At 37.8% G+C, this 60,948-nt stretch overlaps 2 protein-coding genes and 2 long non-coding RNA genes across 4 annotated transcripts in view; 1 reads left to right on the top strand and 3 right to left on the bottom strand.

The window, feature by feature from the left end:
* Positions 1–18,607, bottom strand: part of LOC309476006 (uncharacterized protein) — a 235,965-nt gene extending 217,358 nt beyond the window's left edge. The window contains exons 1-3 of the mRNA XM_082139080.1: positions 18,469–18,607; positions 17,817–18,140; positions 14,994–15,305 (exon numbers count right to left, since the gene is read on the bottom strand). Of these exons, the coding sequence (XP_081995206.1) occupies positions 14,994–15,305; positions 17,817–18,140; positions 18,469–18,517 (685 nt within the window). The 5' untranslated portion in view covers positions 18,518–18,607. The remainder of the gene's footprint in view (positions 1–14,993; positions 15,306–17,816; positions 18,141–18,468) is intronic.
* Positions 18,608–24,037: 5,430 nt separating this feature from the next.
* Positions 24,038–31,456, top strand: LOC309476396. Its single transcript, XR_014198102.1, has 3 exons — positions 24,038–24,496; positions 26,671–30,629; positions 30,678–31,456. It is a non-coding gene; the product is annotated as an uncharacterized lncRNA (long non-coding RNA).
* A 3,270-nt stretch (positions 31,457–34,726) lies between these two features.
* On the bottom strand, positions 34,727–38,025 carry LOC309476564 (interferon-induced very large GTPase 1-like). The gene has a single exon (XM_082139646.1). The coding sequence runs from the start codon at positions 37,397–37,399 to the stop codon at positions 34,760–34,762; it is 2,640 nt and encodes an 879-aa protein (XP_081995772.1). The 5' UTR covers positions 37,400–38,025; the 3' UTR covers positions 34,727–34,759.
* Positions 38,026–49,961: 11,936 nt separating this feature from the next.
* Positions 49,962–56,095, bottom strand: LOC309475137. The gene is made up of 3 exons (XR_014197527.1): positions 54,464–56,095; positions 51,227–51,378; positions 49,962–51,116 (listed from the first exon to the last, which is right to left on the bottom strand). It is a non-coding gene; the product is annotated as an uncharacterized lncRNA (long non-coding RNA).
* Between the last annotated feature and the right edge of the window lie 4,853 nt (positions 56,096–60,948).

Consider the following 60,948-nt stretch of genomic DNA (forward strand, 5'->3'; position numbering starts at 1 on the left):
CATGTGACACTGAAGACTGGAGTACTGATGCTGAAAATTCAGCTTTGATCACAGGAATAAATTACACTTTACTGTATATTCACATAGAAAACAGGTGTTTTAAATTGGAATAATATTTCACAATATTACTGTTTTTGTTTGCATTTTTAATCAAATAAATGTAGCCTTGGTGAGCAGAAGATTCTTCTTTTAAAAACATTACAAATCTTACTGACCCCAAACTTTTGAACGGTAGTGTATGTTTTCTGCCCTTCATCAGCTCCTGTGATCATGGGCGTTGGAACCATTGTATATGGGGTGGACAGGACCCACCCACTTTTTAAGATCAATGATATTGGACCCACTCACTTTTACCGTCTCTAATTCAGCGCATTTGTCTGTTCGCTTTTCAGAGCGCCGTCAGTCAAATACATTTCGCTTGAGGAATTAAAATAAATATTTTTTTTAATTAAAATGAATAAATTAAACTCCATTTCCGCTGAATCGCTACATTATATTTCTCAACGAGAAGTGGAGTTTAGTTTACTTGTTAAATTAAAAGGCACCAGAATGAAATGGTATTTACTCCAGTAACATTTTTCTGGGGGAGGACCCACCCACTTTTTTTTTTTTTTTTTTTACGCCAATGCCTGTGATGATGATGATAGTGAGGAGGATCAGGAGAGAGATGAGAAAACACTTTTAGAACACTTTAGAAGTTTTAGTACTTTTAAAACACTTAGGCTATGTCATGAGTGTAGGAACCCATAACCCAGTTACAGATTATTTCCACATCTGCATAGTTGACGATTACCGCAATTCACTAGAAATGTAATGAGAGGCGTTTGTAAACCATGTTTTCCGCCAAAATAAAAGCTTGATGCAGTTTCCGTCAAAATAAAAGATCATGTGCTTATCGGTTTCAAGTATAGAAATTGGTACAAAACTAATTATGAAAGTTTCCTTTATTGTTTTAGTGGATTTGTTTTACAAAATATGACTATTACTGTCATTGGATTAATATTATAACTATTATTATGTAGTAGGTGTAATGTAAATAGACACTGTAACTAAAAGAGGTTTGAATATTTCTTTGTTTAATTTGCACACTGAATATGGGTTGGAGCTTTTAATTTTGAACTCTCAAAGTGCACCAGATTGATGAATTTAACATTAAAATGCACAAAATTTTCTTACGGGGAGGCATGCCCCCAATCCGAGGTCCACCCACCACAGTTTTACCAAAAATCCTGTGAGAAACACTGGTATTGCTATGCCAATGCAGATTATAGCTTGTTTTAGGCTTCATCACTGTATTAATAAATGTAAAATTTTTACTTATTTCATCTGTTAACTCTCACTCGTTCATATACTCACTCATTACATGGCATTAGTGGTTTTACGGAATTGGAGTTGGTATGCATATATTTAAGGGCGTGCAAAGAAGGGTGCTGTTTATGATCATATAGTGGGCCAGTCTGGGCCGAAATGCCAGGGCCGATTTTTATTTATTTTTTTGCCCCAGTCCAGCCCTGTGTACAACATATCCACGTTCTTGGAATTAGCTGCTTGTCTAATCAAATTATTGTACTCTCGATCAGATCTAATACAAATAACTAAATTTTCTGTTGTTGGTACACTTTGTAGTGCCAACCCCCCCAAAAAAACAAAATAGTGCCCCTTTTTTTGGTTTAGGCCACTGCCCCTTAAAATGTCTGTGCACGGCCCTGGTCACAGTGACGCTCCTCATGATGCTGAAACTCTTGCTCTTGATGATCTTTAGTGTATAAAGTCCAGAGTCTGTGGAACTCATGTCTCTGATGATCAGAGACCATGAATACCGATATCTCAGCTTCAATCTGTCTCTGAATCTCTCATTACTATCCTTACTCTCAACATATGTATGGATCTTACTGGGATCTACAGTGATCAGCGCGATGAGAGTGTCATTGAAATACCAAGTTATCATATAATTTTTTTTGCATTAGTATACCAGCGTCTAAAGTGACAGATCCTCCCTCCGCGATCTTCGTTTGTTTTGCAACAGAAATGCCTGAAACACAAACCAACGGATGCTGGAAGGAGCCATTTTTGACCCACACGGTACTCATTTTACTCATTCTGATGTATAACATACAATTTAATGCATTACTAAAATGAGAATATAAACGGCCATATAATAATATTATTTTTTAAATAATATAAAATAGCTTCTTGTGATCACAAAATTATATAAACTGAAAATGTACTACAGGAGTGTATGAACATTACCATTCAAATAAAAAACTATGTGATTTAAACATATATAACCTGCCTTTCACTCAACTTACCCCGGACAGTAACCTTGAAGATCTTTTCCCTGTCGCTGCTGCTGTTAAACTGTATATGATAAACTCCAGAGTCTGTGTTTGTGATGTTCATGATGGTCAGAGATCCAGTCTGATGATCCAGCTTCAGTCTGTCTCTGAATCTCTCAGTGCCTTCATTACACTGAACATCTGTACAGATATAACTGAGATCTCCACTGATTTCAGCGATGAGAGTGTTTTTATGAAACCATCTAATATTTTCTTGTTGGTCTGTTGTAACACCAGTGCGTAGAGTGACTAAATCTCCCTTTGTCACAATCACTTCATGTTTACTAACACTAGGAACACCTGAAGACACAAAGTTAATTATAAGCTGAACACAATTTTTAGAAAAGGAAAATGCTGTGAAAATATTAGAATAAGGGAAGGGAAGCACTATGAGTTTCAACTCTGCTCTTGCATTCGTTTATGCAATATTAATTCATGTTAATTCATGTTTTGTATTAATTTATTTTTAATTATGCAGTATAAATACATTTTTATTTCGAATGCATTTACAGAATCCGATTGATCAGCAATTTAAAGTTTTCTGATTTGAAAAGACTGATTTTACAGAACAATTCAAACTATTTTGACTATTCCTCTTATTAATAGTGACTCAGAATAAAGTACCAGGACACAATTTTACATGTAAATGTGTTACAGCAACCTCATAAAATAAAAATTTTATCCTAAACCCATAGATATTTAAAACAGCAATAGCTAAAAATTATTAAACCTGAATAAATTTACACAGGGTCATGTTCACACTACACACTTTTTGTTTCATTATCATTCGAAAAAAAAAAGACGGTGAAACAAATAAATGCACTTACCACTTATCTCTAACACACACTAAGAGCAAAATAAAGACCCTCATTTTACAGTAGTCACACAGCCCTGATTCTGTGGAAATAAAAGCTTTTGTCTGTGTAAATGCACAAGTAAAAGTGTGTTCTTCTGTATAAATGCAAACTGAAAGTTGTTTATGACTAGTTGTGTCTGAGCTTGTTTCGCTGACACTCCCAGATAAAATGTCCAGACAGCAGGTTATGCAACATGGGTATGTTTACTAGAAACAGCCATTTTCTTTCTAAACCTAAAGTTATGATAAAGGGATAGTTAAACCAAAAATGAAACCGATATCATTTACTCAACCTCATGTTGTTCCAAAACCACAACACTTTTGTTCATCTTTAGAACACAGATGAAGATATTTTAAATGAAATCTGAGAGATTTCTGTCCCTCCTTTGACGGCCCAAAGAACGACCAATTTGTCGCTTCAAAAAGTGATCGCTTTATATGATTGAACAGATTGAATTTGGTCTTTTATTCCCATATGATAAATGTACAATGGGTGGAAAACGCTCTATGTAGCAAAAATACTTCACGGCATTTAAATGATCTCAATGCATCTAAGGATCAATTAATCATGGTTGAGGAGAGTATAAGCAAAGACTTTTAAGGATACCGTTCACCCCTATAAATATCACAGATGTTTGTTCACAGATGATAATAGAACAAATCCATGAAGACTATACAAAAACACTATGAACAGTAAAAAAAAAATGGTCATTGTTTATCAAGTCATCACACATTTGTGTATTGTAACATTTCAACTTACAAACATCACTAGGAGTATAAACGCCAAAATAACAAATGGTGGTAAATAAATAAAAATAAAAATAAAAACCTGGTGACTACATTAGCTACACAACAATACTCTTCCAATAACTTTACCAGTACCAGTAATAACAACTACAGTGTTTGAACTAAGTGCAGACTCAATTCAATACTTGTGTGTTATTTGATAGGCAGCTGCCTTCAAACACTCTTTTGCATATTTATGCACATGTCCATTGAAGAGCGTTTGCATCTTGGCAAGATATTTGTGTGAATACAATCTGTTCTATTATGTCTATTCTTGTATGGACTACTGAAATCTGGTATTATGACAAAACTATTACCATGTTAGCAATGTGCTCAAATTGCAGTGAAGTTCAGTGGTGTACTGTCTTGAGCGTTTAAAAATATGCAAATTGAGCTGGAGTTCATGCTGAATTTAGTGCGTAAATCATATTGTTTACACATTGGACACTTTGCAGTTGATGCTTTCTTTTACGGCCTGTGACTCCTAAAGGACGCAACAAAGGAAGGGACACACACTGTCGTCGAATTTAACCCAAGATTTATTAACAAAATAGAAAATAAAACAAACGAGTGCTAATGTGACGTCAGCAAAATCAGTAATGTAGAGTAAGTGTAGTGTAGGCATGGTCTGTAATGTACTGTGGCTCCAGTGTAAGTGTAGAAAAGAAAAAAATACAACAAACTAAACAAAAAAAGTCAACAAAATAAGGAGTGCCAAAGAGGGGTAACATATGTCCAATAATGTCCAAATGTCCTTAAATTTATTATACGATATAGTTAAACACCTTTTCCCGAATATCTGCTCAATTGCAAATGTGATATGATTTTATACAACAGTATACAGCAGATGTTTATTTTAAACAAGTATAAATTGTGTTACATTTTAAACACAATAGTGTCAGTTTTGTCTGTTTTTTTCTCTACTTTGCCAACAAAAATAGTTTTAAACAAAAGCCACACACAGAGATGTTTTGTTACTGAATGAATCCGCAAATCAAGTGAGCATTTTAGTTTAATATTTAATTATGAGTTTCATGTTGTTCCTGTTGTTTCTCTGATATACTTGTTCCTTTCACATATTAAAGCCTTTGCCCACCCTGTCATATTTATCTTTCTATGAAAATAAGCAAATTATTTTAACTAGTTAGTAAACCATTTTGTGTGATTTCTTTGTAAAGACATGAGGGCCAGTACGTATTGTTTGAAAGTTTGACCAGATATCTTTGTTTTTAAATGCTATTTAGAATGAAGTTGCAATGGAGGTAAATGAGCAAAAATGGAGGCTAAAAAGACTTTTAGGATTAACTAAAATGGATTGTTGAGAAAGGGACTAAATATCTTTTTGAAAATCTATATTTTATAACCACTATGCAATGACAATCTATTTGCTCTAATTTGTCCATGACAAGGTGGACATATTGTGGTTTGCCCATACATTGCCTGCTTGCAGTTAATTTATAAAAAGTGGAGCTTGACCAACATGCAGTTCTAACAGCCTAAGGTCTCCTTAACAAAACAAATAAGAAATTAAATGGATAATATGAGCTTTTTATTTTGGAAATTGTGAAGTTTCACAGGCACTTTATGGTGATTATGAGCCTAATGAAGATTAACTTTTAATAAGCTAAGGAAAATCTCGACTTTAAATAAATAACCATATAAATGTTTAGGGTGTTTGCATTGTAAGAATGTACACAGAGACTTCATATATAAACAGGCTGAGATGTTAGGTAATGTTTACCCATTAAAATCATACGAACCTAATTCAATAAAATGTGAGGGAATACCAGTATGGCGGTGTGGTGGCTTCCCTTTCTATGACGTCATGAGCAATCCAGTCATTTATATAGATCGGTAGGTGGATCAGCAATGGCTACAGGAAGTAAACTGTTTGTTCTTCCACTTTCTGCAGTGAATTGACTGAGATTAAAGACTTCTTCACCGGCATAACTCTTGCGCATATAGCATACACACTTGCTTGTGTGATATCCATTGGCTCAGCTTCATGGTTTAAAACAGAAATATTTCCAATATTGTGACGTAACAAAATAAATACACTAAAATAATGTAAACTTGCAGATAACTTCTCCAAAAAAAAAAAAAAAGAAGCTGGATTTTAATGTTTTTATTTGATCATGTTTATCATCAAACCATCATGTTTATGTCTCTATGCTGAAGCTGATGAAAGGCTATCATGTAAAGGAGTGTGTCTCTCCTCTGAATTATTTCTTCTGTTTGCAGTATAACCTAAAAGAAAGCACACAAGACAGTAAAATAGAGTGTTTTTGCATACAGTGATAAGTTAAGACTCTCCACCAATAAAATGTGTTGCACAAATAACAATGAAGAATCTACTCAAAGAAATTACAGGATATATGAGGAGGTAATACAATGTAAATATGATAAAACCATCTGTAGTCTTGCACCCAGCGCAACTGACTTTGTACACCGACGCATGTATCATTCCTATTTTGCACCCGCGCACAGCGGACTTTTCCCTCCAGAGATGCACATCGGTAAGTTAGGAAATACACTTGCGCTCCCCAGGGCGGTTCAGCGCAAAGAGGAGGCGTGTTCCGGCGCAAACGTTCCTTCATGCTATTTTGCAGGTTTAGAAAACAATAGGCTCTATGCACGAATGCTGCTGACGTATTTCCGGTAGGATCTCAGCCGGCGTCTTTACTTCCGCATAGCGCGTTCTATAGGACAATTCACTTTAATAAAATTCATTTTCTCAGAAACGGAGACAACGATTTTAGAAACTGATTCGCTAGTCGGATTTCGCGCGATATGAGAGAATACTCACCCTCAAAGTTGTTGATGTAGCTCGAAATTTATAATTTAAAGAACTTCTCTTTCTTACTCATATGTGTGACAGTTAACTGCCTCACAATATTGTTAACATCATTCACGTTAACCGCTGGAAGTTCTTGTAAACAGCGAGTGTAATTTGCCATTATCTCCACCTAATGCAAAAACGGCTTCCGACGCAGCACCGGATGTAACTGGGCGGGCTGAGACAAAACGCGGAAGCGATCGTGCATAGAGCCTATTGCGCCACTAACCAGGAAAAAATAGTTTAAAGTCAGTGGCGCGTTGCGCATGTTATTCATATGCTATTTTAAGGGCGCATGCTTGGCCATAATCAATGTAACGTGTGCACAATGCGCATACACTTTGATTCACTCATCTACACAGAAGCAGCAGTTCTCATTTTTGCAAATCATACATTATTACGATAGATAGATAGATAGATAGATAGATAGATAGATAGATAGATAGATAGATAGATAGATAGATAGATAGATAGATAGATAGATAGATAGACATCTATCTCACACATTTACCCAAATTATCATGCGCCTGTTTACCCGAAGTTAATTTGGGTGGGTTTCTCCATCCCCAACGTCCCTGACGAGAACGTCGGTCTCCTCGGCTGTGAACCGCTCCCGGCGCGCGCCTGGCAAATCCGCCGTTATAATAGGAATCCGCTTTAGAACAAGAGCGCCTGCTCTTAAAGGGAATGTGAGATGACGCTCTGATTGGTTTATTTCACGTTACGCCCAAACCACACCTATGAATAATGAAGCTACTTCATACTGTAATGGAATTTTTTGATTTTCATTGATTTACAGTATTGATTTTCATTTATTTCAGTAAGACATTGAAATGATCCTTGCTGGACTGTACGTGGTCTGCCAACACATGACTAATGTGTGTTTTTAAACACTGGGAAACAGGTGAGACATCAGGAGGAGGCAGATTGAAAAGGGGCTCTGACCCCTAGGGTCAAGAGTCATTTATCCCGCCGAGAAAATAGCAACAGCGCCAAGACCCGCCCACAAAGATACTTGCGCTTTGCGCTTGACACTTGGGTTTCAGATCGTTAAAATAGGGCCCAAGAAGTGACACAGTCAAAGACGTCTGTCTGGATGTAGACATTAGGTCAACAATAAAAAATTCAGGTGCAACACCATCATCTATTTACAATCATACACAGTAAGACATTTTCTGATTTACAGAAATTAGGATGTTCTCTTCTGACACACACATCTACAGTCAGATGATTAATCTGCTACTTGTATAATATACTATATATATATATATATATATATATATATATATATATATATATATATATATATATAAACTCATAGTCCATTTAAATGATTGACACTACGTCTTTGGATTATCCTTTAATAAATGCTGTATTTGGATCCTCAATCTTAGTGTTTCTGAGCAGTACGTGACAGACACAGTGTTGATCTAACAATCTGTTGCACTGAAAGATTCGAGTTACTCACCAGAGACAGTAACACTGAATAACTTCAGATAAGTTTTTTCCATTTCTGATAGGATTACAGTTCTGGAGTTTTATCTCCAGATGTTTTATCTCCAGAGCATCTCTCTGTATTTCAGGATCAGTCTTAAGACTTTCAGATTCTCCATCAACTGCCACATCTGTACCAAGAAAAAAGAGAAATTAAAAGAAGAATATCAAATCAACACTGATCATTTGCTCCATATGACACCTGATCTCTGATTTATCTTTAAACCCTTATTACACTGAATCACATTCACACTCACACCACAAGAGAACATGAACAAACACATTATCTGATGCTTCATGTATTATCTTATAATCAGTTACAATCCTTCAAGCAACAAGACTAGCACTTCAACAGTGTTACTCTAGACTACAGTCTCCATGAATTGATGGATGTCTCCATTAAATCAAAAAGTCAACAATTCCTGTTTTATGCAAAGTATGTAGGCCTATTATAAATTATTTATCCGTGCACATCATTATGTGTTTAAAATTTGTTAATGTGCCTCATAATCTGTAATCAAAATAACATCTTTTTGATTACGTTTACTAGCGCCAGGGCAGGGCAACCAGTTAATCACATGAGATCCACCAATAGCAAACAACAAACAGTCCAATCGATCCCCTATAGACAAATTCAAGACCTGCCCAACATTTGTTCTTGTTCTAGATGCTGTTTCCCACAAATACAATCGTGAAGAAAAAAACTATCGCAACTTCTATTCTGTGCCGACTTTAATTCTGTTATTTTAAGTCATTCTAATAATTTTAAGTAATTACAGTCGATAACTGAGGTGCAAGATGGCATCAGCTTTGTTTGAATGAAATGAGAGAATGAGAGAGTGTGTGTGTGATTTGAGACACATGAAAGATGCGCCGGCCTCAAATACCCAGATGAGAGTCATTATACAGCGTTGCTATTAGGCATATTCGACTTGAAGTGTCTCTGCACAGACCGATCAGTGTATGACATCAAAGCACCGTGAGAGCGATTAGAGAGCAGACGGTGCCATATGCTTTCGAATCACTATCACCATACTCCATCCATCTTCTTCCGCTTATCCAGGGCCGGATCGTGGGGGCAGCAGTCTAAGCAGAGATGCCCAGACTTCCCTCTCCCTAGACACTTCCTCCAGCTCTTCCGGGGGGACACCGAGGCGTTCCAAGGCCAGCGAGGAGACATAGTCCCTCCCTTCCCGGGAAGGCGTCCAGGAGGCATCCGGAACAGATGCCCGAGCCACCTCAGCTGACCCCTCTCGATGTGGAGGAGCAGCGGCTCTACTCTGAGCTCCTCCCGAGTGACAGAGCGTCTCACCCTATCTCTAAGGGATCGCCCAGTTTCCTGCGGAGAAAGCTCATTTCGGCCGCCTGTACCCGGGATCTTGTCCTTTCGGTCATGACCCAAAGCTCATGACCATAGGTGAGAGTAGGAACGTAGATTGACAGGTAAATTGAGAGCTTCGCCTTGCGGCTCAGCTCCTTCTTCACCACGACAGACCGGTACATCGACCACATTACTGCAGAAGCTGCACCGATCCGTCTGTCAATCTCCCGTTCCATCCTTCCCTCACTCGTGGACAAGACCCCAAGATACTTAAACTCCTCCACTTGAGGCAGGAACTCTCCACCAACCTGAAGTGAGCAAGCCACCCTTTTCCGACTGAGAACCATGGCCTCGGATTTGGAGATGCTGATTCTCATCCCAGCCGCTTCACACTCGGCTGCAAACCTTCCCAGTGCATGCTGAAGGTCCTGGTCTGATGAGGCCAGCACGACAACATCATCCGCAAAGAGCAGACAAAATCGTGTGGTCCCCAAACCTGACCCCCTCTGGCCCCTGGCTACGCCTAGAAATTCTGTCCTTAAAAATTATGAACAGAACCGGCGACAAAGGGCAGCCCTGCTGGAGTCCAACATGCACTGGGAACAAGTCTGACTTACTGCCGGCAATGTTGCCGTACTTTGATGTCATATGCCGATCATTCTGCACAGCGATGGTCTGATGATGACCTGATGAAGGTCATTAACAGATAAAAGTTGGTGTATGTTGCTATCTGCGTCAGAATCAAGCATTTAAGAGAGCCATGTAATAAAGAAATGTATTTATAAACCATGATTCTAAAGCAAAACAACATAAGTGCCATCTTGTGTATAACATTTATTTTTTCCATCACTATATACCTGTATATTTCCATCCACATAATTTCATGCACATTTTGGGATATCGCATAAAAAAACTGGATGGAAACAACATGCGCATAAATAAAAAATAAAATAAAATAAAATCTTTACATGATTGCATGGCATAATTGGACTAACCAATGGGCCGATCTCTTTGCACAGCACCAGAAATCTTTGTTTGGTCATTCTGAAATGAGTCAAAGTCAAAGGGATCGGCTTCTAAATGCAAGATAACATGACAATGTTTGTTGTGTTTCGTCTGTCATTTAGTGGCTTACAGCAACTTCCATTTTCTTAGTGATATATTTGCTGCTAGTCCATCAGGGCTCGCAAAATCGCTAGCCCGACGTCCCGGGGCTATTGTGTTTTCCAGTCGGGCTACCAAAATGCATAACCGGCCTGCCCGACGGGCTATCTGAAATAGTGTTCACTTCAGTCTTGTTATAATCAGATTCAGCGCATTCTTCATCTTCAATCCGCAGCGGCGCCGAGCAGAGCGCACATCAGAAACAGAGGACAGGGTGTGTGTGTGTGTGTGTGTGTGTGTGTGTGTGTGTGTGTGTTCATCTGAGCCTCATTGGTCTGTCACTGCTCATCAATGTCAGAATATTTGAGATGACCAATCAAATCAATGTAGGCGGGCTTTATGTTCACAGAAGCTGCATTTGAGCAGAGCGACTGACGCTTCAGTTTACGGTCAAGTGCGAGATAATATGTATGTAGCTAAACTAAACATTTCATATTTGACAGTTTTTTTAGGTCATAAATGTGAAACGAATGACAAAAATAATCAGGCAAACTAATACACTTTTGACGAATTTCGCCATTTTGAACTGAAAATAGGCCTATGTAACGTGACTCATGTAATGTAATAATTAGTTTACTGTCATTGTGAGGGGACAAGAAACATTAACAAAGCCGTTTTCATCATGTTAGGCACAAGATTAATAATAAATGTGTGCATGTTGAGAATTAATATAATACAATTTGTAGCCTTCAGTAAATTAAAAAAGTTCAGCTTTAGGAGGGGAAGAGACAGGGCAAGATGAGGAGACTGAGAGAAAAAGAAAGAGTGATGGAGAAGAAGTGAGAGCAGGTATTGGCAAATAATCTACTGCCCACTGACGTTGTTTTAAAGCTATTTCTTATCCTTTGTTTGACCTTCAAACATTTTGAAATGCACATATCAGAGAAATAAAAAAAATAAAATTAACCCCCCAACAACCTTAAATGTATGACCTCTTTGATTATAATGCCCTGTCTACGGCCTATGGAAGGCATTTTCTGCCAAATTTAAATAAATAAATTAAATGATTAAAATGAAAATTAAAACCAGATTAACGATTTCATTACAGAAAACAGGACGCAAAATATGTGACAAATTTGAGAATGAAATGAAATTATTTCATTTTCATAGTGACAGTGCATCATCCCTGTCAAATTGAAAAATAAAATGCAATTGGTGATTTCACATTTCATTTTCACTACAGTCTCGAGGCAAGACTGCCAATATTAAAATGAAAAGCCAAACGTGAAAAAATAAACTACAAATACAGTTTTTACAATGCTCTTTATTAACGCTCACGCAATAAAAGTGACACAATTAAAATTCAAATGTAATTTTTTTTTTCATTTTAATTTAATTTTCAAAGACAACCTGCATGCAAATTCTATGTTAATGAGTGGGTGTGGCTTATTCAAGTAACGGCGCTAGAGACACGCCTTCTGTAAAGCGAAGTCGTCGACTTCCTGTGTGCATGAGTTGAATGTGTGAAACAAAATTATTTAAATGTGATTATATTGTAATCGAGACGACGAGATATGGCGAAATCTGTTAGTGAGCTTTTGCGGGAAGCTGCCGCAGCATTAGAACATGGAAACAACCAGCCTTCCCATGTTAGTTATGGTGTTAGACTCAGACTAGACCATAATCGATGAGGTTCAATTATGTATTAGGCTGTTTTGGAAATTCAACTATTTGGGTGTACAAAAGTCTTTGTAACACAATTTCTACAACAATTATAGCCAGACATTAATACCCGCTAGCTTTAACTGAGGACCTCGGCCAATGTTTCATATTCGCGTCGTGCCTAACAACGCCCTTCAGCCGTCAGCCGTTTATTCATGATTTTCTGGAGTAAAACTAACGCTTCATCTTTTGTGTGATGTACAATAAACTTCATTGAACTCATCAGTATATTTTGGTCATCATTCGGACGGGGTAATAGTGGATAAAAGCAGCACTAATACCTGTTCAATCTCCATACAGTATTCTCTGGCTCTGTGGGCATTATTGTCCGACTCCGAGTCGAAACGAACACCGCAACTGAGAGTTTCTGTTCTGATATTATCAGATGAGATTGTCCTGACTGAAGCGTGAGCTCGTGAAGCTCCGCCCCCTGGGCCGGCAGCAGCAGTTAATTTGCATTTAAAGGGATACACACTAAAACGGCATGTTTTTCTGAGCGCCAAAAAATGACAATTTAAACATGCTGTAAAAAATTATCTGTTGGGTATTTTGAGCTAAAACTTCACATACACACTCTGGGGACATCAGAGACTTATTTTACATCTTGTGAAAAGGGGCATAATAGGTGCCATTTAATGAAACTAGTTAATAGTCAGCATTAGACCCAAAACTAATTACCTTTTCTTTTTTTTTCTTTTTTTTTATCATACCCTCATTGGGGGCTGAGCCATAGACACAGACTAATTCATGTTCCATACTGGTCACACAAATTTCAGTTCAGTTAGAACCAGATGCATATTTGTATTGATGATTCTAATTTGATTATTTTATATTCAATTGTTGATATTTGTGTTTTGAAAAAGTTTTTGATTCATGTTTTGACTCCTAACCAATTTTCTACATTAAAAATTGTCTTTTTATATGGGCTAGTAAAATTAATTTCGGGCTACCAAAATCTGAAGCGTGCCTGCCCGAAGGGCTATCAGCGATTTTGAAATTTTGCGAGCCCTAAGTTATGGTTTTGTTCTCTTCGACTCGTAGAATGGAAACGGTGCTTAATTTGGATATGTTTTATGCGATATTCCAAATCCGCGCACAAGTTAGGCCAAATTCCCTACTTTGGATGGAATGTGTTTACCAGACGGCCTCTAACACAAAATGCTGCAAAGCATGCAACTTTGAAAAATTATTATGAAAAGGAAATTGCTACTTACTCTTCAGTCTTTTTCGTTCACACTTCCTGTAGAGAATCACTGCAGCCACAACCACGGCCAGTAGCAACAACACGCATGCAAAAACATAGATTTTCATTTTAACATCTGAAGGTTGATTCAGTCCTGGCGTTTCTGCATGTGAATCTGCAATGATTAGAAGGATACAGTCATAACTCTGACCCGTAAACAACTATTTTAAACATCAAGGCATGGCAAGTTATTTATGTAGCACATATTATACACAATTGTAATACTTGAAAAAGATAAGCAATAAAAAATAACTACAGATTTAAAATGTATTCAAATAAAAAATATTAAACAAAAATAAAGTGATAGAGTGCAATCAATAATATGCTGCACAGCACTCAGTCTGAAAATACATACATGAAAAGGAAACGCTCATTCATCATGTGATTGTTCATAGATTCAGGGTTTTCAAACTTCTGACCAAATCATGGTATTTACATGACTTCCGTTTGTGATGAAAGGATTTTCAAAAATCATTTTATAGAAATCACAAACAAATTAGTATCATTTTAATCAGTTAAATAAAAAATGGCCATAACTAGATAAAATTATATTTACTACAGAACTTAATATTTTATTCATTTCCACAGTGACTTGAAAACAATATTTAAAAATGAGTTATACATTTCATGACAAATTCATGCCATCATGGAGATTTACAGTACTGATCCTGATTTCCAAATCAAAGGTTTGGAAACATTATTAATTTGAATGTTTTTGAAAGAAATATCTTATGCTCATGAAGGCTGCATTTATTTAATCAGATATACCAGAAAAACAGTAATATTATTACAATTTAAAATAATGGTTTTCTATTTTGATATACTTGTTTAAAATATAATTTATTTCTGTGATGCAAAGCTGAATTTTCAGCATCATTACTCCAGTCTTCAGTGTCACATGATTCTTTATAAATCATTTGAATTTCATTAAATTGATGAAAGGTGATAGTAAAGATTTATATTGTTAGAAAGATTTATCTTTTGAATAAATGCTGTTCTTTTTTAACTTTTTATTCATCAATAAATCCAGAAAAATGTATCACAGGTTCCCAAAAGAATATTAAGCAGCACAACTGTTTCAACATCGATAAGTATATATACAAATATATATCTTTCCAAATATGTTTCCAAACTTTTGAACGGTACTGTATTTTAGGTTCATGAAAAATAAATATAGATCTACCTTTTTTTTCCCAAACACAAAAATATGTTGCTACAAATCATAGTACGTGAAAATGACTGAAGCACTGGCCTGATGGGTCTAGCTGTGAGCCATTAATGAATAAATTACTAACCAATAAGAGTAAATCTCTTTGTGATTATGCATCTGTTGCAGATGATCTGTAGCTGATAAACTCCAGAGTCTGTGTTTCTGGTGTTTGTGATGGTCAGAGATCCAGTCTGATGATCCAGCTTCAGTCTGTCTCTGAATCTCTCTTTACACTGAACATCTGTACAGATCTTACTCTGATCTCCAGTCATTTCAGCGATGAGAATGTAATTATAATACCATGTCATCACATCATCTTTTCTTATTTCACTAGGATTGAAAGTGACAGATTCTCCCTCCTTCACCCACTTTGTCTTTATTTTATCCATCACTGTATCTGGAACACATGAAACACAAATAAACATTGGACAGAAGGATCTTCTTGGGGAAAACTAGAAAATTTATTTGCATATTATTATTCTGGATTTTGTGAAATTGCTAAATAAAAAGTGAACTGTGGTTAAAGAAACATGTACATTTATATTTACTCATATAGAAGTATAACTCTGCTCTGTTAGACATTAATTACTGAACCACAAATGTAATGTAATATACAGTGGTTGACAAAATAATGTGAAAACACATTATTAGGAGTTAACCCTTGTGTGTCCTTATGGACAGTTTTTTTTTTATAGATTTAAAAAAAAATCATTTTAACCCAATTTCAGAACCCAAATTTGATGGGGAGAGATACATTCCCTGAACTTCCAAAAACTCTAGAAGGCGAGACTGGGGCATCAAGGTGGAAGGTCTTTTCACTCTCCTTAATGCCCGACGGGTTAAGCCACAAATGCCTTCACTACCATTGTCGCCATAGATCGTTTGATGCCTCTGGGAATAGACCCTCACCCTGCTCCAGGTCTTTGAGTAGGTCAGCTTGGTAAGCCTGCAGCACCTCCATGGAGTGAAGGGCACCACCAGCCTGACCTGTCACCAATTTGCCAACCAGCCTAGATATTATCTGACATGACTTGGATGGCAGAAGGGGAGCCTTCAGTGACAAAAAATGTCCCCAAGGACAGATTGTTTGCTTAATTCTCTTCAACCCGAGGCATTTGTCCATAACCACGCACACACAATAATCGTGTGACATGAATTTAAAGGAACTATTTAAGCAAAGTAAGGGTGCTTCCACAAACCCAACCCAGTGTGCAGGTCCAGAAGAAAGGAACGGCTTACCGGAGCTAGGGACTTATGAACTGTGTTTTGGATTGGCTGCCTCCCCCTTATTAACCATCACCACCCTGACACTTAAATTGCCGCTCTTCGTCAGGTGGAGGTGGTGTAAGAGGCGATGAAGCACATGAGGCGCGATGAGGCACATCTGAATCGAATAGAGCCATGTCACCGCCACAGTTAAATGTCAAGTGCGCCTCTCCTCGGGAAACCGGTTTCTTTTCCCCCGTGGATGTATGCTGGTGCCCTTGCAGGTCCAGGAGGGGAGCGGAGAGGGATTCCAGCTCTCCAAGTCTTGAGTCGCCGGACCCGTATGTCCGTGCAGGGATGCACGTGCCAAAGAATGGCCTTTCTTTCCCATCTTTCCCTTGGGAAGATGAGCCGCTGGAGCCACCGGGACCCCACCAACTTTATCTGGACCAACCCATCTGAGCACTACCTTCCCTGCATGTGCCCCAGCACAACGAGAACACCAGATCGCCTATTTATTTTGGACATTTTTTTCCCCATGGATAATTTATTCCCATTTTATGTTTATTTTTATGTTAATAAACGCCTCTCCGAGGCCTGACACAACATCCACGATGTCTGTCGTTGCTTTTCCTGCCACATATGGCAGATATTTTCCTTCTAAGTGGCCACAGATGATCTCGTGCTTCGGGCCAGACCAATTCAAACTTAGTCGCCCCATGGAACGAGTCATAAGCTCCCATAGCTCATCCCAAGGGCTTTGATAGGAGGGAAGTGTATCAGACTTAGATGCAATGTCTATTACTGACTCCACATCTTGTTCCTCTGAACCAGAAGGGAGCAAACTGCTCTTATCCAACCTGGGCAAGATACAGACCAAGAGTTGCGGAGCTTGCCGGTGAAGCAAGGGAGACCCCTTCAAGCTCCTCAGCTAGCCCCATCTGTGATCGCCATGATTGCAGCTGCCGCCGCGCTGCCCCGCAGGGCCAGAACCGCAAGTCTAAGAAGCTTGACTTGCATCACTTGTGAAGAGAGCCAAGCAGGAGTGGAGCTTTCTCACAAAGGATGTATAAAAGTGAGCGCCTCCAGCACACAAGCTCCGCTCCTAAACAGATGATACACGACTCGTGTCCATCGTCCGGTGTACTATAAAGCTGGCAACGAGGGACACATCTTTTAAATTGTTAGCTCGCCGTTTCTTTATTTTCATCTATCCGTTTCTTTCACAAAACACAATAAGACAAACTTTTTTCTGCCTGTGTTGAACTAACTCCTGTCAAACACAATACTTTTCCACACAATCACACTGTTTTTTACACAGCACACAAGCAGCTTCCTGAAGACAGTGAAGCTGATGACATGTTTGCAGGCACCCTGTTTATAAGTTCGGACACTCCATGGGACTCACATCACACTGTGATAGCCAATGATATAGGTGTGAAGTTACACATGCTTCAGACACCGGTTCTATGAGGATACGTCCCCATTTCCTCAGCAAATGACAGAGCCGAGATCCCTCGAAAGGGAATAATGAGAATGAAATAGATGCATTTAAACAGATGATAACTCATTCAATTCATTTCTAATTCAAACTGAACTTATTAATGATGAAGGTAATTGTAAAGAAAAAATAATTTCAGCTAATAAACACAATGACCTGAACATGTATAACCTGGTTTTAAACATTCAGTAAACAACTCACCATGGACAGAAACATTAAAGGTCCTATCATTTTTATTGTTGTTGATAATCTTTAGTTTATAAACTCCAGAGTCTGTGTTTGTGATGTTCATGATGGTCAGAGATCCAGTCTGATGATCCAGCTTCAGTCTGTCTCTGAATCTCTCAGTGCCTTCATTACACTGAACATCTGTACAGTTACAACTGAGATCTCCGTTGATTTGAGCGATGCGAACATCATTAAAATACCATTTAATCTTTTCTTGTTGGCTTGTGTCAACATCAGTGTATAAAGTGACTGAATCTCCCTCCATCACTGACACTTCATCTGATCCAACACCAACACCTGGAGAAGAATTGAACAGTTTTATAAATGGCATTACATTTGTATGCATCCACAGATGCTTTTATCCACAGTGACTTAATTCACATTCAAGGTATATAGTTGATGTAGGCTATATATATATATATATATATAGAGAGAGAGAGCTTTTTTCTTGTAAGGGGAAAAGAGAAATGCAGAATGTAAACAATAAATTAATTTATGTCGATTTAAATGAGTAATGAAACTCAAGTTAATTAAAATAAATGTATAATATTTTTTTATTTTTTTTATTTTATATATTAAATCGTAGAGAAAAGAGAGAAAAGCCTATAAAAAATAAATGTCTTACCACGGCCAAGCAAAATACTCGCTGAGATTAAAATAAAAATAAATTTCATTTCCCGCACGTTTACTCATGAAAAGATTCAATTAAATACAAGTGTCTACTGTTCCTCTTGCTTTCCGGGCGTCTGAAAATGAAACGAAAGTCACGATGAAGTGGCACTAAGTTAGTTGTTTTTTTGTGGGCAGTCCTTTAAGATCGAATCACGGCATAGTAAATAATGTAATCATTTGATATATTGTAATCTTAAATATGTAACAGATTAAAACACATGCACGCAACATGCAAGTGTGCGCATGTGAAAGAGTAGGCTATACTCTCTGTTGTGATAGGATTCACACAGTTAACCGATTACACGTGCTTGTTTCAAATCAGTTTGAATTATTATTTATTTTAATTTTTGGATATTTGATTATTAGACCATTATATCTCGAGCTACGAGGATAGTGTGCATAATAATGCATATAGGCGTATGTTCAGCGAGCTAATGGGACATGGGAGCTGTGTTGTTTCAAAGCGGTTTAGTGTCATTTCTTATTAGTGCACCCTCGCTTCCTTTCCTCGCGTGTCAGCTCCACTCCCGTAGGATGCGAAGGAAGGATCGATGCATGGAAAGAAAATGAAGACGGGGGAATAGAAGGACATCTTACTTATATCGGAATACTTGATCACTCGAGCCGAGCGTCGACTTCATAGCGTCATCAGCAGCGCTCATGACAGCCTATGTTGTGTTAAAGTTTGGTTAATTAAGAAATTCATAATTGATAATAATAAAGCAATGCCCTGTTTAAATATTTGAGATGTGCGGTTTTTTTTTTTTTTTTTTTTTAACTGCAGAGGTAAAACATAGCCTAAGTTACAATTATTGTGACAGATGTCATGTGAAGGGGAAGGATAATTTACGTGTCTTAAACATAACAGGCTTCCGCAATGGAAACTCCTGTGCTTCCTCGCTCATATCTCCTCTGACTGGAAGATTCCTCACTGGTGGTCTTTTAAGAGAATTGACATGTCCTTCAAGATGTCTAACTTTGATAGGTTTCCGGGTCACAAGATGAGGATCTTGATGTCGGTCTAGAGAGTCACATTGAGGAAGAGAGTTGTGCGGAAAGCCCCGGTATGCAAGTGACCAGGCGTGTTTTATGCAAAAGTAGGCTGGCTCATATTTAGAATAATTTAAATTCCGACGAGTAACGAGGGTAAGAACATATGTTAAAGACTGTAAAAATTTGGTGGTAAAAACCTGTTTTTGGTTAACAGTAGGCCTAAGTTCCCGAAAAATAGGCCTATGGAGAAAAACTGCAAGACTGAATGCTTAATAATGTTTAAATTAATCCAGGTAATTAATAGTATTGTGTACCTGGATTAATTTAAACATTATTAAGCATTCACTGGCACAGCCATTATAGTGATAATACAGACTGCTGCATTATTTTTAAGCTAAACTCCATCATATTACCTCTGTCAAACAAAGTTTTTATTTGACTTTAAAGCTGTTCTTCTGTGTATGGGATCTTCATAAAAACAGGACAGGAAAAAGCACTTCACCAACAAACTAAACACGTACCCCCTCTCACGCATATGACGTGTCCATCCAACAGTTCAAACCACATTCACTTCTGGAGAAAACAGACCACAGTTTCAGATTGACTCAGAAGATGAACTATATAGTGTAGCCTACTATCAATTTTTTTTTTTTTTTTTTTGTCATACCCAACAATTTAATGAATATTTAACCAACTATTTTAAAACCAATTAGCTTTATTTTAACATGACATTTTGGATGATTTGCACAATATTACACTCTCCCCTGTTTCTCCTAAGTCTTAATAAGAGACAGAAGAGCATATTTAAATATACATATATCTAAGCACAACATGCCATCAGAGAGAGAGAGAGTGTGTGTGTGTGTGTGTGTGTGTGTGTGTGTGTGTGTGGGTGGGTGGGTGGGTAGGTGTGTGCGTGTGTATGCGTGCATGTGTGTGAACTAGGAGGGTCGTCAAACTCTTTTTAGGGAGGATTCACACACCAGAATCATTCAAATCAGTTTAAATTATTTTTTGTAGAGCATTATTAGGTCAGACCTTTCACTGAGGTATTGAAGAAAATGTTTCACATGCTGGTCTTGTTCTGTTTCTGTGATGGTAAGTTATAAACGTTTACATTGCGTATTATTGCGTAGGTTAGATTCAGGTCTCTGTTTATGGTCTTTATTTTTATGTATATGGTCCTTATCAGGGAGTTTGGAAATGGAAATATATATATTGGTTTGTTACAATGTACATTTCTGTAGTTAATATAAACTAAACTAATGGAGGCTAAGAAAGGAAATCTACCATTGAGCTGCTTTTAAATCACATGCCATTTGAATCTCAGCCATGATTCACCCAGCAACAATCTTAAAAAATATGATTCAAATTAATGTGTAAAAAATGTTTTTTTATTATTCAGATGCAGTGAGCCTAGCGATCTAAATAGCTGTTTTCTTGTAAGGGGAAAAGAGAAATACAGAATGACCTGTATTTCTCTTTTAAGTGGATTTTTTTCTATTATTTACAAAACGTATTGAAAATATCTAGCACAATTAAACTTTGAATGTGACACGTAACTTCGCACCTTTTATTTGCTCTTTGCATTTGGTTCACATTTAAACATTACAAACTAAAAATGATTTCAGGCTTTGCAAACCAACAGATGCATTAATCTGTAACAAAAACCCTTTTCATGTTCTCCAGGTTTGTTTGGTGATTCAGTGTCAGTGATGGAGGGAGATTCTGTCACTCTAAACACTGATCTTACTGAAACACATAAAGACGATGATATACTGTGGAAATATGGAGCTGAAAACTCTGAGATAGCTGAAAGCAACAGAGACAAACAAATCTTCTCCACATCTGATGACGTTCCTGATGGGAGATTCAGAGACAGACTGAAACTGGATCATGAAACTGGATCTCTGACCATCACAAACACCACAACTGAACATGCTGGAGTTTATCAACTAGAGATAACTGGAGTGAAACTGACATCAAGAACATTCAGTGTTTCTGTCTATGGTGAGTAGAGATCTACTGCGTTGTGAATTATGAGAGGCACTTCATGTTTGGGGAAATTCAACTCAAAAAGACTCTTTTTCAAATAATTTCAAATCATAAGGTTGTGCTACCAATAATCCTTATCCGCCAGTTTGACTCAATGAGCTGTACAATTTCCTTCATGTTCTTTTTTCAGACTTCAGGAGAATAATGTAATGTTTGGTATTTTAATGTGTGACAATATAACAAGAATACCCATGGCAAGAGCTCTTTTCATTCGCTGCATTCTTTTCATCCTGAAAATGTTCCTTATTTATTTGTATTCCACTGTAAGAATCTAAAAAAAAAAGGCAACATGCATTTGTGGTCTTTTCTCCCGTTTTAATTTACGATTTAAGCTTTTCCATTAATAATTCACTGGAATGCATAATGAATCCCTCGTTTTTCTCCGCAAATCCTCACTTTTCTAGGTTTGTTTTCACACGGATGCTTTAAAATGCAGTTAATTGTCTCCCCTTTTCACTTCTAATCCCTATTAACAGTGTTCACTGTAATGTTTCTAAGGCAGGTAAATACAATATTTATTGTCTGTCATATTGATGGAAATCACATTGAAATATTAGGACTCAATGTTCCAGTACAATTGAAGTTAATAATTCATGCAAAGGCATTGAAAAAAAGGTGGATATTCTTATTTTATTATTAACATAATGAAGGTTTAATCTGTTTAATCCATGGGTGTCCAATGTTCACTGTCCTGTAAAGCGTAGCTCCAAAACCCTTGCTTGGAAGTTTCTAATAAGTCTGAAGGCCTTTGCTGGCTGGTTCAGGAGTGTTTAGTAGAGACACACTCACTTTCACACTTTCACAGAATTCTGAGGTGTCTTGATTAGATTTATCCTCATTTCCATTTACTTTCCAGCTCGTCTGCCTGTTCCTGTCATCAGCAGAGACTGTTCTTCATCATCATTATCATCATCATCATCATGTTCATTGGTGTGTTCATCAGTGTTGAATGTGAGTGATGTGACTCTCTCCTGGTACAAAGGAATCAGTGTATTGTCCAGCATCAGTGTGTGTGATCTCAGCATCAGTCTCTCTCTACCTCTGGAGGTGGAATATCAGGATAAAAACACCTACAGCTGTGTGCTGAACAATCCCATCAGCAACCAGACCACACATCTGGACATCAACACACTCTGTCACACATGTGCAGGTACCACAGCACTGATGATATATGTGTGTATTTACTGACCTGATCTCTGTCTTCTGTTGTAGATCAGACACATTCACTCACATTAATCTCTCTCTTTAGACATCACAACACAGTCTCCTTCTCCTCCTCCAGTCTCAGTGTCTCTGATAGTGTTGATCTCTGCTGGAACTCTGATGATTTTTTCTGTAGTCGTGATCTTCTGGATCTGCAGGAAATGCAGAAAAACAGATCCAAAAGGCAAGTGTTTCCAACTGCTTAACAAGTATTAAATCTACCCTAAGGACTGTTTCACAGACAGTGTTTAGATTAAGCCAGGATTAGCCCTTGGTTCAAAAAGGACATTTAAAGGTGAACTATGCAGAGTTTTTTTTTTTTTTTTTTACCTTAACTGAACAGCTTTTGAGTCATTGGAATGGTTATATGACCTTTTTCGGGTTGAATGGTGGTCTTCTCGCACCCCCCGAGCGCCTTCGAGCGGAAAACCTTTGCCTTAGCATCAGGAAGTATCACGTGATATCAGGTCTCGCGATGTAACGAATTGCTTTACGGCACTGCACACATACACTATCTAAACATTTATATGCTAGCCTTCTGTATATCATACACACCTCAGTGGACATGGCTCTGTGCGTTCGCCGGCTTCTTTGAAAACAAATGCACATGACCAGCGGGAGAAGATGGAAGGGGGGAGAGTCGCCAACGAGTTTTGACGACAGTGTTGTCAAATATATATTCCGAAAATGTAGGGGGAACTCTATAGAGAAACCTGCGAGCAAAAAGCAAGAAAACAGTGAAAAAATGGCCAAAACTGCATAGCGCTGCTTTAAGCTTTCATAACCATGCCTTACAAAATAAACAAAAAACATTACTGGTGTGCATCTTGAGACAAAACAATGGCACACACATATTTTAAGATATGACAGTGCAAGTTGCTTTCAGTTAAAACATCTCAAACATGCATTTTAGTCTGAAAATAGGCTTAAGCATTGTCTGTGAAACCGTCAATTGATAGCTAGCTCTAATTATCATAAGGTGAACACCCTCTAGTTCCTTTTCATTGAAAGAAACCAAAATAACATGTGAAGTTATTGAGTTATGTATATAATGACACTGTACAGCACACTTTACTCGTCTCACTCACACAAAAAGTGCATCACAACACACTGGAAGTACAAACAGAAATGCCATCTCAATTACTCCAAATAACACTGGTCTACACTTTATTAGAAGTCGTCTGCTTCAGAGAAAAAATATGACAGTTAGGACAAGTGATTGGCTACTGTTTCCAAGATATTTAATTTTTTACGTTTTACATCGATGTATATTGCGTAGATCTACTGTCGCCTGTCCTGTTTATAGGCTATAACACTTTAAAAATCAGCTATAATATAAATAAAATTTAGTTTGAAACTTATGTTCATATTTTATTCCTATTCAGTGTCTACTCGGAGCTTCTTGGCTTGTTGTATTCATTGGAGCATCTCTTGTCTAGTCTGCAAGCATTAATGGGCTCCGTTTGACTTTTAGAAATAACATGATGCAATTCATATTTTGTATGATGAAATACCAGCTTCAGATTGCATCATTCATTACTTTGTCTAAAAAGCAACTAAGTCCAAACCAACTCATAGATCCAGTCAAATATATATTTAAGTCATTTCTGGTTTAAGAATGTCTTTCTAAATGTAATGATATAATTGTTGTTGTGCAAACAGTTCAGACTTGTGAAGATGAGATCATTTACACAGAGCCAACGTTCCACGAACGAAAAGCACAGAAATCGGTAAGATAATTTTCTACTAATTTATGTTCTGTCTCTATCACTTCAGCAGATAAACACTGACTCAAATCACATATTACTCAATACACTCAAGAATATTATTATATATTTACAGTGCCCAACATGAGGCACTGATGACATTTTTCCTATGAAAATACTTCCTGTAACTGTCACAGTTTTTGAGAAGTAGATAAAGTAAGAATGTTTAACGGAATCAGGGTTACATCCGTAACTTAGAATTTTCTTCGAAATTTAAAACAAAACTGAAATAAGAGTGTGTTGTTTTATCAGTCAATCAGTGGCTGTTTACGGAAACTGCTTTAACTAGTCTTTCAAGTTAATCATGTGATTCTTCTTATGCTTTAACTCTGTTAATAACTTTTATATATCAGTTACACAAAAAGTATATTTGTCTAATTTGAATCTGAACTGTAAGATTTATTACCCCTGGACTAGGTTTCCAGTAGTTTTTTTCATTTTTTTTTCAGTAGAGCGTTGGCACTTGCAACGCCAAGGTCATGGGTTCGATTCCCAGGGAAAGCAAGAACTGATAAGAATGTAAATGTCTACCTTGAAAATTCAATGTAAGTCTCTTTGGATAAAAGCATCTGCCAAATGAATAACTGCTAGTTGGCAGAGACACAAACACTGCATCTGAACTTATACTGAGTAGGTAATACATTTGGATTTAAATTACTTCACAACCATTTAAAAACATGTTTTTTATCTAGTATGTCATGGTCATGTTCTGTTTAGTTTCTTTGTCATGTTTTTGTGGTCAAAAGTCATAAATGCAAAAAAGGGCAGAGGCTGCTTGTACAGTCTGTCCCCATCACTGTCAAAAATCAAACGCCCTCGCTAGCCAGAAATAGCACATGTTGTCATACTAAACATATTTTTGTTTGTTGTTATTTAATGTATGGTATGAGCAAGTAAGATAAGACTGTTGTACATACTAGCATTAGCATTTGCTCAATGATAGTAAAGAGCAACACACACACTGTCTTCATGTATTTGCCCACATCCTGAGCACAAGCGCCATACTTTAGCGCTGTTAGCAGCTAAACGCAAAAACAACAAAAACTCTTCTAAATCTCCAACGTAGCTGAACATTAAACACACACAAATATTTTCCTTTACGCTGGAGCATCTGTCACTGATGTGAACATTGACCACATTACTTGCACAAACACTAGATCTTCTGTGAAATCCTTTGTGTGAAACCAGGAAGTCACACGCGTCAAGGCCAAATAAATGTGTCACAGCCACAGGTCTGTTCTGAGAGGGTTACAGACGGCAGGGCAAAACGAATAAAAAACAACTAACCAACTGTGCAACATATAGGACAGTACATAGACTCGTCAACCTCTAAAGGGTAAGGATGCTTTCCATATCTTTTGTTGTTGATGTCAAAAGGCGGTGTCCAATCACTCTAAGGCAGAGCTTCACAAACAGCCGCAGTCTAGGCTAAATCAAGCACATATTATGGCCTGTTCTGAAATATTTTTCCCCATAATTCTTTTCCCATTTGACAAACGAAAACTAATGTTTTTTAACTATAGCAAGGTTAGACCCTTGTTTATATTTCACTGTATTCAGTGAATTATTTATATTGATTTCAGTCAGTTAGTCAGCTAGCAATTATCCGTCTATGGGAAAATGCGCTGATGATGCTCATTAAAAGAAGAGTGGATCTTTCACATTACAATGAAATGAAATGCAGTTCTGGTTCATGTGTCGTCCAAATACTTGAAATCTCTAGAACACCTTTGTTTTTCATTTCATTCATTCATTCATGAAACACTTCACTTGGCTCAAGGTGATATAATGCTGGGCCCCAGGTTGCTTTAAATAACACTTGTGTTGTTATATATTATTTATCTTGCATTATGTTAGTAATATGACGTGTAATAATATACATTTGTGCAATTCATGCTAATATGTCAATATTTGATTTGAATGAAATTCCCTCACCTATGGAAGGTAAACAATTTTATAAAGTAAAGTGATGTCATTATTTGATCTCTAGTGTAAAATGTGCGTCCCGAAGCAAAACCACTGAGAACCACTGATAGAGATTGTTTTTTTTTTTTTTAAGGTATATTGTGTGATTTTTTTTATTTTATTTGTATTATTATAACATTTTTTTTTTTTTTTTTTTTTTTTTTTTTTTACAGAATGGTAAAGAAGAGGATCACACAGAGTACGCACCTGTCGCCATGAGAAGATCATTTTTTTCCAGCTGTGTGACGCTTTCACTAGGAACCTCTGATGACAACCTTAGCTGAGTCTGTGGAGACTGCTGAGAATCACCACATGTAGCACACATTATAAACTATTGACATTATATACAAACTTCAGATTTTTATTCTCAGCAAGGCATTTAACAATTTTGGACTGGTTTAACTTTGAGTATTATTTGGAAATCCCAGCAGACACACAGCAGGATCAGAGGGGTTTGAAGTGAGAGGGGTTTGAAGTGAGATATTCACAGATGGATTCATGAAAGGCTAAAGAATTATTCTCCTAACTTTACCATCATCAAAATTGTATGGATCAATTAAGCATTCTCAAGTCCGACTCTTAAAGCCTCACATCCGACTGTGTATTTACATCTCCCTTTTCTCTTTCTCTTTACACCTGTAGTCAGAAATGTGGTTTGACCTGATGGACAAATATAGGTTCTGCATGAACACGTGGTTTACTGTAAGTAAGTAGCCTATTTTTACAAACAGGAAGATTTAAATCTTCACATATTGATTTCCCTAAACACCACACTTTCTTTCCAGTCACGTGAATGCTTCACTTTGCTTCACTTTGACATGTAGGAATGTTTGACGGGGTTATGGATGTTCAAGTCTAATTTAACACACACACACACACACACACACACACACACGCGCACACACACGCACATTCTTGTACATCTATCTTTATGAGGACATTCATTGACACAATGCAATCTCTAGCCGCTTACCCTTACCCGCCTGACCCGAACCCTTACCCTAAACCGACCCTTAACCTCATTATAACCTTATCCCTAAAACCAAGTCTTGACCCTCAAACAGGCCTTTAAAGGGCTCTCAGAAAGTGAGGACCGGACAAAATGTCCTCACTTCACTCTCTTTGTCCTCACTCCAATGGTCTAAAACTCAAACTGGTCCTCACAAAGATATTGTACAAGTATACACATACACACATGCTATATTATGGCTGCTTTATATTTGATCTGCCACGTGATGGCGCTGTTTTAGACACTCCTGATGCTTTGAAACTTTTCCTAAAACTTTCAGCGCTTTAAAAGGCTTTGTTTCTCCATTCCTAATCGGAAGTGTGTGGTTGTTGTCAGTTTGTGTCTGCCAATAAAATGTGGTTGAAGGGCATTTTTTTCCCATTACTGTTTAGATGAAACTAGTTTGACTTCCGCTTTACACAAAACAGTTTTAGCCTACTACATAAAGTAGGCCTATACTGAAAATCAGTGCTGTTTGACTGAATGACTGAACATAACATTCATTCCAAGGCAAAACACAAAACAGTAATTACAGATTTTGTAACAGCACATTTTGTTCTCAGACAGGTTTAGCGATGTTATCATTGTTACAGAGTTTTGTCTTTGTGTGTAAGGTTCTGCCATCATGTGACTGATATTAAATTTATATCAAAAGGTTATCTCACCCAAAAATTAAAATGGTCATAATTCACTCACCCTCATGTCGTTCCAATCCACACCTGTAAGACTTTATTATTAGAGAGCAACAGACAATCAACTCTATCAATATCCTTGACTGAAATTTACACCTTTCTTTTTTTTGAGTTCATTTTATGATATTGATTTAATTGATAAATATCTCTATCTGGTGGGGTTTTTAAGGAAATGCATCAGAGCACTGTGAACTCAACAGGAAACATGTTCACAGGAAAACGGACTAATGTGTTAATAACATTATTCTTGTGAACAGCACCTTTTGTGATATTTATTGATTCGGAACGAATAATCAAACTGCCAAAGTCACGTGATTTCAGTGAACGAGGCTTCGTTACGTCAGAGCTTTGAATGGCTGCCGCTAGGGGGCGATGCTCTCTGTGAACCCATGAGTCTCTCTCTATCATTTTTATATATTGTTGGCATTTGATTACACATTTTTATAATAAAAATGAAGAGTTGTAGTTCATGGTCTCTTGTTTTGATTAACCAAGCTCTCCATAAAACAAGCAAAACAAGCCCTCCAATTTAATAAAATATTACTTATATTACAGCCATTTAAATGTTTAATGGTATTGGTATTACATGATTAGTTAATATTCTGTGGTAGATTACACCTTCAACGTTTACAATGGGTTTGTAGAAGGTGTTTTATGCATGTTTGGACTGAGTTTTTGTTGCAGTTACACGATTGTGACCAGCAGGGGTCGCCAGCGTGTGGAGATTCGAACGATTCGAAACAGTGAATCATTTTTTGAATCAGTTTGTTCAATTGATTCAGTTTCAAAAAGCTCCATAGTTTCTCCCAACACTAGTCTATAATGAACTAAAATAAGACATCTACTTGAAAAGTGCGCTGCCTCCTGCTGCTTTTTTATAATAATAATAACTAACTCAATTAAAGACAGACTTCTTTGGTTTATTAGGTTAAAAAAGAAACTTTTTACAGAGAGATACTCTGGTGGTAGTGAATCACACCAGCTAAACACACCAGGAAAGTACTATACAAATATTTTTTTCAACAGATCATAAAGATTGTAGGTCTGGATAATATGTCTGGATTCATAATGTAACATGAAAACAAACAGCAGAAGAACATCATTGATTCTCACTTTCACTCATAAACAGTGGACAAAAACACACATCCTGATTTCTCCACTCACACACATTTTGCACCATATGACTCAAATAATAGCATTTCATGTTTTATTCAAAATATTGCTTTGGCTTTCAAAAATACAGTTTTATATAATAATGTGGTATTTGCTTAGTCAAGAATAACATTATTGACAAAAATGATGCATTGCTAAACCATATACTGCAACTGACATGCAATCATATTTCCCCTTATATTTAGCCTACAACTGAAATGGTTCCTACTATATAAGAGTCATTTCTGAGTGGTGTGTGATATAATAGTTTTACTGTATTAAGAATCACTAATAACAGCTGGTGAAAGTTTAGTGCATCAGTGATGAAATCATTTATAACTCAATGATTCAATAGTTTAGTCCATGATTATTTCTGATAACACACACACAACATATTTTAGAGAATAGATTCCATCCGCTATAAGTGAATCATGTTTTAATATTATTTATCACATACAGTAAAGATAGAAGTCAAGTTTTTCCACAGACTATTGATGTGGTTTAAAAAAAAAAAAATTAAGACTTTTAATAATTCATTGAATTTAATTTAAAACATCTTTTATTTTTAAAAGATATCATTTAAACTTTTAAGATTATACTTTTAAATAAATTTAGCACTACCAAAACATTCACAATGTCTCATCCTGATCACTGAATACAGCTCTCTGGCTCAGTGCTGTGGTGCTGTGCTGGTTCTGTGGGAGTGAAACACTTCAGGAAACACTCTGAGATTTTATATTTAACATTGCATTTTTGTGACCCCATTCATATGTGGTATGAACATTGATGTGTTAGGAGCTTACTTCTTCATCTCTCTAAAAAATGTAAGATGATTTTATTTTATGTTTTTGTTTATCTAAACTAAAATAATTGGTTCAGTAGATTTTTAGCAAGATATTTATTTTATATTATATATTTATTATAACCATTTAGTTTATATACTTTTAAAGAACAGCATGTTTTTTTAACTTTAGTTAGTGTAATATATACAGCATTATTAGAAAACCTCTTTTTCTCACTTCCACTGTGCCCAGCAATCGCCCTGTGCTCTGGAATGCGGAGGGTGTGGGAGGGGGGGGGGGGCTGATGCATGTGACACACATCCTGATATATATAACTCTCATAACTTCCATTAGTATATCACACACACACATCCTGATGTCAGAGCTCAAAAATAACCCTCATAACTTAAGTTCAAATATTAATCAATGGAAGCCCCTATACTCACAAGGTCATAAATAACCCACATTTTCATCAATGGATCCCTTATACTCACAAGGCCATAAATAATCCACATTTTCATCAATGGATCCCTTATACTCACAAGGTCATAAATAATCCTATTAACCAATTAATCAATGGTCATAGGTCATTTCCACCCACCGGAGGATACAAGGTCAAATGTCAGCGAGAGGGTAAGGTCACCACTGGGCAGGTCAACACTAGGGCAAAGTCAGGGCAAGGTCAAAGGTCAACCCATAAATCAATTAGAGAGGCCATCAATAATTTTGAAATAAGGTGGGTCTTATACTGACAACGTTTCTTTAGTCATTCGGCAGTCTTGCAGCCTGAACCCCTGCAAGAAACCCACCCTTACAAAGTCAACGCTCAAATTTGTCATTAGTCGAATGAAACAGAAAAAAACAATAATGTGTTAACAAATGTGAATCATCGACTAGGAAGTAATGCTTCAGACTTTTTTTAAAGGTTGATTCCACTCTTTAGGTATGTTTCAACAAGAGATTTTTTGTGAAGTTACATAACATAAAATTGAAAGGTTACAGTTAATTGTACATTTACAGTTAATTCAGTTATTTATTTTTTTACTTGACTAATAAATGTCTAGCAATTTCAATGAAAATTAATCAAGATCATAGTAAATAATTTAAAACATACTTAAGTACATACAATAGGCAAAGATGCAAAAAGAGGCCTGCACACACTAATAATGAAAATAAAGACACTTAATGTGAGATAAAAGCCACTGCTCTACTGAAAATTGGCAAGCCTTTCGGTCACATCATGTGACCTTTCTCAATGTATTATATTCTTGTATAAATAATTTCTTTAATTTATACACAAACAAACTTTCTCTGCATGCATGCATGCAAAAAAAGAGAACACAAATACAGCAGTATAAAATGATGTGTACATTTTTGAGGCAAATTAAAAGAAACCAGAAACAATGTATAACAACTAACTGACATGATACATGATCAGCATTAGGATATACAAAGTATTGTCATTATATTTCCATTTAATATCCAAAGTAACACTTTCAGAAAAGGGACATGGTATGCTAACTTGCTAATATTACACTTCCTAAAAAGATACACAATTCTCAAAAGTTTAATAATGCTAACTAGAGAAAGCACAAGCAATAGTAATCGACATACTATCAATAGGGTTTAAGTGCCAAGATTGCCCTAAACCTCTTGATTAATTAAATAAAGGTATCAGAAAAATCAGAAAAGGTATAGATGTTTAAACAGAAGTAATGTTCTTATAAATTGTCAAAAGAGGAGGTAAGCAGCCACTTTTATAGGCTACTGCTTTAAAATGATTGACTTATTTAGATGAAGTTCCACCCAGATTTACATTTAAAAATTATTTCATATAAAGTTTAAGTTGGCATGATATGTTCAATACACAGATATCATTTTATACTGAAAGATGGATCCATTTAAAGTACAAACCAGTACAGAAATGATAAATGATAAAATAAGTTCTGTATTCTGTGATAACAACATTTAACATAAAATTTGTCTAATCATGGATTGTTTCATTTTGCATTATGAATGTCATTCATCTCCTTTATAACTTTATCCTTTTTGATTTGTTTCCAGTTCTCTGGGATTTTGCCACGGCCTGCAAATGTGAAATTGTACTGCTTTTCTAATTGTTCACTGAAGGTGCAGATAAACCATTTCCAGTATAATCTATCCTTATCATCTGCTGTAATTTTCCAGCTTTTGTAAGGAGGGCCTGCTTTTCTGTAATCTTTAAAAGAGATTCAATTTTCTGAGTTATGGCTTTTGAATTTGGCGTTGCTTATGACAGATGTTGAACAAAAGTCCAGAACAAACCTTTTTTTGTTTTCATTTATATCCAAAAAGAAATATTCGATAATCCTCTTTTGATGAAAAAGACCACCAATGGCCTGACACCGATGCCACTCAACAGTGTGATCTGTTTCATGATCTGGAATGGTGTTAGTGCACACAGCTTTGCAGAAAGGACACTGCTCCCAGCACCCACTCAGCTGTTTAAAGAGAATATCAACTGGTTTTTCTTTTAGTTTGAAAATAATAGGCCCTGAGCCTAAGATACTTTTGGGGTCCTTCCGTCCTTTTTCCAACATGTCCTTGAGTGAACTAGCAACTGTCTCCTGTAGGATTAAGGAGATTTAGTAGGATGGCAGAGACGGCACCACTACACCACATGGCCTACAGCGGCATAAACCTCACAATTGAAGAGCATGAGGTGAGGCGCGCGCTGCGGGCCATCAACCCGAGGAAGGCAGCTGGTCCGGATGGCATCCCGGGACGTGTGCTGAAAGACTGTGCAGATCAGCTGGCTGGAATCTTTACAAAGATCTTCAACCAGTCCCTGGCACAGTCTACTGTACCACCCTGTCTGAAATCCTCGACCATAGTCCCCCTGCCCAAGAAACATCACATCTCTAGCCTTAACGACTATCGACCAGTAGCACTCACCCCCTGTGGTGATGAAGTGCTTTGAGAAACTGGTCCGTAGTTACATCACAGCAGCTCTGCCCCGCAGCCTTGACCCTCACCAGTTTGCCTATAGAGCGAACCGATCCACAGAGGACGCCATAGCCATAGCACTCCATACTGGCCTATCACACCTGGAGCAGCAGGGGAGCTATGTGCGGATGCTCTTTGTGGATTATAGCTCTGCTTTTAATACCATCCTCCCACACAAACTGGTGGTCAAACTGGCAGACTTGGGACTTCCACACACCCTCTGCATGTGGATTAATAGCTTTCTCACTGACCGCAGGCAACAGGTCAGAGTGGGCCACCACACATCCACAGTCCTAAGCCTCAGTACCGGCTCTCCCCAGGGCTGTGTGCTGAGTCCCTTACTGTACTCTATCTACACGCACGACTGTTCCGCTGTCCACCATTGTAACACCATGGTGAAGTTTGCGGATGACACCACAGTGGTGGGGCTCATCTCTAGGGGGGGGGATGAGTTGGCCTACAGAGATGAGGTGGAGCAGCTGTCAACATGGTGCAAGGCCAACAACTTGATCCTCAACACCTCAAAAACTAAAGAACTTGTCATAGACTACAGGAGGAAGACAACAGAGATCCCATCATTATACATCAATGGGGACTGTGTGGAGAGGGTAGCAGATTTCCGCTTCCTGGGAGTCCACATTGAGAAGAGCCTATCCTGGGGCGTTAATACTTATGAGCTGCTGAAAAAGTCCAAGCAGAGATTGTACTTCCTGAGAATACTCAGGAGGAATAACATTACACAATCGCTGCTGGTGTCTTTCTACCGTGCCTCAATTGAGAGCGTACTGACGTACTGCATTTGCATATGGTACACCAGCTGCACAGCGGCTCAGAGAAAAATTCTCCAGGGGGTCATCAACACAGCTCAAAGGATTGTTGGCTGCCCTCTCCCCACATTGGAAGAACTACACAGGTCACGTTGTCTCAAAAAAGCCCAGAACATTATAAAGGACACCCACCATCCTGGTCACTCACTGTTTGAACTCTTGCCTTCAGGCAGACGGTACAGATCAGCTAATACAAGGACAAATAGGTTTAAACATAGTTTTTACCCTACTGCAATAACAACTCTCAATGCTGCTATTAAATAACAAAATAGGCACGTCTGTTAGATTGTGTGTGTATGTATATGTATATGTGTGTGTGTGTGTGTGTGTGTGTGGGGGGGGGGGTTATAGGAAAATATTTGTTTTTAAATATATTTTATTTTATATACATTTTTATCTACTTACTGATGGATGCATTGACTGGAGAGCACTTTTAAATTTCGTTGTATTGATTACAATGACAATAAAGATCTATTCTATTCTATTCTATTCTATTCTATTCTGATTTGTGCATTATCAATATGCAGATTTTCAATAGTTCTAAAAGCTTCTCTTGACAAAGGGATCTCCTGTCCAAGTCTCGAGCAAAATGCATCAAGCCACATTGAGGCATTGCCTTGTGCTTCTCTAATTTTTTCTGATGCAGAAGAGCACTCAACCATAACTCTCTCTGTTAGCTGTGACCAGCTGGAAGAAATGGTCTCTGACACCTTCATTTGTTCATCATTGATGTACTTCACAACACATTCTCTTATAAACTCTCGGCAGAAATATTTTGGATCATTATTAATGTACTTAATGTATTCTTCAAAATTCTAATTTTCTGCCAAATGTTTCATAATGTGATGCTCCAAATTAGACTTATTTCCTCGAAGTGCTTCATGGTGATGTTTCAGGTAATCTGCTATTTCGATGCTTAATTTTTTAGAAAGTGCATAATGCATTGCTTCTTTAAGACCGTTTATTAAAACTGAAACAAAAGTCTTAACCGATTCTGCACCCTGACAGTAGCGCTTGTACAGCTGGAAGAAATCTTGCTTTTTCTTCATTAAGTGTGCAAGGGGGTCATTTTCTGACCTAAAGTTTTCATTTATTTTTTGGAGTTCCCTCATTGATATTTTGCAAACATAAGCAGATAAGCAAGCCTTGTACAAACTTGTGAATTGAAAACCATGGGATTTCTGATATTTGAGGGTCATTTCATCAATTTCTGTCAAAATCTCATGAATGAAATTCTCAGTAACGTCATTACCATCTGCGGCCTTCGTTTTAATTATCTTGCTGATATCCTCCAGAATTTGTTTAGAAATGTTATTTCCAGTTTGATTCATCTGAGAATTGTTTATACTAAAATTTTTGGCAAAGAATGATTGTTTAATATGCTTGCTGGTATCAAATTTGAAAACTTCCTCTGATTGATTACAAACGGCATCTTTATGTTTTTCAAAGCAAGTCAATAAGGCACTTTCGACCAAGCTCTGTATGTTTGTTTCTGTGTCCTTTGGATTCTTAGATGACAGATCAGTTGTCCATTGTATCCAAAGTCTGTTAAATTCATCCAGTATTCCATTTGGAGTTTGGTTATTGAGTGCAGATGCTGCAGCCATGCCTTTCTGAAACAAGTCTGTTTCATACTCCCTCATCTTGCTGTCAAGCTCTTGTTTGAGATTGCTTTGAATTACTTCCTTTAGACCTTTTTTATATGTTTCTTCAGTGAGCTCTTCTTTCAAAATGTCCAATCTTCTATCAATTAAAACTCTCCACTGAGAGAGAATATCAGAATGATGCTTATCCCTGAAATATTTGTCAACATCCGTTTTGATTGCTCTATGAGTATCTTCAAATATGCCTTTTATCTCTGACTCATTGATTGTATTTAACTCACAACTTTTCACTCTGCAGTTCAAGGTCCTTTGTGTCTCTAATGCCATTTTCCTTAATTTCCAAGACCACCTCTGGTAATCTCTCTCAAGATCACTGTACACCTTCATATCCAAGGAATTTCGGAAGTTAAAAATAAAGTTCTCATTTAGCAATGCATTCCATGTGTCTTTTATTCTCTCACTGAACTCTGACAGAGTGAGACGTTTACTGTTTGGCTGCCAGGTTGAAATTGTGAGCACCCTCTTCTTAAGCTCCTGCACATTCTGACTGTATGATGGGTTGGGTGGAGCCATTGGAGGGTCACCCTCCAAAAGATTCTTGAAGTAAAACACATCACGGTTCACATCAAACTTTATGATGTCATTGAAGCCTACAACCACTTGATTCTCTTCTTCTGCTGCAGCCCTGGAAATCTCATCACGTTTCTCTATAAGCTGTATTCTTCCTCCTTGGTTTTTGTCTTTGGCTGTAATGTCTGACACATTTTGGTGAACAAACATACAACTTGGCTTGATATTTACATTCTTCCTTCTCAAAAATGCCTGAAAACAAACCTGGAGAATGTTCTGAATTTCGCATAGATTTTCTCCCATTACATTTATCAGTGTAAGGTCACTGATTCCAATTATAAGGGTGGCCAATTCATTGTCATTTTTAACCACAACATCAGGGTCAGTTACTGTTGAGCGTAGTCCCTCTGTGTCAACTACAAGTACATAATCAAACAACAACTCGTCCCTTATTTGTTCCTCGACTGGGAGTAGATGCATGAATGCTCCTCTTGTGCATAGTCCTGAACTTACAGCAAAATCAAGTCCGAACATTGTGTTGAGGAGAGTAGACTTTCCAGAACTTTGAAGCCCTACGACAGAAATTACTAACACGCTTTTATCGCCAAGTTTGTGAATAAGTTTGTCCAGGACAGCACTGACCCACTCAATTGCCACATAATTTACATCTCCATCCATTAGTTCTAATGGGTGTCCAGAGAGCATCAAATCAACACCCATTTCAGGGAGCTTCTCAAGTGCAATTTCATGAATGGTCTTGCTCTCTTCAACAGACCTGTGGGATTCATATATTTGACTTATTTCACGAAACACGTGTTGAAGCCCAAATGTGGCATGCTTTATTTTTTTAGATAATTCACAAAGGTGAGTCTGGTATGTTATTTTCGCTCCATCTGATGCTTCTCTGTATTTTAGCCATGTTCTGTTATATTGTTTTGTAAGATCAACGAGATTATCTCTGAGAGCTTCATCAAGGCATTTCTTGAACCAGTTTAAAAAGTATAATCTTTCCTTTTCCTCTACATCGACAGCAGATTGAAGGAATTTTTCCATGAACATTTTTCCTGATGATCTTTTCTGTTGGTCGGCTCTAATCTTCATTTTCTCTTCAGCTATTTCAGCACGCTGCTGCTCAATGCTCATGTTTTTTTTGCACTGTATACGATGAAACTCTTTGTCTTTGACGCACCACTGCATCCACAACTCGCCTTGCAAAGGCAAATGAACATCTTTCAAACCTTTTGTCCTTTTCTCACCATATAATATGTCCATAAGCACCATAGCCTTTTTTCTTCCTTTCAATTCAACCTCTGTTTCAACTATGAATCCTTGCTGTCTTCCTTGTTCAAAATGATCTTTCAGGATTTTCTTCCGATTTCCTTTCGAGAGAACCTGATTAATTTTGAAAAGTGTTTCCTGGGTTAATTCAGCTTCATTTCGGTTTTTGGCAGCAATTCTGTTAGGATCACTTAATTTTGTTCATTGTGTCAATCCCAGAGAACAATGCAATTAAAGGTGTGCTGCATTCCAGAAAAGTTTTGATTCCTTCTTGTATTTCAGAATCACTGTGATTTTCAGGTAACAATAGTACAATGACGGAACTTATTCCCATAAGAAACTGGACCTGTTGTGGATGTTTGCCGGCATCACCATGGAGGTTGATAAAAGCCATACAGCTTTCAGAAATGTCACTTTTTTCCCTCCTGGAAGGTACCATGAAATCTCCGCTACCCCTTCCAGCAAAACTCGTGTCGTTGTACTTCCTCTACAGTGGCGACTGAAGAAAGTGGGGTGCCCATTCTTGTTAATCATGTCATTCATAATTTTGGATTTCGAGTTTATGGATGTTCCCAGTCTTATGAAAGACACAACTGGAAGAGATGTATCCAATACTGACCCTGCCACTGGAGATTCACTAGCAACAGCATTTGCTCATTGATAGTGAAGAAAAACACAGCATACACATCATGTATTCGACCACATCCGGAGTACAAGCTCCATACTTTAGTGCGATTTGCAGCCAAACACAAAAACAACTGACTGAGCTGAACATTAAACACACACAAATCTTTTCCTTTACTAAAAAAACACGAAATTCAAGTTAATTTCAACATTTACTATCCAGAGCATCTATCACTGATGCCGTGAACATTGACCACATTACTTGCACAAACACTAGGGCCACATCTGTAAAGTGTACCTAACTTCGGATATATGAGGAGACAGTAGATCGTCTTTTACTAGACTTTATTTTATAACATGACGCAGCCGCATACATGTCTCAGCTCAATGTTATCTTCCTGTAAATGCGTCACGCATACGTTGGTGCAGACGTATACCCAATTACAGAACATGACAGGTTCACGTGACAACATCCACACGAAGCCAGAGCTTTCCCTATCCGATGTTTTTTTTTTCCCGTTCAAAAAAAAAATTCCGTAAACACGGCGTCGTCAAGAAATATCTGCGTACACACGAAACCACTGAAACCGACTCAAAACGATGTAGTATACATGCCAGACCAGTATGTGGCACTGTAATTCTGCCACAGACATACACTAAAAACGGAGAAGAAGACTTAGAGCATGCGCATAAACCTTGCGCGCTGTATACAACAATAATATTAGGCACAGTAGCTTCTTTTTTTCTTTTCTTTTTTTCTTTTCTTTTTTACCAAGAACTTTATTGAACAATATGAACAACCATAAATGGCCTGGTACAAAATATGAGTCACGATAGTAGCGGACGCATAAAGCTTGCCACAAAGAACCGGCAAAAGTAATCATTGTGAATGTGTGAAATATAGCAAGGAGACATTTTAATTGTTTATTAATAAACTAGTGTTTTCTGTTTCAGTCTCGGATAAAGATGTTGACGATGCTGACTCGCCACCTTCGCAGTATTGTGAACGTGCCTATAGAGAGAAATGAACACTTGGATTACATAAGAGAGTTGTCTGTTTCTTTTAGTTTTGAATTGTTTTGTTTAAAAGTAGACATTTCAAGCTTTCTATATATTTCTGAGTTTCGGTTCGTTAATGAGATGAGCTCAGTTCACGAGCAATGCAAGTTATAACGCGCCGGTGCCTCCATGTCCTGATTAAATTGTCTGCTATATTTTCTTATTATTTATTAAATCCAGACTCCAGGCAATTGGTTGATGAAACATTGATTAAAATTAAGATACAATTTATACAAAACGAAATTCACTTTAAAGAAAGGTTTTATACAAAACAAAACTTAATGTGGTCAAAATGATGTCTCCCGATATATTGCGCATCTTATGATTACTCATGCTGTTCACTTTTCATATAATCAACATAGGCCTATAGATGAAATAAAAAAATAACATATTATTTACACATAAATATGAAACTAAATACATTTTCTTTAATGGCTACAACATTTAGGCCTATATAGAGACATTTAATGTCAGAGTGGAATTTGAGCGAACGCCGTTTTACCGGTGATCATGTGGGGCGGGGCGGGGGTGCGTTTTTTGAATAATAATCAAATAATTCCCAGCGATCGTCGAATATTATTTTTGCTTGAAACGCCCATCCCTACAAAATACGAAATGTCTTAATCAGACAACAGACAAACATCATAGCATAATAAAGAAAATATAAATAGGCCTAAATAAAGAAGTAAAATAAAAAAAGAAATGAAATAAAAATAGGCTACATTCAAGTAATTAATAAATAAAGAAATAAAAGAGGCTCAGTAGCTTCTGCAGCACTAGTTGACACTTGGTGTGATGACATCATTGTTTCACAAAATGTAGGCTACGGATTGGGCGTACACACGAAAAACGCAAGGGTGGCGTTTTCAGATTTATCCACCTTGGGACCCGGTTTAAAAAAATAGCGGTTTCAGTCTCCGAAAACGCCGGATACGTCTGGACGAAACGCCAATATGATACAAAATTTGTACGTATACAGCTAAACGCGTCTCCGTGTGCAGGCACGTGCACAGGTAGGGCTCAACCTGTGCAGAGCACATGCCCTTTTTGCCCTTACACTCCAAAGTGCCCTTTTTTTGGTGGTGTTTTATTTTATTTTATTTTATTTTTGATCAATGCTATTGGTCACCCTTTACGTCTGTCTGTCTGTCTGTCTGTCTGTTTTACAAATATTTAGCCAATAAAAAAGTTCTTAAAACGAGCTTGTGTAAATCTTATTCGATCCTCAAGCTGTCAGTAAGCTGATAACTCCGCCCCCTCTATATTCACTGAATCAACTGAAGTTCCACAGCAGCCGCACAGTAGACAGCAGCTGAACGAAGTTTTGCGAAGGAAGGGTAAATAAATATCTTGTTGTTTGAATAAGTACTACTAAACACTATGTCTATAAAGGCTCATATTTTATTTATTTGATGTCTGACTGACTGTAACGGTCACCAGCTGGAGTGCCCTTGAGAGCCACCAGAGGGCACTCCACATAAGACTATTATCACTCACAAACTACATTTCCCATAACTCACTGCCCGGACTCATCATCACTGATCACATACACCTGTACCTCATTCACTGATTGCATTCACCTGTATCTCATTCTGTTAGTCTCAGTCTATTTATACCATGTTCATTCATTCACTCACTGCGAAGTCTTGTTGTACTGATACTGCATTTCTGAGCGTTATTTACCCGTGTTTGATTCTTGTATTGCTGACCTTGGACTGTTTCACCGTTTCCTGATTGTTTTTCTGCCTGGCCTGACTTGGATTGTTTATTGGACTCTGATAATTGCTGCCTGCCCTGACCTCTGCCTGCTATTCGGATGTTCTCTGTGTTTCCTCCATTGATCTGTTCGCTGTTGTTGACCCTGCCTGTACGACTACTCTGTAATAAAGCTGCATTTGGATCTTCACCTTCGAGTCTCGGAGCAGTTCATAACACTGACTCACTGACTGAGACATGTGGGACGTCGCCTGAGAGAGAGGTCTTGGCTAGCATATTTGCCATCAAGTCATAGCCAATAGCCTACACTTAAATAGCCTGTGCGTGCATACAGTAGCCTTTCATCTTTTATAAAATGTGATTTTGGCCAAATGAACCTGTTTATGAAAATGTAATGTGATGCCGCCGGCTCCGTTTTAATGACCTACAAAAAAATGCACATTTGCACACATTCGCTGGTCAAAAACTATATATTGATAAGTAATACAACAACATATAATTTGTTTCTACCATCGAAAAATCATAACAGGTGCGCCCCTGCACCGTACTGGAACTTACACAAAGCGACGAGTGATCCTCGTCACCTAGGTAACATATATTTCTAAGAAATTTCTTCTTTGATTTATGATTGCTGATACACTTAATTTAACTATTAGGCTAATCATGTTATGGTAATAATATTAAATTATGGTTAATTCAAGGCTGTTAATATGCACGTATTCGCTATCTAGCTATTTTTTTTTTTATCTATAGTATTCTATAGGCTACTCTCCGCTCGTCCTCACATGTATAAAATCTACAGTAATGGTGTACTAGTAACTAAAAAAAAAACATTACAGAAGATCACTGTGAAATATTTATATTTTATCATGCAGAATGTAATTAGGGGCCAAGCACAGAATGTGCGTAGGCACCTATTGTATCTGTTGGCGTACCAAAAATAATTCTTCTTTTTCTTCCGCTCTGGGAGTCTATGGCAGCCCATAGAACCGCTTGCGGGAAAGTTGTGCAATTTGGCACACTGATAGAGGACGGACTGAACAGTCACCATAGCAAATTTGGAGTCTCCAACTCATTCCCTGTAGCGCCACCAGCTGTCCAAATTTGCACTCATGTTTATGCTAATAACTTTTGAACCACAAGGGCTAGAAACAAAATTCCTTTTTCCTCTGATTCCCTAGCTCAAGACGATTGCACCCTATGACGTCATTTTCCGTCATGAAAAGTTTTCCGCCATTTAGAATTTTCCGAAAAACCTACTTTTTTTAACTCCTCCTAGGCCGTTGCTCCGATTTTCACGAAAATTGAACCAGATCATCTACAGACCATGCCGACAAAAAGTTATGGAATTCAAGTTGATTCGCTTAGCAATTTTCGGAAAAACCCACCAACAAATTTTACGTAGCGCTTGCGAAAACAGACGTAAGGCTGTATCTCCGCAACGCTTTATTGGATTCAGACCAAACTTGGTACATGTCATCCCAACCATGACCTGAGGCTACATGCTGCGTTTCGGCGCAGCGCCACCTACTGGTCTGGAGATATGAAAATTGGCTATTTTTGCTTATAACTTCTGAATAGTTTGCCCAAAAATCATAAAATTGGTCTCGTTAGATTCAGGCCAACATGCTGAGTCGACTGATATCCAATTTTACCATATCGGCCATTTTGGCTGTCGGACATTTTGAATTTTGTGCTAAAATGCTGTATTTTAACCCTCTGAGGTCTGAGCTGTTTTCTGGGCTCTGGAGGTGTTCTGACATGCTCTGACATTTGTGTTTTTTTCTGTTACTAGTGACATTTTCATGGCTAAAGTCTGATTACACTGTATTCAGCACAAACTCTGCTACAATAATATATCAGCAGCATGTATGTAAAAGTTTGTAGTTTTGAGATAATGACATTTATGCGTGGTTTGTGAAAATACAAAAAAAAATTCTCACTGAAATAAGGCCATGAAACCCATACTGATTATTTCTTCACAATACTTTTGAAAATTGTATGACATAGCCTAGAATATTTGCTCCAAAACTATGTGAAAATCACCCTGACTGCTCATTCAGATAAGACAATATATTGATTTAAAATTTCTAAGATGTGTTTTGTGTGACAAAGCCATATGCGAAGAGGCGTGATCATCTCATGAATATGTAAGCTTTTCACACCTGAGAAAGACAAAGACACTCCCCTAACTGCCCTATTAGGAGCGATCAGGCCCTGTCATTCAGAGCAACCTTGCACAAAGAATGAGGAGATTTAAAAAAGAATGGCTTTTAGATTGTTTGGATTTATTTACAACACAATCCAAAAATACAAATGACAAAAGAGCACATTGAAAACAATGATCCAAAGACAGAGACCTTTGTGCCATTCCTAAAAACATTGTACATACCTTTAATTTCCAAGGTGTTTGATTTTCACTTTACCATGTTCATGTACAGAGACTCATGTGAATGTTGAAGTCAGCAGGACTCAGTGGCATCTGGTCCCTGAAAGAAAAAAAAAAAGAAAAAACTGTGAACATACTGATATCAAGAGAAACTATAGGGCTGCACGATTTTGGGAATAGATTTTAGATTTTTCTGGTTAAAATTTCTTTTTAAAATTCACAGAATACACACACACGTTTCCAACAATATATAATGAACACCAGGTCTGTTGTGCCTTGTAGGCATAGGCTACGCAGTGCTGCATAAAATAATAATAACAATAAATTAAATCTTCCAAAAGATTTCAAGAACAACTACTCTAGAGAAAAATATATTGATTATCATATGTTACTTCAAATGTTTCCATTCGTTATGATGATATGAAACGAGATAATAGTAAAAACATAAAGCCTAATGTTTGGTGCATTCTTCCTTTCAAACGCAATCGCGCTCCAAAATATGATACATTCAAACCCACAGTGCGCTCCAAAATATGATACATTCAAACCCACAGCGCGCTCCAAAATATGATACATTCAAACCCACAGCGCGCTCCAAAATATGATACATTCAAACGCCATCGCGCTCCAAAATATTAAACATTATGGTTATACATATCTATGTTTGAGCAGATATCCACAAACAGTATTTAACAGGAAACACGGGTCTAAATAGTATAATATTCACCATATATCTAGCAACAGTTCAACTGCAATGTGAAGTTTATGCAACAATACCATAAACTAATAAGTAAGAATTTCTTACCTTACATCTTTCTTGTCTTCAAATCGCGTTCTTCTTCTTCTGAGGTAAATTAATCCAATGGAAGCTCAGACGTGTCTTCCAAACTCGACGAAAAGCAGAGACTTGTGAAGTGTTTTGGTGTTTTGTGTTTGAGGTAACGAGGGCGTTCGCGTTCCATGTGGAGATTTGCATGTGAATCTCTTTTGCGCGAGTGGGCGTGTCGAATTAAAACATAATGAGCAAGCGTTTGAGATACTGGACATCCTGTTGGTTTTATACAAATTACTTAAACAGAGAATATTTGTTTGCAGTTTGAATCCGATCATTTAAAAGTACACACTTAAATGTGTATAAAGGTATATGGCTCATAAATGTGTGACAAGTATTCGCTGAGTTTTGTTTCAGTTTATAGACGTGCTCAAGAAAAAAAAGTTCACCGCGACGGAGAGGCAGAACGCACACCCTGTTTATTTTCTTTATTTTACAAAAGCACAATGTTTTGATTTGATTGTAAGTGGACACATACAAAAGTAGAAATATCACAGATTATTTTTTTATATTTCTTTTTTCTGTATAACCATAAATGACGGAGTAATTTAAGTTTATGTTGCTGCTATGTGAAAAAAATCCAGCAAAACGCGTCGGCGCGTTTCTCGACCTCAGAGGGTTAAGAACGCATGAACGGATTGTTACGAAACTTGGTATGGGTCATCAGCAGAATACCCTGAAGGAGCGTGAGAAGTTTCGAACCAGTGCCACCTTGTGGTCAACAGTTATAACAACATTTCCAAAAAGGCTAATAACTTTTGAATAAATCTGCCTATTGAAATGCCACTGGTCTTAATAGATTCCCTGGGTCACGCTGAGAACATAGATACCAAGTTTGCCATATTTGGCCGAACTTCCTGTCCGCCATCTTGATTTTCAAACAAAACCTACTTTTTCGAACTCCTCCTAGACCGTTTGTCCGATTTTCACCAAAATCGAATCGTATCATCTCCAGACCGTGCCGACTAAAAGTTATGGATTTCGTGTCGATAGACGAAACCGTTTTCGTATAGCGCAGCAGCAAAGTTGAGGCATGATGCTATTAGCACTATTCAGGCTTTATGCAATGCCTTGACATATTGACACCAAACTTTGTATGTGTCATTGTCACTTCACTCTGACCACATCACATCAGTTTTGTAACTGCGCCACCTATTGGTCGAAAGTGATAATCCATTAAATTATATTTTTAATTATTGTTTCTATGATTTTTCAGGCATTTTGCCTAAAATCCTCTTTAATGTCTTTAATTGCTCATTGTTGCAGTTGGTCTGACACTTTCAGCAATGTTGGCATGTCTTGTCATCTGATTGTGCTTGGCCCCGATAATTGCTGCTTGCAGCTATATTTCATGATGGAATTCATTCCAAGGCTTCATTTATTTGATCCAAAATACAGTCCTCTGAGGACACGTAAAAAAAATTGTGGGACTGAGCCTCTTGGTGGCGCTATAATAGAACAAAACATGAAATTCCCATTGACTTCAATACTGTTTTGTGAAATAAAATGCTATACTAAACAAATGCTTTGGTGTAATATTACAAAACTCAGAATGTGCCATCAGCACCATCCCCTGAAGGTACCCAAAATATTTCGAGACAGCGCCACCTAGTGGTCAAAAGTTATAAAAACATTTCCAAAAAGGATAATAACTTTTGATTAAATCTGGCTATTGAAATGCCACTGGTCTTAATAGATTCCTTGGGTCAAGCTGACAACATAGATACCAAGTTTTACTTATTTGGCCTAACTTCCTGTCCGCCATCTTGATTTTCATTCAAAACCTACTTTTTCGAACTCCTCCTAGACCGTTTGTCCGATTTTCACCAAAATCGAATCGTATCATCTCCAGACCGTGCCGACTAAAAGTTATGGATTTTGTGTCGATAGACGAAACCGTTTTCGTATAGCGCAGCAGCAAAGTTGAGGCATGATGCTAAAAGCACTATTCAGGCTTTATCTCTGCAATGCTTTGACATATTGACACCAAACTTTGTATGTGTCATTGTCACTTCACTCTGATCACATCACATCAGTTTTGGAACTGCGCCACCTATTGGTCGAAAGTGATAATCCATTAAATCATATTTTTAATGATTGTTTCTATGATTTTTCAGGCATTTTGCCTAAAATCCTCTTTAAATGTCTTTAATTGCTCATTGTTGCAGTTGGTCTGACACTTTAAGACATGTTGGCATGTCTTGTCGTCTTATTCTGCTTGGCCCCGGTAATGGCTGCTTGCAGCTATATTTATCCTTGCTTTCACATGGGCCCGGTTGCAGTCTCTTTTTTTCTGCCACTCCGAAGTCCAAAGTCTTTTGCATTTTACAGCGGGTGAATCTCTAGTTGTCACTGATGATTGTCATTTGAACCTTTCTGGATCCGTCATCAAATTAATAAGTTTAATTATATCAAGTGCTGTGAAAAAAGGCTCCACCTCCAACATCCTCACATGCAATATAACCTACTAGCCGAGACTACTTCTTTATGTGTACAGACGTGACGTAATGACGCAAAGACATGCTTGAATTTCCCGCAGAAATCCACCAGTACCACTGGAATTAAAAACATAGGTTATAATAGACATTTCTTGTGGTTCAAACAAATAGGGCTGGGTAAAAAACTCAAGCTCCTCTTCTCAATATCAAAATCCTCCACTATTTATCTTAAAAAATGTTCGTTGTAAAAATGTTGTGACCAGTGGTTTGTTTTACTGTATCCTCTGTGAGTCCTTGTTTGTCAATACGTTGTACGTTTAGCGTAAGAATTTGCACTTGACAGAAGCTTTTTATTATGGTTTATAAAGTTTTAAACATGGATGTTTGTCCTTACAAAACCTATCGCTTTACTTCAGAAGTATTTTTATTAACCTTGAACCATATGGATTACTTTTATGATGGATGGATGCACTTATTTGGGCTTCAAAGTCTTGGGTCACATTTACCATTATAAAGCTTGGAAAAGCCAGGATATATACATATATAATTCTGAATGTATTCATTTGAAAGAAGATAGTTCTTTAATATGGCTTTTATTATTAGTTATTTGTTTAATTATTTTACTTTAGTTTTACTTTAGTTTGGTTGGATCTCGAGAATGCATGAAGCTCTAGCATAAGTTCTGCCGGGAAGACTCAATTGTTACGTCACTTGTTACCTTCTCATCTATCCAAACATATTCCTATTCTTATGGTATAAAAGATTGGTACTTACACACGTCTGAGTTCGCAGATGCTGACGCTTCAATTCACCTCCATCCACCCCACCACCACCAAGATGGGTCTTTCCCTCCATCCTCCCCAACACCACCAGGATGGTCCCTTCCTATACCTCACAGAGGGTCAGCTGCGCCCCTGCCTTGTCTTCAGGCAGGATATGCAGATCCGGACCCTTGGATTCCAAACTACGGACGGGGCCTACGTCAAAGAATTTGATTGCTTGTTGGACTGTTAATGAATGTTAATTGTTACAGTATTTATTCTCCCGAGTCTTTCTGGTAGAACTATGGTTCCATTCCCCATCAGTTAATCACCTTTGCCCTGGAAGTCTTTCAGATATCACTCAGCATTCGGAACCTCATCTCCAATTACTTCAGCAGCTTCACTGTCTGCTACACAACACTGGAGGCAACGTCAGGATGGAACTACCTAGAGAAAGGTATCGCAATGGGTTGCTCAGTCTTTCCCATCCTCTTCACAGCAGCCTTTGAAATCATTCTCATTGGTGGGAGACAAATGGTCCGAGGAGTGAGAGGACAGTCAGGCCAATGACTGCCAGCGCTATGGAGTTATGGATGACGTAACCACCCTTCTTCAAACAGCAGTCTGTACCAACCAGTTAATGAAGAGGTTTGAAGAACTCCTTTGTTGGGCCAGGATGAGGATAAAACCTGCTAAGTCCCGGAGTCTCTACATACGCAAAGGAGCCAGAAATGATCACATCTCTTTCACAGTGAACAGTGAGAAGATCCCAATACTAGCAGAACAACCCGTCCAGAGCCTTGGGAAACTGTATACAGCCGACTTGTCAGATAAGCATATGGCTAACTCACCGAAGGTCTGATGCGGATCGACAAGAGCCATCTTCCGGGTAAATTCAAGATCTGGTGCTACCAATTCACATTCTATAGGCGGCTAATATGGCCTCTCAAGATGTGTGAGATCACCACCTCCACTGTGCAGAAGATGGACTCACAAGCCAACAACTACATCAGGAAGTGACTGGGCTTACCCTGAGCCTCTCCAGCGTTAGCCTGTTTGGGAGGAATGCACTTCAACTGCCACTGAGGGCAATCCTGTTGGGCTACAGACAGGAGAAGTTGAGTCTTGTACTAGAGCTGAGGGACTCGTCATACCCATCTGTGCAGAACACCAAAGCCCCAATCCGAACCAGCAGTCGACCAGGCTATCTGCAGGCTGAAACACAAATAGATTGTTGGCAGGACACAGTCAGGGAGAACTGGCCTGGGGTGGGGGACTGCTCCGAAGATGTGGTCCAAAGCCACAAGGAAGGAGAGGAGAGAACTAGTGATTTCCGAGGTGGTCAAGACAGAGGAGGAGAGCTATCAGATCAAAGCCCTTAGCCAACACCAGCAAGGACGCTTGACGACCTGGGAAGGAGTAATAAGCAGGATCGTAGATTGAGCTGACATGTGGAAGATCCCCTAAGCCAGGCTGAGTTTCCTCATAAAGTCCACCTACGACACCCTTCCAAGCCACACCAACCTCTGTCTTTGGTATGGCTCAGAGGAGAGCTGCCAACTTTGCAATGCCCCAAATCCGAGCCTGCAGCACATCCGGTCAAGCTGCAAAACAGCATTGACCCAGGGTCGGTACAGGTGGCGCCATGACAGAGTCTTGCGGAAGCTGGCGGAGATCCTGGAGGTACGCAGGGCGGAATCAGCCAGGGAGCGCCTACCACTGACATCAAGGTGGCAGATCCACTTCGGAGGAATGGAGGCAGCCTTTTAGAGAAAAAAAAAAAAACGGTACCTCGGGTGGTCAGCTGTCAGCTACCCGGTGGAAGTTGGCTGTAAGGGGTTCATGGGAGCATCTACCCAGCGCTTCACCGGCCCCAAACTCAGATAGGCTCTGAAAGACCTGGCCAAGGAGGCAGAGCAGGGAAGCTTTTGGCTTTGGTTAAGAAGGAAGGACCAGGCGTGGGGAAAGCAAGGGTCCTAGGGTCAGCTGTTGCTCCACCACTGTGAGATGTTCCGGGATTAATGGAGTGAAACATCAATGAAGGGTTTGCTCCCGGCTGATGACCCTGCAGCTACCCGCAATGGCACCGTCGGTATTCTTGTAATATGGCTTGAGGGGGAGTAAATCATGGGATAAATTTAATTTTGGGTGAACTATCACTTTAATAACATTGGTAAACATCACGTGATTGTGAGAGTAACACAGTAAAAATGGTGCGAAGGTGGTATGATATTCACTTCACAAAAAGTTTTACAAATAAAAAAAATGTAAAATAAACATTTATTGGGTCGATTTAACAACTGTTTTCTAAAACTGCAAGTACCCTGAATGATTAAATGACACTCACCAGTAACAGTCACAGTGATGCTCCGCATGATGCTGAAACTCTTGCTCTTGATGATCTTTAGTGTATAAAGTCCAGAGTCTGTGGAACTGATGTCTCTGATGATCAGAGAACATGAATACCGATATCTCAGCTTCAGTTTTTCTCTGAATCTCTCATTACTATCTCTCAACATATGTATAGATCTTACTGGGATCTACAGTGACCAGAGCGATGAGAGTGTCATTGAAATACCAAGTTATCATATAATTTTTTTGCATTAGTATACCAGCGTCTAAAGTGACAGATCCTCCCTCCGTGATCTTCTTTTGTTTTGCAACAGAAATGCCTGAAAAACAAACCAACGGATGCTGGAAGGAGCCATTTTTGACCCACACGCTACTCAGTTTACCCTTACAGAAAAAACACATGAACTTCACATGTGCAAAAACTCATGTGATCACATGTGACCACATGCACATGTGATTTTGCACATGTGAAATTTAACATGTAAAAACATGTGACTTTGCACATGTGAAATATGTGGATCACATGTGAAACATGTGTTTTGCACATGGGAAATGTGTGCTTTTGGAACATTTGCACATGTGATTGCATGTGAAACACATGTGAAACACATGTGATCACATGTGAAACCCATGAGCTCACATGTGAACCGTAAAATTCCCATGTGAAACCTATAATCACGTGAAACCCATGAGATCACATGTGAAACCCATGACATCACATGTGAAACCCATAAAAATCACATGTGAAACCTATAATCACATGTGAAACCCATGAGATCACATGTGAAACCTATAATCACATGTGAAAACCATGAGATCACATGTGAAACCTATAATCACATGTGAAACCCATGAAATCACATGTGAAACCTATAATCACATGTGAAACCCATGAGATCACATGTGAAACCCATGAAATCACATGTGAAACCTATAAATCACATGTGAAACCCATGAGATCACATGTGAAACCCATGAAATCACATGTGAAACCTATAATCACATGTGAAACCCATGAGATCACATGTGAAACCCATGAAATCACATGTGAAACCTATAATCACATGTGAAACCCATGAAATCACATGTGAAACCCATGAGATCATAAGTGAAACCTGAAATTCCCATGTGAAACCAATAATCACATGTGAAACGTAAAATTTCCATGAGAGACCCATGGAATAACATTTGAAACCCATCAACAATCTATGTTAAACCTACACCCCATGTAAACCTGCAACTTCATGTGAAACCCATGTAAAAATCATTCAGCAATATACCACATAAAATGGTAGTCCTACCATGTTCTTTTGTAGGGCCTATAGCCATGTTTCCCAACATTAAAACAAATAATTCAAATTTAGCTTTTATTTCATTTCAAAATATGCAGTACAAATTGAATGTTTAAAACAAACAAAGCAAAACCAAATTAAAATTATACATTTAAAAAAAGCCTCTAAAACAATGATGTATAAGGGCGTGTGTGTGTGTATTGTGTGTTTGTGAACGTGTGTTGTCTCAGTCCTGTGTGTCTCCTTCAGCAGGCATCCTGTTTTGGGATAGAAAAACAATCAAAGATTAGGGCAGTGCAATATGTCTTTTCCTCACAGATATCACTGAACTCAGAGTGAAATCTTGGCAGATGAGTCTTTAACGCACCCTTTGGTTTTGAATGTACACACACAATGTATGTAAATGCAGTGAAGTGTTCTGGTCACGTGCCAGTGTTTCAGTACATCTTGCTGTAGGAGAATTGACTGGCTTTTGTCAGAAAACTTGCAATGACGACAGAGCATCACTTTGGCTACACCCTGATGGAGAAATAAAAGTACAATTGATCACAAAAAATTATAATATTTTTATAATATTAATAATAATAATAATAATTTGACGCTTATAAAATAAAATAATGTAACATCACTATATTAGTTAGGCCTGTTTCCTTAAATTTGTGATGAAACCAGAGTTGCAACCAATTTTACTCCATATTGTAACGTATTTATAATTGAAATACACATACAATGGCTATACAATACAAAGTGTTTGCACATCCCTGGCAGTTGGTTTGTAAAATATCTTCATTGTTTTGTCAGATATCTTTATTTTGTCTGAAGATATGCAGAAAAGTGTGTGTGTGTGTGTGTGTGTTGTTGTTGTTGCTGTTAATTAGGGATGCAACGATACAATTTTTTCAGAACCGATCCGATACCAAAAATTCTGAGTATCGGCCGATACCGATCCGTACCGATACCAGCACAGGTTTTTTTTAATCAAGTAGAATTTCTATAACTCTGTGTTGAACTGATAATAAGAACTGAAAAAAAGAAAAACAACAACAACAAAAAATATATGATCATAATCTGACATAAATGCTAATAAACTAGATTAGTTGATAATTCAGTAAAATTTAGTCTAGAAAAATCACGAGTGCACAATAATTGTATAAAATCTGAACATTTTGTGAAAAAAAAAAAATGTTTAGTGGGGAACAAATTAGAGACAATAAGTGTAACACTAAATCTGGTAAAACTTAGCAATTAATAGCAATTATTTTATATCCTACTATAAAATTGAGAAATTTTTTAACTGTATAGCACAGCTGTTTAATAGGGCTGTCACGGTGAAGGATTTTCCCTTGCGGTAATTTTGAGTGGTTCAATAGCGCGATATGCGGTTTTACCGCATTTATTAATTTATTTTGATTTATTTAAATTTATTTGTTGCTATAAGTGTCACGATGTGGTCAGCATGCACAAAAACGAGTACATTTTCAGTAACCAATAAACCGAAACTAAACAGCGTCTCTCCGCATTGAAAGCCTGTCACTCAGCGCGCAGTTGTTACGGCAACGGACTGTCTTTGAGTGAGTCATTAAACCATTCATTTAACAACACGTTCAAAAACGCTGATTGATTCATTAAAAGATAGTAATGAAACAAGGTAAATTATTTTTAACTTTGAGCTTCACTTTTCAAGGCTCAGCTGACCAGCAATGCGTCGCATGGGTAACGCTGAAGCTTCACTTAATAGAGACAAATGGCATTGATTCAATGCGTGACTCACTAAATTTTGTTTCCCGCGACCGCGAGTTCCTCGTGCTGTGGATGCAGACCAGCGCTGCCTGTCGCTGATGCCATTCATGATAAATACCCTTTATTTTAAACGTTAAAAGGATGACAGGACAAATATTTAACTTTCCTTGGACACGACAACCTTTATACGAATATGACTTGACCTCAAAGACAGACGCAGGTAATCGCACGCGCTCAGTCGATCTCTCTCATTCACTGTCTGTTTAGGCTTAAGTGCAACTCCACGAAGCCTCTGTACAAATCACCATAATAAAACCATGATCACCACGTCTTATTATCATTAACTTATTTAACATTCAATACACATGAACAAAACAAGAAGGGTATTGCCTTATGAAAAAAGAAAACACGCGAATATCGCGGTTGCTGCGGTTACTTGAATTCCTCTGCGGTTGGCTTGTCAGAAGCGCGGTACTGCGATATTGCGGTTATCGCGACAGCCCTAGGTAGCAACATATGATAGATAGGACAGAACAAGAAAGGCTATTAATAATCTTTCATTGCGTCCCTGTATTATGATATGAAAGGCTCCAATACAGTGCGGCACAAAGCGCTTTTATGCGCATCCCAAGCGCAGAATGATGCGCTTGAAGCAACATGAGTCACAGTGCGCAGCGCGTCGAGTCCGCATTGAAAAGTTTCAAGCACAAAGAAAATACATATTGATGCGTAGTGTATTATACAGTATCTATCTATGCAATAGTCTATTCAGCATTTTCTTTTAACAGTTTTAAATTTCAGTTACTGTGCGCGTGAAGAACAAATAGTGCTCTGACTTTTCTCCAGTGTTGTGATCTAACAGACACCCGGTAGAAAGTAACATGATTAAGGTACAGCAATAAAATCCAGCAAGATAAGAGTTGTTTTATGCGAAACCATAGACCTTTATCTACAGATCAAGTATAATAATAGTAACATTGAATCATCTTGGAGAGAGTTTCATCGTGTTAACTGTCGTAACCGAACGCGACGCGCTGTTTGAATGTTGAATGAAGAATGATTGACAGCCGCAGCTGAGAGAAACATTTACGTGATCTTGAATTTAACGACTTAAATATTCATTTATATCTCACATTATACTATATAGGCTAATGGTTACAGAACACTTATAATATTGTGCACAAAAATGTATGGTGCTTTATAATGTTTGTGTGCCTTTTGTGTGGCTTAACAATAACACAGAATAGTATACACACAATATCGGATTTGGATCGGCCTCGTCTGACCGATACCCGATCCGCCAAAAATGGCAGTATCGGAGCCGATATCGATACTGAGTATCGGATCGGTGCATCCCTACTGTTAATAAACTAAAAATAATAGGCCTATAATTTTATTAAACAATTGAAAATATTACATTGTAACTGTATTAAAAGAAAGAAAAAAAAATCCTACAGTTTTTTTTTTTTGATGCTTAATTATGCATTAAATTCAGGTAGGCTACTGAGTCGCTGTCCTCAGTGCCGCAGAAAAGCGCCTACAATCAAAATCCTGGCGCCGCTAGTGCCTATCACATGTAATTTTGTAGCAAACTGTCTTGTGTGATTAAAGTTTTGAGCTTCAGAATTTCCGATAACATAGTGAGTTTTTAGGGAGCAAATGTTTCAGTGCACTGTAAGGATTTTGTGATAAAGACGGCCATTAACCACTGACTACTGAGCTAGAGAACTGAGTGATATTTACCCAGAGTTTAGCACCTTGACTAGCTTGTTCAGGTGTGCTGGACTAGGTTGGAGTAAACCTCTGCATGTAAGTGGACCTTGAGAGACGATATTATATCTCCTGCAATATGTTCTGAACTTACAACACTGGTGTCCAGACCAAAGTTCTGCAGAGTTTCTGGTGATCCTGGATCAGCTGCTCAGGTCTGCTTTATTGGGTTTGGGAGCTAAACTCTGTGATCAGGACTAGATGGCAAACAATACTGTAAAGGGGAGAAGACAAACACTATTATTATGTTATAAATAACTTGTTCTGTGTTCATCTGCTAACCTGTTCAAAGTATGCATCATGAATAAGTGGTATGAATTTGCTCTTTTAATAACACTGTTTTACTACATTAATACTAACTACAAACCTGATAAAAATGACTGGTGGGCAATGGAGGAAAGGCTTATTTTGCCCTCCAGGTCAAGTACAGCTCGCTGCATCCTGACGTCACTTGATAACTATGAATTAACCATACAGTCCGTACTTTTAGGTTAAATAAATTAGATTATTTCCATTCATCCATTGACCAATTGTCAGCAAAATCTTCACAAAACTATCAAAATATCTCATCTACACATAATATGTGATTAAAAGCCCATACTTACAGCTCAAGTCTATAGTTAACCTAACTTAACGTTAAGTTACCTCAAGTTAGCCTAACGTTAACGGTTGAGATGCTAACGGACTTTTGCGAAGACACTAAGCCATTTCTATAAAGTAAATATTCAACGGAAGCGAGTCATTTACATGAAAGAAAGTATCAGAAACACTTGTATGTACAATTTGTGTAATTTTATGGACTAAACTTACCTTAAAGTAGTTAAAACAACAGTGAGAGACGGAGTTTCGCTGATTGTCAGTTGAGCTGCTGCCTCGTTTCCATGGTAACGCCCTCCGCTCCAGTTCAAATCGGTTCAAATGCGGCTTGAATATTCAGCGCGCGCGCCCATTAAAACACGTAGAAGTCACGCAGCATTTACATACATTTTGAATTGATGGAGTGAATTATTTGATAATCAGCTAAAATATCCTGAAACTTGATACATTATTATGTGGATAGTAGGCTTGTGGCCATCGCAAACTGTAAATAGAATGAAAATATAAAAGCATTGAAAACGTACAAGTCTGTCAGTTATATATATAATAGGCTACATTATAATATAATATATAGGCCTACCTTTAGGAATGGTAAACGCGGTGTGGAAACAAAATAGCAAAAACTACATGATATAATTATGAACGTTTTCTACACAAATTCACAGATGTGACACGAAGAACAAAGCTTTATTCTAAGTATTTTTTTTAATGTATTTCAATATTTAACAGTGCTTTACATATGTGAATATATTAATATTCACATGTGAATATATTAATAGTGCTGTTGTTTATCGGGGTCTACGGTGTTTAAACTACTTTGATGTTTAATGTTTTTATGGATGCATTATAGGCATATTTAATGTAGTAACTGTTAACAAATGTTCAGATATAGGTGTAATAATATTCAGCACAAGTTTTCAACGAGATACAAACAACTAGGGAGCGCTTTTTACTGGATTTATGCCAAATCATGTAGGTAGATGGTTTACGAACATAGGTGTTCACAAATAATGTATTTCTGGGATGTGCAGTGACACGTAACTTTGAAACTATTTCTACAATCTATTTATTCACTTGCTACAATAGACTTTAATTGTATTTATGCTATATTAGGGCTAAATGTGGTTTAAAACAGACCGACCAAACAAAGCCCAAATTTCAACGTCTATTTTTGGGCTAAATTAAGACTATGACGGGCCGACTTGATTCAGCCCAAAAAACAATGTCTTAATGACGTCTGGTGCTGGGTGGGCTTTCTCTTGACATGATTATGTATAACTTATAAAACAATTCTAATACCAATCACAAATACGTCTCAGGACGTAACAACACACAAAAAAACATTGAATATGTTTTACATTTTTGTCGTTATTAAGTCTAAAATTGATCATTTATTAACTGGCACTGTAAAATGTACAGTATTTGTGATGTGGAAACATGATTCACATGTTAAAAATTATTTTACAACATGTGCAAATATATTTCACATGAGCTCCACATTATAACCTATAGAAACATGTTTTCCACATGTGCCACATGCTCCATTATGTTCACATGTGATGAAATGTTGTTCACATGTGGTAAAATGTTGTTCACATGTGGTGACATGTTGTTCACATGTGGTAAAATGTTGTTCACATGTGGTGACATGTTGTTCACATGAGAACACATGTGATCACATGAGGTCACATGTAATCACATGTGGAAAACATGTGATAACATGTGAAATTCATGTGTTTTTTCTGTAAGGGTACACATGCACATGTATAACATACATTTAATGCATTGCTAAAATGAGAATATAAACAACCCTATTAGAAAATTATTTTTTAAATAATATAAAATAGCTTCTTGTGATCACAAAATTATATAAACTGAAAATGTACTACAGGAATGTCTGTAGATTACTATTAAAATAAAATAAAATATTATGTGATTTAAACATATATAACCTGCCTTTCACTCAACTTACCCCAGACAGTAACCTTGAAGATCTTTTCCCTGTCGCTGCTGCTGTTAAACTGTATATAATAAACTCCAGAGTCTGTGTTTGTGATGTTTGTGATGGTCAGAGATCCAGTCTGATGATCCAGCTTCAGTCTGTCTCTGAATCTCTCAGTGCCTTCATTACACTGAACATCTGTACAGATATACAGTAATTGAGATCTCCAGTGATTTCAGCGATGAGAGTGTTTTTATGAAACCATCTAATATCTTCTTGTTGGTCTATTGTAACACCAGTGCGTAGAGTGACTAAATCTTCCTTTGTCACAATCACTTCATGTTTACCAACACCAGGAACACTGGGGGCCTGTACCATGAAGGTAGCTGAACAAACTCGGGGTTACAGGATTAGTTTTGAGTTGACAAAACCAAACCGATGCAATCAGGCTTTATTGGTACCATGATGCAGCTCATCAACTTTCTCTGTCAACTCAGGCTTTGATCCTTAAAGGGGACATATCATGCTAAATGCACTTTTTTAGCCCTTAAATGCATTTTGTTGTATATTTGGAGTGTTTAGAAGTACAGAAAAGATGAAATTATTCTCTTCAGGTGCTTCGTTGATATCTTTATATTCTGTTTTGGTCATATTTTTCAACCGGTTCAGATTTTTCTGTTATCTATGACGTTTTTTGAACTATCACGTCACAGTATTTGCAGCGGAACTGCCAAATAAGGACATTGACTTCCGGCCCAACACTTCGAGCAATCCGCCATTATTATTTCTCGCTGCAATTTTGTAGTCCAAGCTAAAGGATGCAGAAGTTACGAGAGGGTAAGTTAAAATGTTCGGTTGTTGGATGTAGTAACCCACACGCTTCATTACACCGTCTAATTTAGATGAACTGCCGCGCTTGTGACAGGAGCATGTTTAACTGAAAGAACGAGCAGAGAGAGAGACCCGGTCGCGCGCGCGCTCACTCTCTCTCTTCAGAGCCAGGCGAAAGTGTAAACAAGACATCACCGTCTCCAAACTAGACGCTGTCTTGCTCTCTCTCCCTCGGACATATTAATCAAAATAAATCGACACGGTGGTAAAAGGTCGGAAGACCAAAGTTTCATGTGTAAATACAGTACACACCATTGCGATACATCCATATGAAGACGTTGTTCTGCAGGTTCGTCGTCTTCATTTTCATCTCGCTCCGGCTCTGGCTCGAACATGTAAGGCTGGCTGGACAAGTCTTCCGTTGTTGACATTTTGTTAATAACGTGTGTATAAAAGTTTCTGTGCGCTAGATAATCCTATCTCTGCTATCAGACTACAAAAATGGCCGAACGGGGTGGAGTTGAACCGAGTGTCACCGCTACAACCTGGAGAGGGGGCGGGGTATGAAGTGTCTCAATATTATTTAAAGAGACCGCACCAAAACGAGTTGCTTTCAGAAGCACATTAGAAAAGGGGTAAAAAAGGGGCCTGTGGAGCTATAATAATGAGGAATTCAGACCCAAGCATTGCAGTTCCGCTTTATATAGACTACAAATGTATGATTTATATGTAAAAAGGAACAATTTAAAAGCATGATATGTCTCCTTTAAGCTATGATTACTCCACGCGCGCGTGCACATAAAAGAGTGACGTCACCCCTGAACAACCAATCGCGGGTAGAGCGAGAGCGATATATTTTTCCGCGGAGGAGCAAGAGATAATCATTCAGAATTACGATTAATTTAAATATGTATTTCAAGCTCGAAACAATACGGTCTCTGCTGTCAAAGCAAGAGAAGACTGTTGGAGAAAGATTGCTGATTGTTAATGTGTAAGTTAAACAAATACGTTCTATATTTATGTAAAATTATGTATGTATGAATGTGTAGCCTGTATGTGTAATATAGCCTATTTTTATAATATATAAAAAATTATACATGCACATTTTTTATATATTATAAAAATAGGCTATAGGCTATATTACACATAGGCTACACATACATATACATAATTGTACATAAATATAGAACGTATTTGTACTACTAAGAAAGCTAGGGAATCCTATCATAAGATTAACAGAATAATAATAAAGATTTAAAATAATTCTTAACATGTATTATATTGTATAGTACACTTGTGCAATTTGCAAAAAAAAAAAAAAAAAAAAATTGTTGTTCATGTGATGTCACCCTATCAATATATCTTACCGGCAATTTTATAAAAGCCCTCTTTTATGGACATGGTCGATAAATGTCCGGGGAACACTATTAATGAAACTATTCATGTACTCCTGCAGAGCGAGGACCACCTTACGAATGGTTCGACAAACCGTGTTTTCCCCTATAGCTTCTGTGCGTCACCCACCGTGATGTACCACTTGCAACAAAAAAACCGCAACGCAATACCATTTGCGTTACAGTAAGTGCATAAATTCGACGTGTTAAATTCTTTATGTGCGGCTCAAGAAGTTCGCAAAGATAAGACATTCCTTCCGCGGAAAATCTGTATCTTTCATACAAATAACCAGTGGTGTGCCGTCAGAGCCAGCAGGGCCTTCTCTGCTGGCCCTGTCAAAATAAAAAAAATAAAAAAATTCTATAATTAAATTAATGTGTGTCTGAACATGTCTAAATTCAATTAATGTCTATCAGTACGTTACGATTATATTTCCAGAAAGAATATGGTTATTTTTTTGTGAGTCTGAGCTGGATTTTCCATATGTCATCTAAACGCAGCTCCGTGGACCAGCACTAGTAGTATAGCTAGCCTTCTGTTGAAGCTGCCATTTTCCATTTGATCATAACTTTGACTGACGTGTTTTATCAGCCAATCAAATTGTGAAGCGTATGACAGAACGCCCCAGAGGCCCAGCGATGTGTCGACGGGTAGCCCGCGCTGATGTCATCGAGTGGGTGGGCTGATACAATACATGTTTGTGTACAATAACAATTTTCAGGAAAAATAACATTACGATGTCCAGAAATCAATTTCATTAGTACATTGGGTCATTTTGGGTACATTTGTCATTCTAGATCTACTAATATTGTTAGTGCCGAGAATTACCACGTGACTAAATGCATTGATACTAAAAAACTTTCATGTACTGTGATAGTCTAGTGGTAGAACTTTTGCCAAGCATGTCAGAGGTTCTGGGTACGAATCCACACTCGTATAGTTTTTTTTGTTTGTTTGTTTTACCGAATATGTTCATCAGTGGTTGTATATCAAGCAGGGCGTTTGTGTGCATTTTGTTTAGTAAGATTTCAACAAATAGAAAGTCTCCGCAACGGCGATAGATTGAAGCGCGCATCTGAGTGAAAACTGTGCGTGAGCCACAAGAGAACACTGTATCCGCGGCAACGAGCACTCAGCTTGAACAACACATTTCAGCGCTAGAATGCATCTTATTCAACAAACGAAAATTAATGTCCTGCTAGTTAACCGGAGATGTTTTATTTATTTGTATTAGGTAACTTACATCCGTGCGCGAGATGTTTCAGCTCAGCTTTTATAATGCACAGTGACAGTGGTGTGCGCGTGTGCGCTGAGGTTGAAGATCAGCTGTCTCGTCGTTGATGTTACGCAGTAGTGCATACAGTGCATGATTGTATTTTGCATGAATCTGTGTGTGTTGTTATTGCGATTGGGGGGGGGGGGGGGGGGGGGGGGGCGTTAGATCGTTACTGAAGGCCCTGACTGAAACCCCACGGTACGCTACTGCAAATAACTATCAGGAAAGGCAAGGGGATTTTGTCTGGCTATAAACTCTTTCTCTACGAAGTGCTCGTCAAACAATTTGCGCTGAAAAAAGTCCACCGGATTTGGAAGAAAAGGTGAGGTCATTGTAACAGAGACTGGGAATAAGTTACGTCACCTATATGTTTCTTTGCTCTCAGCTGATTGGTCAAACTTCAGTCTGAGATCTCGAATCCAGAACATAACCTGCCCCGGAGCAGGTTAGCCGTGCAGCGTAAGATACCATGGCGACGAACTCCGATTAAAGCCGAGCTACTTTCATAGTACCTAAAACCCAGGGTTGGCGGAAACTA

Source organism: Leuciscus leuciscus (assembly GCF_965113295.1).
Source record: "Leuciscus leuciscus genome assembly, chromosome: 15".
NCBI lineage: Eukaryota > Metazoa > Chordata > Actinopteri > Cypriniformes > Leuciscidae > Leuciscus > Leuciscus leuciscus.

Bases quoted from the DNA above. Each gene is read 5' to 3' on its own strand.
- LOC309476564 (XM_082139646.1), bottom strand. From the start codon at position 37,399: ATGGTGCTTATGGACATATTATATGGTGAGAAAAGGACAAAAGGTTTG.